This window comes from Erythranthe guttata, chromosome 10 (assembly GCF_056151865.1).
Source record: "Erythranthe guttata isolate IM_541 chromosome 10, IM_541, whole genome shotgun sequence".
Classification (NCBI taxonomy): Eukaryota; Viridiplantae; Streptophyta; class Magnoliopsida; order Lamiales; family Phrymaceae; genus Erythranthe; species Erythranthe guttata.
This window is the reverse complement of record NC_142542.1, coordinates 14,172,997-14,238,692: the sequence shown is the minus strand read 5'-3', so window position 1 is coordinate 14,238,692 and position 65,696 is coordinate 14,172,997. Positions and strand designations below refer to the sequence as shown.

The following is a 65,696-nucleotide window of genomic DNA, read 5'->3' as shown; positions in this document are numbered from 1 at the left end:
TTTGTAAACATCACACTATTTTAGTAACAATATTTTCCTCAATCCATAATATATTCAATTATTATTCTTATATTCTAAAATAAAATAATTTTAATTGTTCAAAATGCATATAACTGATTTCCTTAAATATGTGTACTATTTACCTTTTATTACATAAAACCTAAGTATAAATACCTCACCCCACATCCATTATTTCTCATTCATATAACAAAGCACACGGCAAGAAAAAATGTTGTATACCCTAATTACATTCTTTCATTATTTAGTTAATATTCGATTAGTTTATACCGTAGTTTTTGATTTTTTATACTATATATATATTTTGTATGGTTTTCCGTTTAATAATTACCAATTTCCTTTATCTTGCATACTTAATTGTTAATTTTATTTTTTATTAGATGTTCGAATTAGGTCATTTGCAGAAAGATTTATCTTCCGAAATTTATGGATGGAATGCAAGATGTGGTACTACAAGGAGGCATGAAAAAGTCTCATATCGAAAAACGCATCAAATTGCCTTCTTCGTTTTTGGGGAACAATGTGTATGTTTTACATTTTTTTTCATTTTTTTTGTATTTCAATTTATGGGAAAATAAAATAACACCGATATTAAATATATTTGTTTACTCGGTACTTTTATAGATCCACGGATAGCAAGGTATGTGTCATATGCGGCGACATCGGCTTCAAAGTAGGATTGCGTAGTTGTATACATTGGAAGGATATGATGCACATATATTGTATGGACTGGAAGGATATGATGCACATATATTGTATGGACGGAATGTGGAAAAAATTTAGTTCTAATAATCAATCTGAAGATTATACATGTGATGATTGTAACCACATTGGTGAAGTACAAGAGATTGATGTTAATGAATTTGAGCATGTCCCATTTAAGCAAGGTTTTGTTATATTTTTTAATTTTATATTTTTCGCGTTTATAACAACCTTGGTTTTAAACATTACTTATTGTTTCCTTTGACATACTTTTTTTTCGGTGGAACTTAGTTCGTGGTTTTATTCGCTAAGACCTTTTACTTTTTTGTTTTTTTGGTATTTTGCACTATTTATTTATTTGAATTAATATTTAATATTATAATCTATAATTCTATTTTTAAGATTTCTTTTATATAATTCGTATGTGTTTTTATCTCAAATCACTAATGTGTCTTTTACTTCATTTAATCCGTTAAAATACAAGTGCTATCTCTCCTCTCTAATTTTCCCCCTTTTTTTCGTAAAAGAATGTTTTTTTACCTACTGTTATATGTTGTTTATATAAAAAGTTATATTAAAATAATAAATACTATTATATTCTAAATAGTATAAAATAATATTTTTTTAATTGGATAATTATGTTAAACAATTAATCAAAAGAATTGCTCGAAACAAATAATTTAAGAGAAAACAACCAAACAAAATAGCCTACATTTAGTTAAATAATTTACTAAAAAAAACTAAAACAAATTTTTGTTTTAATTATTTAACCCAATTCAGTTTTATTTACTGCTACTAAAAATTTAATCGCAAATATATGTATTACCATTAATTTAATAACAAAATTAGATTAAATCAAAAATAATAAAAATAAATTAAAACGAAAATAATAAAAAAAAATAGCAAAATTAAACCGGAAAAGGAGTCCGAATTGAAATTTAATAACAAAAATAAATTAATTATATCTTAATACTTAAATCCTACATTTATTACCGTAAATAAAAATCAGCAATAAAAAATAGTTAACATATTATAATGTACGATTAAGAATTCTAATGTGGTCTGACTACATTAGATTAATAATAGTAAATTAATCATGGTTTAGTATTAATGGAACAAACGTAAATAATGGATATAAAAACAATGTGAAATCTATTTTAAATTTACGATGAATACTCCTAATTTAGGAGTATTAAATCTTTTAAAAATAGGTTCCACCAAAAATCTAATTTAGGAATATATTTACTTCTAATATATTCTTATAAATAAGATATATTATTAACTAATTGATTTCTTGTCTTACATATCTTGCAAATTATATATTTAGTTATTATTACAATCCACTAATACGGGAACATACCAATTAATTAGATCTTAATAAATCATTTTATATTAATCGTAATATTTGAAGATTTTATGGTCTTAAATAGATTTAATAACAATATTGCAATTATATAAATACGCTACATCATTTTGTTGTATCACATTCTAATCTTATTTTTTACGAATATACAATCAAATTATGAAAGAAAACGTTCCCCCGCGAGATGTTTTTGACCAGAACAACAGTCATGACACAAAAGCTGCAAGGACAAATCGCTTAAATTATATTCGAAATAAGAGAACATTAACACCGGTGAAAGGTAACAAATATTTTGTTGTTTGCAAATAAATTCGTGAAAATTGTTTCTTTATGGTGTATATTCACAAGTATTCATTTTACTAAACATGGTATTAATATTTCACTCTAATATGGGTCTTACTTGATAGATAAATCAAATAATGAGACCATGAAGGAGTTTCAATCGATCCATGGTTGCGTAAATGGAAATAAAACTGTGGGATTGTGCTCATCTAATTTTATGAAAACACCAACCACAATAAACAGTTCAATTCTATCTGCTATGACAAATGGTTAGTATCATTTTTTTTATTTTCTATTTTTGTTAATTTGTATTTATATATTGTCACAATGTGTTTCCCTACGTTTGTTATACAATAATATATTTACCATTGGATGTAATAATACTTTTAATTTATTCATACAGATGATGGATACACGTATAACATGCAAACAAATAGAAATGACAAGGGAAAGAAGCCAATAGACCCCTCATGTCAATTAAATTATGCATTTATATGTTCGGTTAATACAAATATCTGCTTCAAATATCATTTAACAATGTCCAATCAATAAAAGTTAGTATTGGGCATCCTTATTATATATATATTCTGATAATATACATAAGAATTTTCGGAAAAAAATGCAGGTTCTTGCGGAATTTCAATCGATAAATCAATTTTTTATAACACAGAGGAGTTTCGATCTAGGCAGAGAGCTGGAATTCGATTCAAAGATCTTGAATTATATACACCAAATAAACCGACATCACCAACTACACCCACAAATTTAATTCTATCTGATATTACAAATGGTAATGATTAACTATTATATTTGTAGTTTACATACATTTCATGTTACTTAATCCCACTTTTCATTTTTTAATATGAATTTATCTGTATTAAATGAATTTAAATTATTACTGTGATGTGTTTCAGTAAGTAGAACTAAAAGAAACAATGGAAGAGCTGTGAAGGATGTCGCAACAACAGGTACAAACAACATTACCATTTGTAATGACGAAACTCAAACTATAGTTATATATATATATATATATATATATATATATATATATATATATATATATATATATATATATATATATATATATATATATATATATATATATATATATATAAATAAATCAATAGTATTTCACCTATAATGAAATAAGATTTATCTTTTGCTTACACATATGTGGCATAATTTAATATATAAATTATAATGGAGAATTACATTTTTATATTATGTAAACAGATTTGGAATACACTGTCAGCAAAAAGAGAGTTGCCCAGTATAAAGGAAAAACTCGAACTCTAAACATTAAAAGTATGTTAAGTACAGATACAAACGACAAAAAAAGCTATAAGAGAAATCGTGAGGTGACATATAACAATGTTGCAGCAAATTGTGAAGGTTTGCACTCTATTGATTAATTATCATCATTAGACGAATTATTCAACATTTTCTTACGGATGTCTTTAATAATTTTTCCAGCGGATACTAATTCGTACCAGATAGATGGGTTACATAACATTGGCAGTGTGCAAAATATTTCTGTTAATACATACTATGAAACCAACAAAAGGTACATTTCGTAATATGTATGAAACACAACATTAATACAATTATATAACACATTTGTATTTAATATGTTACCATATCCAACATTGTAAAAGTATAATATTTTTTTATTCATTGAATAATTTATAGTTATTCGGTTCGTACCGGAAAGATGATATCGAAGAATCAAAAAACCATACATTTTGTTGCACGTGGCTTAGATATGAATTCAAAACCTGTAACTATGGTCGATGAAGATTTACAGACTATACGGAAAATTACTTCGGATAGTGGAGGTATGTGTTATAATTTCGAACACATTTATCACGTAAAGTTCGTTTTGAATAAATTGTTCATAATAATCAATTGATATCATTATTTTTTTATTTAAATAGAATCAGAATATGTATCAAATGACGAAACATTCACCGATTCCGACGACGATGATGGTAAGTACTCCAATATTAATTAAGTAAACATGTTGTTTTCATCGTAATAACAGATGTCTTTTTCCTACGCAGAATACGATGATCTTGGTGATCAGTCATACGAATGCCAATCATGTGGCGCAATGATGTGGTACGGGGAAATGATCGATAAGCAAAAGGGTACATCAAATCCTAAGTTTTCAATGTGTTGTAATGGAGGAAAAGTCGAATTGCCCAATTTAATAGAAGCACCAGATCCCCTAAAGATTCTCCTATTTGGTACCGATCGAAGAAGCAAGCATTTCCAAGAACACATACGGTCGTATAATATGATGTTCTCATTCACATCTATTGGAGGAAAGATACAGACTACGATAAACAGAGGATCCGGTCCGTACACGTTCCTACTCCATGGACAAAACTACCATTTAATGGGTAGTTTGTTGCCAGATGAAGGATCGCGTCCCAAGTTTGCTCAACTTTATATATTTGACACGGAGAATGAAGTCAAGAATCGAATGGATGCAGTCAGGTATAAAGCACTTTCAGTTATATGTTCTTATTTTTTTTATATTACAAGAAATTTACTTTATGTTTCATTTTATCGTTGCAGATCCGGAGACAGTTCCAGCGAATTGGATCCTGAGATTGTTTCTACATTGAAGGATATGGTCGATAGCTCAAATATGCTTGCTCAGTCTTACAGAGCTGCCCGGGACAGGCTCGCACAAACAGGAATGGAAGATGTCAAATTGAGACTCATAAAGAAACGGAGTACGGATGGCCGTACTTACAATCTCCCGAACTCCAGTGAAATCGTGGGACTCATTGTTGGTGATTTTGATACCCAGAAGGGTGTTAGAGATATAGTGGTTGAGACACGGTCGAAAAAACTCCAGCGAATCAGTGAGTTGCGCCATTTATATCTTCCATTGCAGTATCCGCTAATATTTCCTTACAGCGAGGATGGTTAGAGTGATGATATACCACTGAGGGAAACATCAGTGAGCGGTACACGTATACGCAAGAAGTTAACAATGCGGCAGTACTTTGCGTATAGGATCCAGAAAAGATTTGGTGACAGCGCGGTTCTGTTGCACTCAAAAAAATTGTGCTAGCAGTTCATGGTCGACGCATTTTCAATGGTTGAATCGGAAAGACTGAAATTCATAAGATTTAACCAGGATAAGTTAAGAGTTGACATGTACAAGGGTATCGAGGAAAGTATTTTGAAGGGAGATACGGATGCTAGATCCATTGGCACGAGGGTTATTCTACCAGGCAGTTTTACCCAAGGTCCAAGATACATGTTTAACAACTTCGTCGATGCTCTTCAAATATGCAACTGGATTGGATTTCCATCGTTGTTCATCACTATAACCTGCAATCCACAGTGGCCGGAAATTCAAAGGGCGTTGAGAGGTACTAATTTGAGACCTGAAGACCGTCCCGATATTCTTGCTCGAGTTTTTAAGATGAAACTCGACAGTCTGATGTCAGATTTGAATAAGGGCAAAATATTTGGTCGCATTAGAGCATGTAAGTATCAATTTATAAGATAAAAGTATAACATAATATATATTTTAGACATTGTCTACTCTTATAATATTATAAATATTTTATTACGTCAAACATTGAATATTTTTGTATATTAATGCTAACCAAATACGTTTAAAATGTAAAATGTTCAGATGTTTGCACAATTGAGTTTCAGAAGCGCGGTCTCCCGCATGCACACATATTGATTTGGCTTCACAATGAAGACAAACCGAAGACATCAAAAGACATAGATAAAATCATATGTGCCGAAATCCCAGATAAGATAACAGACCGAAAGATGTACGATTTGGTTGAGAAGTATATGATTCACGGCCCGTGCGGTCTGGCCAATCAAAACTCTCCATGCATGAAGGACGGGATTTGCACGAAGCGATTTCCAAAGAGTTTTGTAAACCGTACTGAGGCCGATGCAAATGGTTATCCGGTGTACAGAAGAAGAGAAAATGGGAGGACCGTGGTTAAGAAGAAAACATATCTCGACAATGGTTTCGTCGTGCCTTATAACCGTACTCTACTGAAAAAGTACAGAGCACACATTAATGTTGAGTTGTGCAACCAGAATAAATCGATAAAGTATTTATTCAAGTATGTCAACAAAGGACACGATCGGGTCACGGCGGCATTTTATCAATCAAATAATCCAGGTGCAACTCCTGAATGTCGCGATGAGATAAAGATGTACTACGACTGCTGATATCTTTCGGCATGCGAGGCTGCTTGGAGGTTATTTAGCTTTGACATTCACTTTAGAGACCCACCGGTGATTAGGTTAAGCTTTCATCTTCTGGACAGTCAGTCTGTTGTGTTCACAGATAATGACTCATTAGTTGATGTGCTGAACAGACCGACTGCAAAGCAAACGATGTTCCTTGCTTGGTTCCAAGCCAATAAGCTGTACCCTGAAGCTAGAAATTTGAGGTATGGAGAGTTTCCACAGAAATTTGTCTATAAGGAAAAAGCTCGCTGTTGGATGCCGAGAAAGATAGGATTCTCGATCGGAAATGTTACCAATGTACCGCCGGGCAGGGGTGAGGACTATTACTTGAGACTGTTGTTGAACTTTCAAAGAGGTTGGACGTGTTACGATGATCTTAGGAAAGTCGAGGATCACGTCTACCCAACTTTCAAAGATGCGTGCTTTGCGCTTGGACTACTAGATGACGACAAGGAGTACATAGCTGGCATAAAGGATGCAAACGAGTGGGCCAGTGGTGACTATGTGAGACGATTATTCGTCGTACTTTTGGTCGCAAATAATATGAGCAGACTGGAACATGTGTAGGAGTGTTGCTGGAAAGAATTCACCGAGGATATTGCGTACATGCTGCAACAATGTCGTACTAATTCAGGTATGAGAATACATCTTATGTTTTTACACCGTTTACTACACACGTTTGAATTAAAACTATATATTTTTATAATCGCCACATTATGTTATTTTTTCATATTATATTATATTGAAGGTCCACCTGTGTCAGACAATACTCTGAGAAACTACGCTTTGATCGAAATAGAAAATATATTGCAAAGCAACAACAAAAGCCTGAGTAACTTTCCCCCAATGCCGATTCCAATTGGGTCGATGTCGGACGACACGGTAAATAGATTAGTTCTCGACGAGTTGGACTATGACGTTGATGCTACGCGTGAAGAACTTAAAAAATACCTTTCATCCATTACTGATGAGCAGAAAAAAGTGTTCGATGATATCATGGATGTTGTTACAAATGACATAGGTGGACTGTTTTTTCTTTATGGGCATGGAGGAACGGGAAAGACTTTCATATGGAAAACGTTATCGGCTGCTATCCGTTCAAAAGGAGAAATAGTTATAAATGTTGCTTCCAGTGGTATTGCTTCGCTTCTACTTCCAGGTGGCAGAACTGCTCATTCTAGATTTGGACTGCCAATAATTGTACATGAGAGCTCCACATGCAGCATCAAACAACAGAGCCCACAGGCAGAATTGTTGTCTATAGCAAAGCTAATCATATGGGACGAGGCACCGATGATGCACAGGTACTGTTTCGAAGCACTCGACAAAACAATGAAATCTATACTTGATTCAGATATGCCATTCGGAGGCAAGGTTGTAGTGCTTGGAGGGGACTTTCGGCAAATTCTGCCAGTTGAGTTGAAAGCATCGAGACAAGACATTGTGCATGCTACAATCAATTCATCACCGTTGTGGAGACAATGCAAGGTTATGAAGTTAAACAAGAACATGAGACTTGAGTCGTCCTCCTCTTCCGCCAATGCAGATGAAATAAGAGAATTTGCGGACTGGATATTGAGAATCGGCAATGGCGATGCTGGCGAAATAAATGACGGTGATGCCACAATTGAAATTCCCGATGACATGATGATTCGGAATTCTGCAGATCCCTTTTTGGATCTTATAGAGTTTGTCTATCCCGATCTGGTGACCAACCTTTTCACTCCCGAGTATTTCGAAGGCAGAGCAATCCTTGCACCCACTAATGAAAGTGTCGGTTTTGTGAACGATCATTTTTTGTCGATCATAACTGGAGAGGAGAAAGTCTATTTCAGCTCAGATAGTATGTGCAAGGAGGAGTTGTTATCGGATGTCAACGCAGAAATATACTCACCGGAGTTTCTCAACACCATATCATGTTCCGGAATTCCACCGCATAAGTTGACATTGAAAAGAGGTGTTCCCGTTATGCTCATAAAAAATATCGATCAGGTCAGAGGATTGTACAATGGAACAAGGCTTCAGATTATTAATATGGGAAAACACGTTCTCAACTGCAGAATCCTGTCCGGTAAACATGTTGGTGATATGGTGTTCATTCCTAGAATGACTTTGGTACCGTCCAACTCCACATTGCCTATTAAATTCCAGCAACGTCAGTTTCCGTTAATGGTATCATTCGCAATGACAATCAATAAAAGTCAAGGACAAACTCTTTCTCACGTGGGCCTGTACTTGCCGAGACCTGTTTTCAGTCACGGACAGCTCTATGTCGCACTCTCGAGGGTTAAGAGTCGAAGTGGCATAAAGATTTTGATTAACTCGGAATCTGGTGATACGACCAACGTTACAAATAATGTTGTATACAATGAAGTTTTTCAGCGTATATGAAGGTAAGTATTAAAAAATTACAATATTTATTGACGACATTTTTTATCTATTATTTTTATGTTTTGTTATTCCTCATTCGTAGGTTTATTTTAATTGTACTAGGAACTTGCTATGGACTCCGCTCGCTATATTTCATGAAGGTAATTTTTTTACAATAATTTTATGCAATTAAACAATTATATTGGTATTGTTTTGGTAACAATTTACATATTTCGTGTGACCATTTTACAACATATGCAGGTCAGTTGCATTGTATCGGATTTGTTGCATGGGCTTAGGGCGGTTGGTATCAAACAATTCAAGTTTTCAACGTTCATGTCATTATGGTTGTACAAGCTTGGGACCAACTATATATTCGCTCTTTTGTATATGGAAATCAAAACCTTCGTTATTTAGTTTTTTTCACTTATATCAACTTATTTTGAACTTACACCATACAAATTATTTTTATTTTTGAATATGTTTTACTTCTTTTTTTTACTTATTAACAATTAATATCACTATTTTGAGAAACTTTTTTATTATTCAATATTTTTTTTTACGATGAATACCCCGTGCATCGCACGGGTGTATTACTAGTTATAAAATAAAAGAATGGACAAATGGATAATATTAAGTTTAGCGAATTAATTGGATGATCCATGTTAATTGTTTTAATATTTGGGGAAATGTGCAATACCCCCCTCAAATGGAAAATATTATGAGTAAAACCCATTTGACTTTTAAGACTTTTGCCTAAACCCAAAATCCAATCTTAATTAGTGAAACCCCCTCAACAAAATATGATAAGTCGAAACTACCCTTATAAGTAGGTTTTTTAAATAATTGCAATATTTATTTTCCATAACCTCTCACGTGATTGTAGGATTACATTAATTCTCTCTTTATATCTCCATATCTCTCTGGTTCTCTCTCCTCTCGTTCTCTCAGAATTGGGGTATCATCATATATTATTACAGACACCTCTCGATTCTTTTCTCTGATCAACTAATGCAGATTTATATAATTATTGGTCGATATTTTTTTTTTACTTTTTGCGCTTACGAAACATTGATCTCTCAATGTCTGAGATTCAATTCAATCTCACACAACTTGGTGTTCCTGTCTTGGTGCAAAAAGAATTGCTACTATTTTTTGGTGTTTATATGTGAAAGAACTTTGAGGGTGAGTTTTTTTTTTCACGCTCTTTCCACAAAATATATATATATATATATATATATATATATATATATATATATATATATATATATATATATATATATATATATATATATATATATATATATTATATATATATATATAATGTCTATGTATTTATTTTTCACTCACTGTGTGTGTGTGTGTGAACTCACTCTGCATCAAATTGTCTGATGTGTGTGTGTTTATTTTTCACTCTCAGTGTGTGTGTGTGTGAGAACTCACTCTGCATCAAATTGTCTGATGTGTGTGTATTTATTTTTTAGTCACTGTGTGTGTGTGCGCGTGTGTGTGTGTGTGAAGACTGAAGAGGATAGATATCTAGGTCACCACTTGCTAACTGTAAATGTTTATGGAATAAAATTTGATAACAGTTTGGTTGTTCACAATATGAAATAGGTAGGTAGGTAGATAATCGAAATAAAATTGTCTGTTTGAGTGTGAAAGAAGCTTATTGGGCAAACTTTGTGCTCAAGGGATTGAATTTCTCGAGTGTTTGTGCTCTGGAACAATATATATATATATATATATATATATATATATATATATATATATATATATATATATATATATATATATATATATATATATATATATATATATAGACTAGGAGTGTAGTCACATCGGAGTCACATTGGAGTCACATTGAATGCACAGTTATTGAATAAATATAGACTTAATATGACTACAGTCAAGGTTAATTGATATATTTTTTTTCTCGAATTAATTGTCGAACAACAGACTAATTGGAGATAATCAACTATGTAGTCATATATAGTCATATGTAGCCATACATAGTCATATATAAAATTTGTAGGTTTTTATTCTAATTTACAATGATGTTGTTGGTTGTTTTTAGTTGAAAAATTGATACATGTGATTTTTTCGATGTATTTGTGTGGCTACAAGTTGACTTGTAATAACAAAATTCAAAATTATGATTTTTTTTGTGTGGATGTTGATTGAATTTTTTTGTAAATAATAGGCGATCTTCGTTTTTTTTAATGTAATTCGGTAAACATGACTGTACTACACCATATAATCAGGTATTTAACGTTGAAAATGCAAAAACAGGCAAAATAAAGAAAGAATATGACTACAGTTGATATAGTCACATACAGTCATATTAGGCAATAGTCATATTCAACTATAGTCATATTCAGCGTAGTAAATTTGTCGGGGAAATTTCAATTTTTCGTTTAAAAAGAATTTAAGAAAATATTAAAAAAATATTAAAACAAATAAATAATAAAAAAAATATAAAATAAAAAATAAAAAATAGGGAATCTTCGTTGTTTTATATGATTTGGTTATTTATATGATTTGGTAAACATGACTATGCCATATAATCGGAACTTTTAAGTTCAAAATGTAAAAAACAACAATACAAAGAAAGAATATGACTACAGTTTATAGTCACATATAGTCATATTCAACCATAGTCATATTCGGCGTTGCAAACCTGTCGAGAGAAAAATTTCAATTTTTTGTTTAAAAAAAGTTTAAAAAAAAATTAAAATAATATTTTTATTAAAAAATATTAAAATTAAAAATAAATTCAAAATGACTAAATAAATTCCAAAAATAATATAAAAATAAAAAATAAAAATAATAAAATCCGAGTATTTTTTTATTTTATTTTTTTGATTTCGTAGCAATTTTTTAGGAATTTGGAACAGATTTTTAGGAATTAAATTATTATGGAAAGAGAGAAAAAAGGAATAATTGAGATAAATTAGGGAAAATATATAATTAAGCCTAATTAGCAGGATTAGGTGCCTCATTAATAGGGATTTCGAAATTACTGGATAATTAAAAAAAAAACGTGATACACTACTAGAGGGGTAAGATTGGAAATAAATATTCTAGGGGGTTTTCATAAAGAAAGAATTATGGTATGGACATATCACTAGTTTTTATCTAAATGAGGGGTGTATTGCTAATGACCCCTTAATATTTAATGCACTAAAGATTCAGCAGTAGTTGATTCAATGATAAGCTAGTATGGGCATTTTTAATACATTTAAAATTAACATCATTATACATCATTTCAATAATATATTTTAATAATTTTAAAATCACGAGACATACCAAAAAAAACATCATCATACATATATCTCATAAAATAAAATAAAAGAAAAAGAAAAAGAAAAAATGTAATGTAGTTAGAGGTGTCGGAGTGCAATTTTGGAATTCCACAAATTCCGATCAAAAAATATCCGAATTTAAACCATACATTTTTTGCACGGAATTGGAATTTTAAATAAAACTACCAAAATTTCGATTCCGACGACTTTAGTTACAATTATTTTTATTGTTTTTCGAAATATATAATATAATTTTCTGATTTATTTTTGTAATTCCATAATATAATGTATGTTATATTTTATATGAAAATTTTGAATAAGGGTCAAATAAACTAAAAACCTTGAAAAAAAAAATTAGCTTCAGAACTATCTGTTGCATTTTTTCTTATATCAAAAACCATGTGTTGTATATTGTTTTTTTTAGGGTAAATTACCCCCATATCCCTGAGGTATGCTTAAATAACTTTATGGTCCTTGTGGTATCGATAATTACACTCCCCCCCTTGAAACATAGTTATAAACTCTAATGGGATAATGCATTGGATACGTTATTACGATATAGTTCTAACGGACTATTTGGTTTCAGGAAGTGGTGGAGACAACAAATAGTTATGAGTGACTTAATAAATGTTGGGGGAGCTATGTCACCCCATAACTCTATTGTTATCTCCACCACTAGCTAAAAGTAATAGTCCGTTATATCCCTATCGGAATAATGTATCCAATGCCTTATCCCATTAGAGTTTCTAACTACGTTTCAGGGGTGAATGTAATTATCGATACCATAAGGACCTTAAAATTATTTAAGCATACCTGAGGGGTGTGGTTGTAATTTACCCTTTTTTTTTAGTGTTTTTATGCAAAGTCCCTGACCAACCATTTTTATTATTCTAGGTTCAAGGGTTATATCTCTTTCGCCAATTTTATCCCTTAAATATGTATTATAAATAAATGCGAAATAATGTATTAAAACCAATTACTAATTGTAACCCCAAATTAACTTCAACTTAATCAATTTTGACCACAAAAATCCAATTTCGACCTTTTCTTTTTTTGAATATATTTTTTCTCAATTTTTGTTTCTGGTGCCGGTTTCCGGCGTTAACTTTTTTAATATTTTTTTCCCTAAATTGTTTCCCTTTTTTTTACGCTTGCCGCTGAACATGGACCGTAGTTGTACTATCAATAACAGTAATTATACTGTCGGTGACAGTAGTTGTTCTGTCGTTGATAGTACAATTACTGTCAACCACAACAATATTATTATTTTATTGGGTTTTTTTGTTTGATTTTTCGGCAAGTCAACGTAATTATATTACTGTCGTTGGCTGTAAAATTAACACAATAATATTACTGACAACCACATAAATATAATTTTTTTGGTTTTTTGTTTTGTTTGAGTTGTAGACAGATTAACTTAATAATATTATTGTCTACTATTGTAATATAACTGTAAACACAATAATATTACTATGGTTGACGGTAATATTACTGTTGTTACAGTAATATTACTGTGGATGACAATAATATTACTCTCAACCACATCAATATTAATTATTTTGGCTTTTTATTATGTTTACTTATGTTGAACGAACAACATATTAATATTACTCTATTACACAATATTAGTGATTTTTGTTGTGTAAATATTACTGTGCAACAGAGTAACAGTAATATAGTTAATATGACTATCAACGACAACAATATTACTATTTAAACAAGCAAAAATATATTGAAGAAAAAAATCAAATAAAAAAACAACAAAAAAAAAAAAGTCAACACCGCCGGAGACCGGCGTTAACCGCCGGAGACCGGCGTTAACCGCCGGCAGAAAGAAGAAAAATAACAATAAAACGAAAAAGAAAAAAAATCGAAAGAGTCAACGCCGAAAACCGGCGAAAAAAGGAGGAGAAAAAAAAAATAGTCAACGGCGGCGACGAACGAAATTGTACTCAAAATTGAATAATTTGAGAAATTTGGGGTCAAATTGAGGTTAAATTAAATAAAAATGATGAAATTAGAACATATTAAAATGTGAGGGGTATTTTAGTCTTTTACAGACCTATGGACAATGTCTTGACTTTGGACCCCTTAGTAAATAAGTATTCATTGATGAACTTATTTGAAATGGACCTTTATTTTGTAGTATTTTGACATTGGTTACCCTTTATGCTAGTTTTACTATGGGCTCCAATGAAATTTTTGTTGATCAAGGTATTTTAATTTATATAATCCTAAAACAATAAAAAAAATAAAAAAAGAAGAAAAAAAAAAAAAGAAAAGAAAAAAGGATGACAGAAAAACACGACTTTCAGTAATGTTCCACGAGGGTGCAAGAGAAGCGCACCTGGGTGGTTGAATGAAGCTTTCTCTGTAGACAGGCACCTCGGTGCCGGGATTAGCGCATCTGAGAAACCTGAATCTCTGTACTGTGGCACCATTGTGGTGTTTGCTTAAAAAAAAAAAAAAAAGTTTGTACAAAACAGAGACAGAGCCGTTTCCTTCTTGTTTTATGTTTTCTTGTCTTTGCTTTCTTTTCACTAAAAATAAAGCAAAGCTAGTGTTTGTTCATATTCGCAACCAGCAGAAAAATGAATCCTCTTCTACAAACTCCACTCCGAATACTAGGGCAGAAATTCGCAAGTCAAGCTGCGAAGCAGTTCTCTGCAGTTTGGAATATTGATAAATCGACAATGGAGCTGCAAAGAAAGATTGAGAAGATAAGAGCTATGTTGGATAGCATGGAAGAAATTAGATGGACTTCCTCTAACGAAAAGGCATGGAAGGTTTTACTGGAATTTGCGGTTTCAGTCGTGTACTCTACCGACGATTTGCTCGATGGAATTTATTTGGATGTTCTAAAATACAGAGCCAAGCTCTCTGAAAATTCCTCCAATGAAGGAGAAACGGAGGTAAGAAACATGCTTCTTTCGACTTTCGATTCAAAGTTGGCCACTAAAGTAGCAAATCGAGTGAAGAAGTTGGAAAAAATTGAAAGAAATATTGAGTCGCTTTACAATAATGAGAGGTCCAAGAAGGTTTTAGAATCTAGGCCTTACAGTTCTGTGGTGGACAAGATGCGTGTGGTTGGACGAGACATAGAAATTAAACATATTGTTGATACATTGTTGGCCGACGAGGGAGATGATGTTTCTGTCATACCTATTGTGGGTATGGCCGGAATTGGAAAGACAACTGTAGCACAAATTGCTTACGGTGATGATGTTAGACTTGGTGATAAATTTGATTTGAAGATGTGGACCTCTGTGGGTATAAATTTTGATATCATCAGCATCACAAGGTCTATAATAGAGTCTGCCTTAGGAGAAAGATGTGAGTTATCGAACATTGATTCCATTCAAATGAAACTTCAGAAATTGATTCATGGGAACAAGTTTTTATTGGTTTTGGATGATTATTGGAGTGAAAACTATGAGGACTGGGCCCAATTGTTTTCTCCGTTCATGTTCGGGTTAAAAGGAAGCAAGGTCTTGGTTACCACTCCTAGTACGGCCGTGTCCCAAATTGTCGGCACCGCCCCTTCAATCGTTTTGAAGGACTTAACCGATGAATATTGCTCACTAATTATCAAGAACCGAGTGCATATAGACGACTTACACTTGGAGCCTATTCGGATGGAAATAGCAAAAAAGTGCAAAGGGCTTCCTCTCATAGCGACGACTATTGGTACAATGCTCCGCTACAAGCGTGGTCGTACCGAGTGGGAGTACGTTTTGAGCTGCGATTTATGGCACTTGGCAGAGATTAAAAATCAAATCTTCCCGGTGTTAGCACTTGGCTATTTTCAACTTCCATTAGAGCTAAAAGCATGCTTGGTTTATAGTTCATTTTTTCCGAGTTCTCACGAATTCACAATGAATGAATTGGTTTTACTCTGGATGGCAGAAGGTTTAGTAATTCCCACGGGAAAGATGCGCCCGGAAGATGTTGCTTGCGGTTACTTCAAGAAGTTGCTATCGGCCGCTTTCTTCCGTCTCTCCATAAACCAAAATTCGAAGGGGCAAGAATCTTACAAAATCCATGATGTGATTCACAGCATGATCCGGTTTATATCCGGTGATATCTGCCTTTCCCGGGAAGTTGAACAAACAAGCAAAGAAGAATTCGTCTTCGAAGTTGAACAAACAAGCAAAGAAGAATTCGTCTTCCCAAAAGGAACCCGTCATATGTTTGTGGACCGCAAGATTGTGCATAATGTGGTGCCAAAAAACTCACACAAGAAGAACTTGCGGACTCTGATAGTGTCATCCAAAAGTAGTGACACAACCAAGGTCTCGTTTGATTTTCTTTTAGATATGAAGCACGCAAGAGTGATAGATTTGAGCAATATGGGTATTGATAATGTGCCCCATTCGATTTTTGAAATGAAGCGTCTTCGCCTTCTCAATCTTTCTGGGAATCCTTTCTATGCGTTGCCCGATTTGTTTGGGCAGCTCACCGCTTTAGAGACACTAAAGCTTGAGAAATGTGATGGACTTAAGCAGTGGCCAAAGAACATGAAGAACGTCGTTACTCTACGGCATCTTATTTTTAGTGCACGTATGCTACAAAACATGCCATTGGAGTTTCGTAAATTGGTGAATCTTGAAACGTTGTCTGCGTTTATAGTGGGAAAGAGTAAAATTCATCATGGTATTCAACATCTTAAAGACATGGATATGCTAAGAGGATCCATTTGCATTGTAAATCTTGAGTATGTACTTAGTCATGATGATGCAAAGGAAGCTAGCCTACACACGAAGCCATTCCTTGACAAGATCGAATTTGTATGGAAGGCCGCAGTAAAAAATGGTGAAGAAGTTCTTGACGGTCTTTGTCCCCATAAAAATGTGAAGGAGTTGGTGATCGCAAATTATAATGGTGAAAAGTTTCCTAATTGGTTGAGCACTCTGCCCCAGCTTTCAGTTATTCACTTGATGCGTTGTACGAAGAACTCCGTCCTGAACGAATTGAGGATACTGGAAAATCTTAAATCGCTTGTCATTGAAGAGATGCCTATGTTGGACACTGTTAGTAGTCGGTTTTCCGGATTACTATGTCTGGAGTCTCTCAAGATAGTAAAGATGAAGAAAATGACTGCTTGGGGAATGTCTGTAGTTTCCGGTGAAAGTCGTTTCCCTAATCTTCGTATTCTTGAAATCAATGAGTGCCAAATGCTAAAGGAGTTGCCGGTGCTTACCGATACAAAACTTGAATGTCTAACAATCGTTAATTGTCCCAAACTTCTTTCATTGCCAATTGATGGTTTGCCCAAATCTCTTAAAGAATTGGTGATCTCAGGATGTGATAAGCTCAAACATACGTGCAGCGTAGGCGAAAGGGATTATAAAAAGATTGAATGGGTTGAGAAGATAACTATTGACGGTCAGACTCTGCATATTATCAAGTCTCCTAGCATGAAAAGCATTGTTAATCCAGATTCAGAGGACCATACTAGAGGTATTTGTACGCGAAAGACATTTGTGCTCCATTTGAATTTTTATTTGCTTTGCAATTTATGATTAGTCCAACTGGATTTGTTTATTTGTGTTTCAGATAGCCGAGAATAGCGTGTACGTGAAGGGGGCATCAGTCTTAGGCTGTCATCTTTGGGACAGGTAGTTCCTAACTTAACTCATGCTATTTACATTGTTGTCCAGTAATGTGATTCGACGAATGAATATTTGAGAATCATAACCCCTAAGCTTTAGATTCAAATGTGTAAAGACCAAATTTGGAATGTAGGTAAGAGGTATATTCAGTAATAGACTTGCAATTTAAGTTCTATGATCGACCACTAGTTTTGGTTCCGAATTTGGTGTCGGCAATTAATGATATGATTTTGTTGCTGACAAAAAGCAAGGAGGTAATTATCATATCTTTCTATTGATTTATTTTTTAGTTTAAAATGTGAATATAGCTCATTTACCAGCATTCTTAGTTCAACCATATATGAAAAATGACACCTTTTGCTGATTAGTTTTCTTTGATAACTTGGACACAGGTTTTGAAAGCTCATTATCAGATGTTGTGGAAGTTGAGGATTTCTCTCCTACTGAACCCGGATTTTGATTTTTATGTTGTGGAAACATGAGATTTTTCATTTTTATTCACTCATATTCGGTTAGAAATTGTCCTTAATTCTGTGATTTATTATTCTTTTGTTGAGCTTTTCGAGTATGCAGATGAAATATCAAGATGAATACTCTTTATTCCAATGTTAATTGCTTTTTGGAATCTTAGCAGCTCTAGCTAGGCTCTCATATTTTTGTTGTTCTCCCGTGTTTATCGATGTGCTCGTGTGACTGTGTCAGATGTAGTTGTTAAATTACACACCCAGTTTTCAGGTGAGAAGAAAAAAAAAAAAGATGATCTACACCTCACTTTCTGTAATTTTCCACCGCGGTGCCAGATAAGAAAGATAACGAGCCCTTGAAAGCCCTCTCTCTCTCTCTGTAGACAGGCACCTCGGTGCCGTTTAAGCGCACCCGGATGCTTAGGTTGCAACCTAATTCTCTGTAGTGTGGCACCGCAGTGCCGTGTTATTGCACCTAGGTGCCTTAATAAATATCTTAAATTCTTTGGTTAATTATTTCTCATACTCTTATTTTGTGTAATGCGTTCCGAATAGTCTAAAAAAGCAAATAATGTTAGTTTGAAACATCATTTCAGATATTCATTTCCCGTAACTTGATTATTACATAGGGGTGGAGATCAGACGAATACGGTCGTAATTAGTACTTTTGGAAAAAAATCAATCCTTAACATTTGAACTGGAAAACCAAACCAATTCAAATTTCATCCTTGAAAAAAAAAAACAAAGAACACCGAAAATCAAAATTTTGCAAGAAGATTAACCACACAAGCATAATGCTCGATCTCTGGCCGATTTTTGTGGACCCCACTCAATTCATGCTTTCGAACAATGAAAGTCCATTCTGTTAAACAACTCGAGCGATTTCATCGCATTGCAAGCCCGGATATAATAGCGTTCCTAACTCTACTATCAAAAAACAACTCCCCGAGTACATTAGTCAAAACGCAAGCTCGATCGTTCTCTAAAACTTTGATCACCCAATGAATGGAGTAGATTTTTTCTTCAATCCTATGTTGTAATAAAAGCATAAACGAAGTACTTGTCCGGTGAGGGTCCATTTTTGAGAGTCAAATCCCGAGGACTTGTTCGAGTGGTACATGTGCCGACCTCAGGCATGTATGCTTCCCTCTGTATGTGATATCAACTGCATTCGGCTCATATGCTGACATACGCACTTCTTTCATAGCCATACAACCTTCCCTCACATGATCTATACATCTGTAATAGGTTCTGCACATTCAGAAAAAAATATTTAACGATCATTTCTTAACATGTGTGTGTAAAAACCTTAAAAGACACGTGTATTATTTTGAAAGGGAGAGACCGTAGTATATTGAGCACAAAGAAGTAGATTAGATCAAGTAGCATGCATACATATTCGTCACCTTGTGAGAAGGGGAGCAAATATATATTCTCGGCCGTACTTCCTCCAACTGTATCCATCGTCGAATTCTTCGGATGGTACCTTAGGTCTCACTGTCACCCGTGCGCTGCAAAGAGACCCGAACAAAATATATGCTAATCGATGAAAATTTCGAAGAGTGAAGAACAACCACCTTGGATTTTATACATTTATGATAAATTTTTTTTAGTAAAAATATTAATCACCTTTCGTCTGATGAGGATGACACAACGTTGTACTGACATTGTCCTTGTGGAGCAAATAGTTTAAGAAGGGATAGAGCCTCCTCGTACGAGACCAACTTACTCTCTAAAACACTATCTCCGATTTTGGAAGAAGATTCTTTTAGATGTTTCACTTTTTCTTTCCCTTTGGTAATCTCGTTTACGAGTTTCTTGTATTCCTCTGAAGAAGAAGAAGATACGCTCGCCATTCTTATACCTGTCACGACATTGAAAGATTCAAACATATTTTTATATGTTCAAAGAAATAGAGAAGACCACAAGTTTGTAACTGAATTAGCTATTTTTGACAATTTAGAAAGAGTTTTGTAGATCTGACACCACATATGTAAACTTTAAACCAATTCTTTATAAAAAATAGATTATTATTATTAGACTAAATTAGGGCCACCTCTTAAGTAAGGTCAAATTACGACACTCTCTTCTCATATTTGGATAATTACAACCAACCCCCTCGACTATAAATCTTCGTACACGTTCATCTTTTATGGTGTCAAATTAAGCAAAATCTTCTTGATTCCGAGAAATGTTCTCTAGTTTGTACCCATTTTGTGCAAAAATGTACTATTGAAACAAATGTCGACGAAATTTTGGTAATTACGGATATTTGGGGTATTTTTCGTAATTTAGCCCAAATCCAGGGGATTTTCGTAATTTACCCTATAATTTATATGCGTGATTATATTTAGGGTAAATTACACCTACACCCCTAAGGTATGTTAAAATAACTCTAAGGTCCCTCTAGTATTGATAATTACAGCCACACCCCTCAAACAATTACTGGAGTCAAGATTTCATGTCCTGGGGACCGATGTGCACTATATTTTTTTTCCGCGGGGCGTTAATGCTACCATGATAAAAATTTATAAATCTTATATAAAGTAATAAGCATTTAAAAAATGTTCGGGGAGTCATATCACCTCTTACCTCTATATATATACTAGTGATGAAGCACCGCGCAAGGCTTGGTGCCCGGTTGATTCGTACGAACAAAACATAAAATAGAAAATAATGGCAGCAGGCAACAGTGGAGGAGAAAGAGATTTCTTTGATTTCACTTCTACCTGTGTGGCGGTTAGGGGTGGTAAACGAGCCGAGCCGACTCGACAAAGGCTCGAACTCGAGCTTGGGTTTTTTTACCTCGAGCTCGAGCTCATGAGTTCGAGCTTCGGACAAGCACAAGCTCGAGCCCAATTTTAGTTGTTCAACAACTCGCGAGCTGGGTTTTTTTTTTTTTTTTTTTTTTAATTTACATATATATATATTAATTATTAGTTAAATAGTAAATAGTTTTTAATAATAAGTATTTATAGTATTCAAACATAAACAAATCTATATTACTTAGATAATTCATAATAAGATAAAATATTATAATATATAAAAATTAAAAACAATATAACTACAGTTTATTATTTTTTTATAATTTTTTTCATTTTACTATAAATATTTTTTTTAATAAAAAAATAAATAATTAAAAAAAACCTAAATGAGCTCGAGCTCGAGCTTGAGCCAAAAAAAAAATAACTCGATGAGCTCGAGCTCGAGCTTGATCTGGCCAAAACAGGAAGATGGACTCGAGCTCGGCAAAATGGACTCGAGCTTGAGCCAAAAAAAAAATAACTCGATGAGCTCGAGGTTTAGGGCTATATCTTTTTCGCCAATAAGCCCATCCCTTTAATATTTTTTATAAATAAATGAAAAATTAATGTATATAACAAAATTACCCCCAAGCCTTTACACCCAATTCTTAATTGTAACTCCAATTTAATCAATTTGGACCACAAAAATCCAATTTTGACCTTTTTTTTTAAAAAAAAAAATTCAGAAATTATTTTTTGCCGCTGGTTTCCGGCGTTGACTTTACGATTTTCTTTTCTTTTTATGGTCTGTTTTTCTGCTGCCGGTTTCCGGCATTGACTTTTTCGATATTTTTTTTCTCTGGTCTATTTTTTTCGCCGCTGGTTTCTGGCATTGACTTTTTTTAGTGGTTTTTTTTTTCCGCCGGCCGCTAAACGTTAACGGTAATTGTGCAGTCATTAACAGACTGTAATTATACTGTCACTGGCTGTAAATTAACGTAATTATATTGTCACTGACAGTACATTAACGTAATTGTACTGACGTTGACAATACATATATGTAATTGTACTGCCGTTGACAGTACAATTAGAGTCAAACACAATATTATTATTATTATTTTTGTTATTATTATTATTTTTTTAATTTTTTTTGATTTGTTGACAAGTCGACGTAATTATATTACTGTCGGACAGTAAAATAACTGTAAACACAATAATATTATTGTCAACCACATCAATATTATTATTTTTTTGGGTTTTTTATTTTGTTTGAGTTATTGACGGAGTAACATAATAATATTAATGTCTGTTATTGAAATATTACTGTAAGCACAATAATATTACTGTGATTTATGGCAATATTACTATTGTTACAGTAATATTACTGTCAACCCAGAAATCTAGATCTGACTCACCAGCCTAAAACTTAAAAAAATTCTCTCAGACACACTCAAAACTCTCCGTTTTACCCATCACTAAGACTGTATCGCTCACTCATAGAAGAGTGAAGACAAAAAATGAAGGAAAAACATGAACCATCTCTCTCCATCTCTACAACAAACATTTATACTCTGAGATACAACGGTCATCGGCGAATGAGCCGTCTTACTGTCAAAGTATGCCATTTGGTGGCGTTTGACTCTCAAATCGTCTGAAGAAGCCAAGAACAGAGAAAGTAGAACGACATATGGTACATGGAGAGGAAATAATATATGTTGATAATAGAATATTCAAGATATGAATAAGTTATTAAGTTTAAATTAAATTATCCGTAGTTAACTCAAAAAATATATTATTTTATACATTATGTATAAAATTCTACCAAAATGTACATTAATATACAATGTTAATATATATATATTTCAAATCTCAAATAATAAATAAGTTTTATTATAAAATAAAAGAATGGACAAATGGATAATATTAAATTTAGCGAATTAATTGCATGATCCATATTAATTGTTTTAATATTTAATGCACTAAAGATTCAGCAGTTGATTAACTTGATTCGATGATAAGCTAGTATGGGGATTTTTAATACATTTAAAATTAACATCATTATACATCATTTCAATAATATATTTTAATAATTTTAAAATCACGAGACATACCAAAAAAAACATCATCATACATATATCTCATAAAATAAAATAAAAGAAAAAGAAAAAGAAAAAATGCAATGTAGTTAGGGGTGTCGGAATGCAATTTTGGAATTCCACAGATTCCGATTAAAAAATATCCAAATTTAAAACCGTACATTTTTGGCACGGATTTGGAATTTTATATAAAACTACCAAAAATTTCGATTCCCGACGACTTTAGTTACAATTATTTTTATTGTTTTTCGAAATATATAATATAATTTTCTGATTTATTTTTGTAATTCCATAATATAATGTATGTTATATTTTATATGAAAATTTTGAATAAGGGTCAAATAAACTAAAAACCTTGAAAAAAAAAAAATTAGCTTCAGAACTATCTGTTGCATTTTTTCTTATATCAAAAACCATGTGTTGTATATTGTTGTTTTTAGGGTAAATTACCCCCATATCCCTGAGGTATGCTTAAATAACTTTATGGTCCTTGTGGTATCGATAATTACACTCCCCCCCTTGAAACATAGTTATAAACTCTAATGGGATAATGCATTGGATACGTTATTACGATATAGTTCTAACGGACTATTTGGTTTCAGGAAGTGGTGCAGACAACAAATAGTTATGAGTGACTTAATAAATGTTGGGGGAGCTATGTCACCCCATAACTCTATTGTTATCTCCACCACTAGCTAAAAGTAATAGTCCGTTATAACCCTATCGGAATAATGTATCCAATGCCTTATCCCATTAGAGTTTCTAACTACGTTTCAGGGGTGAATGTAATTATCGATACCATAAGGACCTTAAAATTATTTAAGCATACCTGAGGGGTGTGGTTGTAATTTACCCTTTTTTTTTAGTGTTTTTATGCAAAGTCCCTGACCAACCATTTTTATTATTCTAGGTTCAAGGGTTATATCTCTTTCGCCAATTTTATCCCTTAAATATGTATTATAAATAAATGCGAAATAATGTATTAAAACCAATTACTAATTGTAACCCCAAATTAACTTCAACTTAATCAATTTTGACCACAAAAATCCAATTTCGACCTTTTCTTTTTTTGAACTTATTTTTTCTCAATTTTTTATTCTGGTGCCGGTTTCCGGCGTTAACTTTTTTAATATTTTTTTCCCTAAATTGTTTCCCTTTTTTTTACGCTTGCCGCTGAACATGGACCGTAGTTGTACTATCAATAACAGTAATTATACTGTCGATGACAGTAGTTGTTCTGTCGTTGATAGTACAATTACTGTCAACCACAACAATATTATTATTTTATCGGGTTTTTTTGTTTGATTTTTCGACAAGTCAACGTAATTATATTACTGTCGTTGGCTGTAAAATTAACACAATAATATTACTGACAACCACATAAATATAATTTTTTTGGTTTTTTGTTTTGTTTGAGTTGTAGACAGATTAACTTAATAATATTATTGTCTACTATTGTAATATAACTGTAAACACAATAATATTACTATGGTTGACGGTAATATTACTGTTGTTACAGTAATATTACTGTGGATGACAATAATATTACTCTCAACCACATCAATATTAATTATTTTGGCTTTTTATTATGTTTACTTATGTTGAACGAACAACATATTAATATTACTCTATTACACAATATTAGTGATTTTTGTTGTGTAAATATTACTGTGCAACAGAGTAACAGTAATATAGTTAATATGACTATAAACGACAACAATATTACTATTTATTTAAACAAGCAAAAATATATTGAAGAAAAAAAATCAAATAAAAAAACAAAAAAAAAAAAAAAAAGTCAACACCGCCGGAGACCGGCGTTAACCGCAGGCAGAAAGAAGAAAAATAACAATAAAACGAAAAAGAAAAACAATCGAAAGAGTCAACGCCGAAAACCGGCGAAAAAAGGAGGAGAAAAAAAAAATAGTCAACGGCGGCGACGAACGAAATTGTACTCAAAATTGAATAATTTGAGAAATTTGGGGTCAAATTGAGGTTAAATTAAATAAAAATGATGAAATTAGAGCATATTAAAATGTGAGGGGGTATTTTAGTCTTTTACAGACCTCTTGACAATATCATGATTTTTTGGCAAAATTTTTTTTTGTGTGGACCCCTTAGTGAATAAGTATTCCTTGATGGACTTATTTGTAATGAACTTTTATTTTTTCTACATATGGTTCTATTTATTGCAATTTTGGTAAATTAGTTTTTGGATTTTCATGCATTTCGCTATAGAATTCCGAAAAAGAGTGAAGACATTGTGTAAATTCTCTTTATGTCCAAATTTGTTTCAAGAGATTATAAAGTAATACAATTTTTGAAATTTCCGAAATTCCGCCAATTTCGAGGCATTTAAAAATTATAATGGATTTTTTCGGAAAAAGCCATTTCCAATCTATTCCGCCCGATTTCCACCCCTAAATATGGTCAACACTTCACATTTCAAGAATTTGGATAACAATTTAATCACTATATTGATGTTCCATGTAATTTAACTATATTGCTTTCCATATACGTTAATTATTTTGATTTTTTTTTTAAAATTAGTTTAAAGTAATTTAGAAACAATGTAAAAAAATAACTTCAAATTATATATGGGACTTGTTTTTCTGGAAGGTCCGTGACCAAGATAACTTCAAATTAACTAAAATGGAATTTTTATTTTTAATGTTTTTGGTATATATTATATTATATATCAACTGTTAAAAGTTTTTGTTAATTTTATTTTATTCAAAAAAGAATTAAAAAAAGAAAAGAAAAAGAAAATTGATCCCTTGCATCGCACTAGTGAATGGGGATACAAATGCTTTTGTAAATAAGAAACTAAAAATACACTAAACCACACACACATATGACATATATATAAGAGAAAAAGAATTACCGGATGAGAAAAAGAAATTCAATTTATGTAATCCGACAGAAAAACACGACTTTCAGTAATGTTCCACGAGGGTGCAAGAGAAGCGCACCTGGGTGGTTGAATGAAGCTTTCTCTGTAGACAGGCACCTCGGTGCCGGGATTAGCGCATCTGAGAAACCTGAATCTCTGTACTGTGGCACCATTGTGGTGTTTGCTTAAAAAAAAAAAAAAAAGTTTGTACAAAACAGAGACAGAGCCGTTTCCTTCTTGTTTTATGTTTTCTTGTCTTTGCTTTCTTTTCACTAAAAATAAAGCAAAGCTAGTGTTTGTTCATATTCGCAACCAGCAGAAAAATGAATCCTCTTCTACAAACTCCACTCCGAATACTAGGGCAGAAATTCGCAAGTCAAGCTGCGAAGCAGTTCTCTGCAGTTTGGAATATTGATAAATCGACAATGGAGCTGCAAAGAAAGATTGAGAAGATAAGAGCTATGTTGGATAGCATGGAAGAAATTAGATGGACTTCCTCTAACGAAAAGGCATGGAAGGTTTTACTGGAATTTGCGGTTTCAGTCGTGTACTCTACCGACGATTTGCTCGATGGAATTTATTTGGATGTTCTAAAATACAGAGCCAAGCTCTCTGAAAATTCCTCCAATGAAGGAGAAACGGAGGTAAGAAACATGCTTCTTTCGACTTTCGATTCAAAGTTGGCCACTAAAGTAGCAAATCGAGTGAAGAAGTTGGAAAAAATTGAAAGAAATATTGAGTCGCTTTACAATAATGAGAGGTCCAAGAAGGTTTTAGAATCTAGGCCTTACAGTTCTGTGGTGGACAAGATGCGTGTGGTTGGACGAGACATAGAAATTAAACATATTGTTGATACATTGTTGGCCGACGAGGGAGATGATGTTTCTGTCATACCTATTGTGGGTATGGCCGGAATTGGAAAGACAACTGTAGCACAAATTGCTTACGGTGATGATGTTAGACTTGGTGATAAATTTGATTTGAAGATGTGGACCTCTGTGGGTATAAATTTTGATATCATCAGCATCACAAGGTCTATAATAGAGTCTGCCTTAGGAGAAAGATGTGAGTTATCGAACATTGATTCCATTCAAATGAAACTTCAGAAATTGATTCATGGGAACAAGTTTTTATTGGTTTTGGATGATTATTGGAGTGAAAACTATGAGGACTGGGCCCAATTGTTTTCTCCGTTCATGTTCGGGTTAAAAGGAAGCAAGGTCTTGGTTACCACTCCTAGTACGGCCGTGTCCCAAATTGTCGGCACCGCCCCTTCAATCGTTTTGAAGGACTTAACCGATGAATATTGCTCACTAATTATCAAGAACCGAGTGCATATAGACGACTTACACTTGGAGCCTATTCGGATGGAAATAGCAAAAAAGTGCAAAGGGCTTCCTCTCATAGCGACGACTATTGGTACAATGCTCCGCTACAAGCGTGGTCGTACCGAGTGGGAGTACGTTTTGAGCTGCGATTTATGGCACTTGGCAGAGATTAAAAATCAAATCTTCCCGGTGTTAGCACTTGGCTATTTTCAACTTCCATTAGAGCTAAAAGCGTGCTTGGTTTATAGTTCATTTTTTCCGAGTTCTCACGAATTCACAATGAATGAATTGGTTTTACTCTGGATGGCAGAAGGTTTAATAATTCCCACGGGAAAGATGCGCCCGGAAGATGTTGCTTGCGGTTACTTCAAGAAGTTGCTATCGGCCGCTTTCTTCCGTCTCTCCATAAACCAAAATTCGAAGGGGCAAGACTCTTACAAAATCCATGATGTGATTCACAGCATGATCCGGTTTATATCCGGTGATATCTGCCTTTCCCGGGAAGTTGAACAAACAAGCAAAGAAGAATTCGTCTTCGAAGTTGAACAAACAAGCAAAGAAGAATTCGTCTTCCCAAAAGGAACCCGTCATATGTTTGTGGACCGCAAGATTGTGCATAATGTGGTGCCAAAAAACTCACACAAGAAGAACTTGCGGACTCTGATAGTGTCATCCAAAAGTAGTGACACACAACCAAGGTCTCGTTTGATTTTCTTTTAGATATGAAGCACGCAAGAGTGATAGATTTGAGCAATATGGGTATTGATAATGTGCCCCATTCGATTTTTGAAATGAAGCGTCTTCGCCTTCTCAATCTTTCTGGGAATCCTTTCTCTGCGTTGCCCGATTTGTTTGGGCAGCTCACCGCTTTAGAGACACTAAAGCTTGAGAAATGTGATGGACTTAAGCAGTGGCCAAAGAACATGAAGAACGTCGTTACTCTACGGCATCTTATTTTTAGTGCACGTATGCTACAAAACATGCCATTGGAGTTTCGTAAATTGGTGAATCTTGAAACGTTGTCTGCGTTTATAGTGGGAAAGAGTAAAATTCATCATGGTATTCAACATCTTAAAGACATGGATATGCTAAGAGGATCCATTTGCATTGTAAATCTTGAGTATGTACTTAGTCATGATGATGCAAAGGAAGCTAGCCTACACACGAAGCCATTCCTTGACAAGATCGAATTTGTATGGAATGACGCAGTAAAAAATGGTGAAGAAGTTCTTGACGGTCTTTGTCCCCATAAAAATGTGAAGGAGTTGGTGATCGCAAATTATAATGGTGAAAAGTTTCCTAACTGGTTGAGCACTCTGCCCCAGCTTTCAGTTATTCACTTGATGAGTTGTACGAAGAACTCCGTCCTGAACGAATTGAGGATACTGGAAAATCTTAAATCGCTTGTCATTGAAGACATGCCTATGTTGGACACTGTTAGTAGTCGGTTTTCCGGATTACTAAGTCTGGAGTCTCTCAAGATAGTAAAGATGAAGAAAATGACTGCGTGGGGAATGTCTGTAGTTTCCGGTGAAAGTCGTTTCCCTAATCTTCGTATTCTTGAAATCAGTGAGTGCGAAATGCTAAAGGAGTTGCCGGTGCTTACCGATACAAAACTTGAATGTCTAACAATCGTTAATTGTCCCAAACTTCTTTCATTGCCAATTGATGGTTTGCCCAAATCTCTTAAAGAATTGGTGATCTCAGGATGTGATAAGCTCAAACATACGTGCAGCGTAGGCGAAAGGGATTATAAAAAGATTGAATGGGTTGAGAAGATAACTATTGACGGTCAGACTCTGCATATTATCAAGTCTCCTAGCATGAAAAGCATTGTTAATCCAGATTCAGAGGACCGTACTAGAGGTATTTGTACGCGAAAGACATTTGTGCTCCATTTGAATTTTTATTTGCTTTGCAATTTATGATTAGTCCAACTGGATTTGTTTATTTGTGTTTCAGATAGCCGAGAATAGCGTGTACGTGAAGGGGGCATCAGTCTTAGGCTGTCATCTTTGGGACAGGTAGTTCCTAACTTAACTCATGCTATTTACATTGTTGTCCAGTAATGTGATTCGACGAATGAATATTTGAGAATCATAACCCCTAAGCTTTAGATTCAAATGTGTAAAGACCAAATTTGGAATGTAGGTAAGAGGTATATTCAGTAATAGACTTGCAATTTAAGTTCTATGATCGACCACTAGTTTTGGTTCCGAATTTGGTGTCGGCAATTAATGATATGATTTTGTTGCTGACAAAAAGCAAGGAGGTAATTATCATATCTTTCTATTGATTTATTTTTTAGTTTAAAATGTGAATATAGCTCATTTACCAGCATTCTTAGTTCAACCATATATGAAAAATGACACCTTTTGCTGATTAGTTTTCTTTGATAACTTGGACACAGGTTTTGAAAGCTCATTATCAGATGTTGTGGAAGTTGAGGATTTCTCTCCTACTGAACCCGGATTTTGATTTTTATGTTGTGGAAACATGAGATTTTTCATTTTTATTCACTCATATTCGGTTAGAAATTGTCCTTAATTCTGTGATATTATTCTTTTGTTGAGCTTTTCGAGTATGCAGATGAAATATCAAGATGAATACTCTTTATTCCAATGTTAATTGCTTTTTGGAATCTTAGCAGCTCTAGCTAGGCTCTCATATTTTTGTTGTTCTCCCGTGTTTATCGATGTGCTCGTGTGACTGTGTCAGATGTAGTTGTTAAATTACATACCCAGTTTTCAGGTGAGAAGAAAAAAAGAAAAAAAAAAAGATGATCTGCACCTCACTTTCTGTATTTTTCCACCGCGGTGCCAGATAAGAAAGATAACGAGGCCGTGAAAGCCCTCTCTCTGTAGACAGGCACCTCGGTGCCGTTTAGGCGCACCCGGATGCTTAGGTTGCAACCTAAATCTCTGTAACCGCAGTGCCGTGTTATTGCACCTAGGTGCCTTAATAAATATCTTAAATTCTTTGGTTAATTGTTTCTCATACTCTTATTTTGTGTAATGCGTTCCGAATAGTCTAAAAAAGCAAATAATGTTAGTTTGAAACATCATTTCAGATATTCATTTCCCGTAACTTGATTATTACCCGTAACTTGATTATTACATAGGGGTGGAGATCAGACGAATACGGTCGTAATTAGTACTTTTGGAAAAAATTCAATCCTTAGCATTTGAACTGAAAAACCAAACCAATTCAAATTTCATCCTGGTAAAGAAAAAAAAGAAAAAGAACACCGAAAATCAAAATTTTGCAAGAAGATTAACCACACAAGCATGATGCTCGATCTCTGGCCGATTTTTGTGGACCCCACTCAATTCATGCTTTCGAACAATGAAAGTCCATTATGTTAAACAACTCGAGCGATTTCATCGCATTGCAAGCCCGGATATAATAGCGTTCCTATCTCTACTATCAAAAAACAACTCCCCGAGTACATTAGTCAAAACGCAAGCTCGATCATTCTCTAAAACTTTAATCACCCAATGAATGGAGTAGATTTTTTCTTCAATCCTATGTTGTAATAAAAGCATAAACGAAGTACTTGTCCGGTGAGGGCCCATTTTTGAGAGTCAAATCCCGAGGACTTGTTCGAGTGGTACATGTGCCGACCTCAGGCATGTATGCTTCCCTCTGTATGTGATATCAACTGCATTCGGCTCATATGCTGACATACGCACTTCTTTCATAGCCATACAACCTTCCCTCACATGATCTATACATCTGTAATAGGTTCTGCACATTCAGAAACATAGTTTTTTTCAGAAAAAAATATTTAACGATCATTTTCTTAACATGTGTGTGTAAAAACCTTAAAAGACACGTGTATTATTTTGAAAGGGAGAGACCGTAGTATATTGAGCACAAAGAAGTAGATTAGATCAAGTAGCATGCATACATATTCGTCACCTTGTGAGAAGGGGAGCAAATATATATTCTCGGCCGTACTTCCTCCAACTGTATCCATCGTCGAATTCTTCGGATGGTACCTTAGGTCTCACTGTCACCCGTGCGCTGCAAAGAGACCCGAACAAAATATATGCTAATCGATGAAAATTTCGAAGAGTGAAGAACAACCACCTTGGATTTTATACATTTATGATAAAAAAATTTTAGTAAAAATATTAATCACCTTTCGTCTGATGAGGGTGACACAACGTTGTACTTACATTGTCCTTGTGGAGCAAATAGTTTAAGAAGGGATAGAGCCTCCTCGTACGAGACCAACTTACTCTCTAAAACACTATCTCCGATTTTGGAAGAAGATTCTTTTAGATGTTTCACTTTTTCTTTCCCTTTGGTAATCTCGTTTACGAGTTTCTTGTATTCCTCTGACGAAGAAGATACGCTCGCCATTCTTATACCTGTCACGACATTGAAAGATTCAAACATATTTTTATATGTTCAAAGAAATAGAGAAGATCACAATGTTTGCAACTGAATTAGCTATTTTCGACAATTTAGAAAGAGTCATGTAGATCCGACACCACATATGTAAACTTTAGACCAATTCTTCATTAAAAATAGATCATTACTATTAGGGTCAAATTACGAAACCCCCTCCTCATGTTTGGATAATTACAACCAACCCCCAACTATGAATCTTCTTACACGGTCATCATTTATGGTGTCAAATTCAAATTCAACAGAATCTTTTAGATTCCGAGAAATGTTCTCTGGTTTGTACTCGTTTTGTGCAAAAATATAGTTTCTAATAATGCACCACAATCTGATATTTATAAGCCAAGAGACACATCTTATGATCATCTAGTTTCAAAATGTGGAGCTTGAATGGGGTAAAACAGGGTGGGTTTTTCGCACTTTGCACGCTTGAATTACACCCTTTTGGCACTTTGCACCCATAAATTGCAAAATTGGCAGATTGCACCCTTTAAACATAAATTGTTTGGCACTTTGCACCCCAAATCACTTTTGGCTTAGAAAAATTACTTGCAACTTGCTGAAAATCTGGAAAATGGACAAATTTGTAATTCTCTAATTATCTATCTTCTTCCACCAATTCTCAATTTGAATCAGCTTTCTGCCACCACTTCATTCAACCAAAAGGTCCCTAATTAATTTTTTTTTTTTTTAAATCTGTTGTATATATGTATAGTTTTTGGTTAACCTTTGCAGATGAAGTTACCTGCTGCTATAAAACATGAAGCATCTCCCTCTGAAGAAACTACAGAACAAATTAATCTTAGAGCAAAAAGACGAAAAGCTTACGAAGAACATGGCATAGAAGAAGACGACATTGAAAGTTCGCAAGTTCCGTTAATAGATTACTGGAACTGTATTCGGCATCTTGCCCTATTTCTTCCGGATTACGGATTTTCAAAAGATAAATTGGTACAAATGTGGATTGCCGAAGAATGCATCAAACTCGAAGTGACGAAACGAATGGAGGACGTGGGTAATTTGTGCTTCGACTTTTAGCTTAATCAAAATATCATCGTACCTGCAAAGCCAACTGCTGCTTATCTTTCCCATTACCAAGTCAACGACAAATCCAAAATTGCTAGGCTCATTATCCAACGAGGCGATTACGTAAGAATCCGAGATGGTAATGAGTTGGATACGACCAACCAAGAAATCCTACACTTAACATGGGACTGTCGTAAACATGACCACGCTTTAGTTGATGATGCTCTTACAAAATTCAAGAAACTTCGCACACTCTTAGTTGTCAATCTCTGTATTCCGAGGAATAAAATGTGCAATTTAAGGTTTCCCCACTTGAAGCTCTTAAAAACATTGGATCTGAGCTCGAGCAACATAACACACGTACCGTGTTCCATCGAGTATTTGGATTCTTTGAGATTCCTAGACATCTCCAACACTCCCATCGATCAATTGCCTCAGTCGATCGATCTTCTTCTTTCTCTTCAGACATTAAGATTGAGGGACTGCCCTGGAATTCACGAACTGCCACGGGGATTCGGGTCTTTGATTAATCTTCGCCACCTGGACCTCCAGATTTTTGGCCAGCTGAGGGTCATGCCTAGTGGGATGGGAAACTTAACCAAACTCCAAACATTAGATGCGTTCATCGTGGGGGAAACCGACGATGGGTGCGGAATAACGGAGCTGAAAAACATGAACGAGATCGCCGGGTCGTTCTCTATCCTAAAGCTTCATAATGTATCTAACGCGGAAGAAGCAAAGGCAGCTGCATTGTGCGATAAGAAACGCATAGATAATCTGTACTTGTATTGGGGTAGTGTCGAAAACCCCGATGCAACCGACATCTTAGAATGTCTGCAGCCTCATTATTGTGGTTCGAAGCTTCCGAGCTGGATAACCAATCCATCTTTTGTCGATCTTTCCACAATATTCCTCATAAGATGCATAAATTGCGACACGTTGCCCTCGTTTGGCGAACTGCCGTCTCTTAAGAGCCTCGATCTTGTGGAGATGACAAGTGTGAGGGATATTAATTCCCTATTCTGCAGAAAGTCCGAAACTCGTGTTAAAGTTGCATTTCCGAAGCTAGAGAAATTGAGTATCGACGACATGCCGAACCTTGTGGAATGGTCTGGAATGGAGGATGGTGATTTCCCATGCCTCAAAGATGTTACGATTGGATCATGTCCGGAACTTACGGTTCTTCCGTCTCTGTTGCATCTCCGCTCACTCGAATCATTGGAAATAAACGACTGCGAAAAGATGATTTCTTTGCCTGAATTGCCGGCTTCGGTTCAAGATCTCAGGGTACGTTGCTGCCCTAAAATGAGTAAGCGGTTGTACTACAAGGATGGAAGACGAGAGATTGCACATGTAAACAACATTTGGATTGATCTTGAAAAATTATCTTTACATTAAAAAGTTTGTGTCTGAATTATATTTTTACATTGCTTTCTACTTCTCTGGTTCTGGTTAACTAGCAAGTTTCACGTGTCTTATTATTTTATTTATTTATTTATTTTTCCATGGATTACTTAGATTTTGCATTTGTTTAGTTATATTTTTTTTCAAATAATATATAATTTAAGGTAAATTTCAAACCCCCTGAATGTAGGCCAAATTACAATAAATACCCCCACCTATCCGTAATTACTAAAATACCCCCAATGTTTGTTTCCGTCTTGCACCAACCTCCTTACGGTGTCTGATTCCTCATAAAATATTTTTGAGTCTAGGCAATATTTTCCGAAAAATGTCAATTGTACTCCTGCAGACGTGGAATTTCTTTTTAAGTGTCAAAATTACTCTCTAGTAAAAAAGCTTTCGTGAAAAATCACATCATAAGGGGGTTGGTGTACTATATATTGGAACAAATGTCGAGGGAATTTTGGTAATTACGGATATTTGGGGTACTTTTTGTAATTTAGCCTAAGTCCAGGTGATTTTCATAATTTACCCTATAATTTATATGCCTGAGAGTCATGACTATATTTAGGGTAAATTACACCTACACCCTTAAGGTATACTAAAATAACTTTAAGGTCCCTCTAGTATTGATAATTACAGCCGCACCCCTAAATTAATTACCGGAGCCAAACTTTCATGTCCTGGGGACCGATATGCACTATATTTGTTTTCCGCGGGGGCATTAATGCTACCATGATGAAAAATTATAAATCTTTCTTATATAAAGTAATAAGGATTTAAGAAATGTTTGGGAAGTCATGTCACATCTTACCTTTCTATGTTGTCTCCACCACCGCCTGAAAATAATAGTCCGGTAGAACCTTAACGGAATAACTTATCCAATGTATTATTCCGTTAGTGTTTCGGACAATGTTTCAGGGGGGGTGAGTGTAATTACCAATACCACAGAGACCTTAAAGTTGTTTAAGCATAACTCAGGGGTGTGGATGTAATTTACCCAATTTTTTTCTTAGTAACTTTTGTTTTCTTCTTAGCAATTGTTTCTTTTTGTTTCTTAATGCTGAGAACTGAGAACTTCTTCTTAGCAATTTATGTTATATGCTACTTGAAACTATGTTTATTTTATTGTACTGTCTCTTTGCATAAATTAATTGTATGATATTGTATATAATAGACCGTCAAAATATATAACAAATTTTGAAATTTCATATCTACGGGCATTACGTATGCGCGGTGCGACTCCCCTAGTATATATATATATATATAATTATATATATATATATATATATACACTATTCTTACTACTTTAGTTGATAATTTACACTATTTAAGACTTAATTGCTTAAAATATCACATTATTAATTGTTTTATAAATAAATAAAATTATATATGATTAATTTAATATAAAATAAGTTTCTAGTTATTGTGTAATATGAATGATCAAATAAAATATTTCAATCATATTGAATATAAAAATGTAAATGTTTGCTCACTAATACAATATTTGTATGGGTTCTTCTACACGTTAATGGTTAAAATGACCTTGTTTCTCTTAAACGCTTATATATGTTGATAATAGAATATTTCAAGATATGAATAAATTATTAAGTTTAAATTAAATTATTCGTAGTTAACTCAAAAAATATATTATTTTATACATTATGTATAAAATTCTACCAAAATGTACATTAATATACAATGTTAATATATATATTTCAAATTTCAAATAATAAATAAGTTTTATTATAAAATAAAAGAATGGACAAATGGATAATATTAAGTTTAACGAATTAATTGCATGATCCATGTTAATTGTTTTAATATTTAATGCACTAAAGATTCATCAGTTGATTAACTTGATTCGATGATAAGCTAGTATGGGCATTTTTAATACATTTAAAATTAACATCATTATACATCATTTCAATAATATATTTTAATAATTTTAAAATCACGAGACATACCAAAAAAAACATCATCATACATATATCTCATAAAATAAAATAAAATAAAAAGAAAAAGAAAAAATGCAATGTAGTTAGGGGTGTCGGAATGCAACTTTGGAATTCCACAGATTCCGATTAAAAAATATCCGAATTTAGAACCGTGCATTTTTGGCACGGAATTGGAATTTTATATAAAACTACCAAAAATTTCGATTCCCGACGACTTTAGTTACAATTATTTTGATTATTTTTCGAAATATATAATATAATTTTCTGATTTATTTTTGTAATTCCATAATATAATGTATGTTATATTTTATATGAAAATTTTGAATAAGGGTCAAATAAACTAAAAACCTTGAAAAAAAATAATTAGTTTCAGAACTATCTGTTGCATTTTTTCTTATATAAAAAACCATGTGTTGTATATTGTTTTTTTTAGGGTAAATTACCCCCATATCCCTGAGGTATGCTTAAATAACTTTATGGTCCCTGTGGTATCGATAATTACACTCACCCCCTTGAAACATAGTTATAAACTCTAATGGGATAATGCATTGGATACGTTATTACGATATAGTTCTAACGGACTATTGGTTTCAGGAAGTGGTGAAGACAACAAATAGTTATGAGTGACTTAATAAATGTTGTGGGAGCTATGTCACCCCATAATTCTATTGTTATCTCCACCACTAGCTAAAAGTAATAGTCCGTTATAACCCTATCGGAATAATGTATCCAATGCCTTATCCCATTAGAGTTTCTAACTACGTTTCAGGGGATGAATGTAATTATCGATACCATAAGGACCTTAAAATTATTTAAGCATACCTGAGGGGTGTGGTTGTAATTTACCCTTTTTTTTAGTGTTTTTATGCAAAGGCCCTGACCAACCATTTTTATTATTCTAGGTTCAAGGGTTATATCTCTTTTGCCAATTTTATCCCTTAAATATGTATTATAAATAAATGCGAAATAATGTATTAAAACCAATTCCTAATTGTAACCCCAAATTAACTTCAATTTAATCAATTTTGACCACAAAAATCCAATTTCGACCTTTTCTTTTTTTGAACTTACTTTTTCTCAATTTTTTATTCTGGTTCCGGTTTCCGGCGTTGATTTAAGTATTTATTTATTTTTCCGCCGCCGGTTTCCGGCGTTAACTTTTTTAATACAATTTATGAAATTTCCGTAATTCCGCCAATTTCGAGGCATTTAAAAATCATAATGGATTTTTTCGGAAAAAGCCATTTCCAATCTATTCCGCCCAATTTCCACCCCTAAATATGGTCAACACTTCACATTTCAAGAATTTGGATAACAATTTAATCACTATATTGATGTTCCATGTAATTTAACTATATTGCTTTCCATATACGTTAATTATTTTGATTTTTTTAAAAATTAGTTTAAAGTAATTTACAAACAATGTAAAAAAATAACTTCAAATTATATATGCATGGGACTTGTTTTTCTGGAAGGTCCGTGACCAAGATAACTTCAAATTAACTAAAATGGAATTTTTATTTTTAATGTTTTTGGTATATATTATATTATATATCAACTGTTAAAAGTTTTTGTTAATTTTATTTTATTCAAAAAAGAATTAAAAAAAGAAAAGAAAAAGAAAATTGATCCCTTGCATCGCACTAGTGAATGTGAATGGGGATACAAATGCTTTTGTAAATAAGAAACTAAAAATACACTAAACCACACACACATATGACATATATATAAGAGAAAAAGAATTACCGGATGAGAAAAAGAAATTAAATTTATATAATCCGACAGAAAAACACGACTTTAAGTAATGTTCCACCAGGGTGCAAGAGAAGCGCACCTGGGTGGTCGAATGAAGCTTTCTCTGTAGACAGGCACCTCGGTGCCGGGATTAGCGCATCTGACGTACCTGAATCTCTGTACTGTGGCACCATTGTGGTGTTTGCTTAAAAAAAAAAAAAAGTTTGTACAAAACAGAGACAGAGCCGTTTCCTTCTTGTTTTATGTTTTCTTGTCTTTGCTTTCTTTTCACTAAAAATAAAGCAAAGCTAGTGTTTGTTCATATTCGCAACCAGCAGAAAAATGAATCCTCTTCTACAAACTCCACTCCGAATACTAGGGCAGAAATTCGCAAGTCAAGCTGCGAAGCAGTTCTCTGCAGTTTGGAATATTGATAAATCGACAATGGAGCTGCAAAGAAAGATTGAGAAGATAAGAGCTATGTTGGATAGCATGGAAGAAATTAGATGGACTTCCTCTAACGAAAAGGCATGGAAGGTTTTACTGGAATTTGCGGTTTCAGTCGTGTACTCTACCGACGATTTGCTCGATGGAATTTATTTGGATGTTCTAAAATACAGAGCCAAGCTCTCTGAAAATTCCTCCAATGAAGGAGAAACGGAGGTAAGAAACATGCTTCTTTCGACTTTCGATTCAAAGTTGGCCACTAAAGTAGCAAATCGAGTGAAGAAGTTGGAAAAAATTGAAAGAAATATTGAGTCGCTTTACAATAATGAGAGGTCCAAGAAGGTTTTAGAATCTAGGCCTTACAGTTCTGTGGTGGACAAGATGCGTGTGGTTGGACGAGACATAGAAATTAAACATATTGTTGATACATTGTTGGCCGACGAGGGAGATGATGTTTCTGTCATACCTATTGTGGGTATGGCCGGAATTGGAAAGACAACTGTAGCACAAATTGCTTACGGTGATGATGTTAGACTTGGTGATAAATTTGATTTGAAGATGTGGACCTCTGTGGGTATAAATTTTGATATCATCAGCATCACAAGGTCTATAATAGAGTCTGCCTTAGGAGAAATATGTGAGTTATCGAACATTGATTCCATTCAAATGAAACTTCAGAAATTGATTCATGGGAACAAGTTTTTATTGGTTTTGGATGATTATTGGAGTGAAAACTATGAGGACTGGGCCCAATTGTTTTCTCCGTTCATGTTCGGGTTAAAAGGAAGCAAGGTCTTGGTTACCACTCCTAGTACGGCCGTGTCCCAAATTGTCGGCACCGCCCCTTCAATCGTTTTGAAGGACTTAACCGATGAATATTGCTCACTAATTATCAAGAACCGAGTGCATATAGACGACTTACACTTGGAGCCTATTCGGATGGAAATAGCAAAAAAGTGCAAAGGGCTTCCTCTCATAGCGACGACTATTGGTACAATGCTCCGCTACAAGCGTGGTCGTACCGAGTGGGAGTACGTTTTGAGCTGCGATTTATGGCACTTGGCAGAGATTAAAAATCAAATCTTACCGGTGTTAGCACTTGGCTATTTTCAACTTCCATTAGAGCTAAAAGCGTGCTTGGTTTATAGTTCATTTTTTTCGAGTTCTCACGAATTCACAATGAATGAATTGGTTTTACTCTGGATGGCAGAAGGTTTAATAATTCCCACGGGAAAGATGCGCCCGGAAGATGTTGCTTGCGGTTACTTCAAGAAGTTGCTATCGGCCGCTTTCTTCCGTCTCTCCATAAACCAAAATTCGAAGGGGCAAGACTCTTACAAAATCCATGATGTGATTCACAGCATGATCCGGTTTATATCCGGTGATATCTGCCTTTCCCGGGAAGTTGAACAAACAAGCAAAGAAGAATTCGTCTTCGAAGTTGAACAAACAAGCAAAGAAGAATTCGTCTTCCCAAAAGGAACCCGTCATATGTTTGTGGACCGCAAGATTGTGCATAATGTGGTGCCAAAAAACTCACACAAGAAGAACTTGCGGACTCTGATAGTGTCATCCAAAAGTAGTGACACAACCAAGGTCTCGTTTGATTTTCTTTTAGATATGAAGCACGCAAGAGTGATAGATTTGAGCAATATGGGTATTGATAATGTGCCCCATTCGATTTTTGAAATGAAGCGTCTTCGCCTTCTCAATCTTTCTGGGAATCCTTTCTCTGCGTTGCCCGATTTGTTTGGGCAGCTCACCGCTTTAGAGACACTAAAGCTTGAGAAATGTGATGGACTTAAGCAGTGGCCAAAGAACATGAAGAACGTCGTTACTCTACGGCATCTTATTTTTAGTGCACGTATGCTACAAAACATGCCATTGGAGTTTCGTAAATTGGTGAATCTTGAAACGTTGTCTGCGTTTATAGTGGGAAAGAGTAAAATTCATCATGGTATTCAACATCTTAAAGACATGGATATGCTAAGAGGATCCATTTGCATTGTAAATCTTGAGTATGTACTTAGTCATGATGATGCAAAGGAAGCTAGCCTACACACGAAGCCATTCCTTGACAAGATCGAATTTGTATGGAATGACGCAGTAAAAAATGGTGAAGAAGTTCTTGACGGTCTTTGTCCCCATAAAAATGTGAAGGAGTTGGTGATCGCAAATTATAATGGTGAAAAGTTTCCTAACTGGTTGAGCACTCTGCCCCAGCTTTCAGTTATTCACTTGATGAGTTGTACGAAGAACTCCGTCCTGAACGAATTGAGGATACTGGAAAATCTTAAATCGCTTGTCATTGAAGACATGCCTATGTTGGACACTGTTAGTAGTCGGTTTTCCGGATTACTAAGTCTGGAGTCTCTCAAGATAGTAAAGATGAAGAAAATGACTGCGTGGGGAATGTCTGTAGTTTCCGGTGAAAGTCGTTTCCCTAATCTTCGTATTCTTGAAATCAGTGAGTGCGAAATGCTAAAGGAGTTGCCGGTGCTTACCGATACAAAACTTGAATGTCTAACAATCGTTAATTGTCCCAAACTTCTTTCATTGCCAATTGATGGTTTGCCCAAATCTCTTAAAGAATTGGTGATCTCAGGATGTGATAAGCTCAAACATACGTGCAGCGTAGGCGAAAGGGATTATAAAAAGATTGAATGGGTTGAGAAGATAACTATTGACGGTCAGACTCTGCATATTATCAAGTCTCCTAGCATGAAAAGCATTGTTAATCCAGATTCAGAGGACCGTACTAGAGGTATTTGTACGCGAAAGACATTTGTGCTCCATTTGAATTTTTATTTGCTTTGCAATTTATGATTAGTCCAACTGGATTTGTTTATTTGTGTTTCAGATAGCCGAGAATAGCGTGTACGTGAAGGGGGCATCAGTCTTAGGCTGTCATCTTTGGGACAGGTAGTTCCTAACTTAACTCATGCTATTTACATTGTTGTCCAGTAATGTGATTCGACGAATGAATATTTGAGAATCATAACCCCTAAGCTTTAGATTCAAATGTGTAAAGACCAAATTTGGAATGTAGGTAAGAGGTATATTCAGTAATAGACTTGCAATTTAAGTTCTATGATCGACCACTAGTTTTGGTTCCGAATTTGGTGTCGGCAATTAATGATATGATTTTGTTGCTGACAAAAAGCAAGGAGGTAATTATCATATCTTTCTATTGATTTATTTTTTAGTTTAAAATGTGAATATAGCTCATTTACCAGCATTCTTAGTTCAACCATATATGAAAAATGACACCTTTTGCTGATTAGTTTTCTTTGATAACTTGGACACAGGTTTTGAAAGCTCATTATCAGATGTTGTGGAAGTTGAGGATTTCTCTCCTACTGAACCCGGATTTTGATTTTTATGTTGTGGAAACATGAGATTTTTCATTTTTATTCACTCATATTCGGTTAGAAATTGTCCTTAATTCTGTGATTTATTATTCTTTTGTTGAGCTTTTCGAGTATGCAGATGAAATATCAAGATGAATACTCTTTATTCCAATGTTAATTGCTTTTTGGAATCTTAGCAGCTCTAGCTAGGCTCTCATATTTTTGTTGTTCTCCCGTGTTTATCGATGTGCTCGTGTGACTGTGTCAGATGTAGTTGTTAAATTACATACCCAGTTTTCAGGTGAGAAGAAAAAAAGAAAAAAAAAAAGATGATCTGCACCTCACTTTCTGTATTTTTCCACCGCGGTGCCAGATAAGAAAGATAACGAGGCCGTGAAAGCCCTCTCTCTGTAGACAGGCACCTCGGTGCCGTTTAGGCGCACCCGGATGCTTAGGTTGCAACCTAAATCTCTGTAACCGCAGTGCCGTGTTATTGCACCTAGGTGCCTTAATAAATATCTTAAATTCTTTGGTTAATTGTTTCTCATACTCTTATTTTGTGTAATGCGTTCCGAATAGTCTAAAAAAGCAAATAATGTTAGTTTGAAACATCATTTCAGATATTCATTTCCCGTAACTTGATTATTACATAGGGGTGGAGATCAGACGAATACGGTCGTAATTAGTACTTTTGGAAAAAAATCAATCCTTAACATTTGAACTGGAAAACCAAACCAATTCAAATTTCATCCTTGAAAAAAAAAAACAAAGAACACCGAAAATCAAAATTTTGCAAGAAGATTAACCACACAAGCATAATGCTCGATCTCTGGCCGATTTTTGTGGACCCCACTCAATTCATGCTTTCGAACAATGAAAGTCCATTCTGTTAAACAACTCGAGCGATTTCATCGCATTGCAAGCCCGGATATAATAGCGTTCCTAACTCTACTATCAAAAAACAACTCCCCGAGTACATTAGTCAAAACACAAGCTCGATCATTCTCTAAAACTTTAATCACCCAATGAATGGAGTAGATTTTTTCTTCAATCCTATGTTGTAATAAAAGCATAAACGAAGTACTTGTCCGGTGAGGGTCCATTTTTTAGAGTCAAATCCCGAGGACTTGTTCGAGTGGTACATGTGCCGACCTCAGGCATGTATGCTTCCCTCTGTATGTGATATCAACTGCATTCGGCTCATATGCTGACATACGCACTTCTTTCATAGCCATACAACCTTCCCTCACATGATCTATACATCTGTAATAGGTTATGCACATTCAGAAACATAGTTTTTTTCAGAAAAAAATATTTTAACGATCATTTCTTAACATGTGTGTGTAAAAACCTTAAAAGACACGTGTATTATTTTGAAAGGGAGAGACCGTAGTATATTGAGCACAAAGAAGTAGATTAGATCAAGTAGCATGCATACATATTCGTCACCTTGTGAGAAGGGGAGCAAATATATATTCTCGGCCGTACTTCCTCCAACTGTATCCATCGTCGAATTCTTCGGATGGTGCCTTAGGTCTCACTGTCACCCGTGCGCTGCAAAGAGACCCGAACAAAATATATGCTAATCGATGAAAATTTCGAAGAGTGAAGAACAACCACCTTGGATTTTATACATTTATGATAAACATTTTTTAGTAAAAATATTAATCACCTTTCGTCTGATGAGGGTGACACAACGTTGTACTTACATTGTCCTTGTGGAGCAAATAGTTTAAGAAGGGATAGAGCCTCCTCGTACGAGACCAACTTACTCTCTAAAACACTATCTCCGATTTTGGAAGAAGATTCTTTTAGATGTTTCACTTTTTCTTTCCCTTTGGTAATCTCGTTTACGAGTTTCTTGTATTCCTCTGAAGAAGAAGATACGCTCGCCACTCTTGAATTTTGGATACATCAATACTTCTTTTAATAGGGAGAGACGGCTCATTCGACCCTACATTCAGTGACACCGTCTGAGTCTTCTACTGGCATGTGTCTTTTTTTTTTTTCTCTCTTTTTTTCTAAGACCCCTAAAGGTAAACAGTAAACTCAATCGGGGAATATAATATAAAACACAAAAAGTTAATAACACGTAGCAGCAGAAGACCCACCCAATATTTATCACTGAGTGTAGGGTTAAAGAAGTCGGGAGAGTCTCACTCAACATTTCACTCTTTGAGAAAAGTCTATCCTCATTTTCCTTCTTTTATTATCCCAAAATTATCCTTCCACCATCTTCTTCCCACAACTCCCATGCCATTTTTGGTTTTTTTTTTCCCCTTTTTTTCTAATTAATTTTTTTTTATATTATTATTTTTCTATTATTATTATTTTTACTTTTGATTTTTTTAGTTTTTTTCGCCTTCAGGCGTATTTTCGTTTTTGATCTTTTATTACTTGTAATATTTTTTAACTCTTTTTCGTTGTCAGGTATATTAATCGACTATCATATAATGCATAGTCGATTAAGGAATTGAGTACCATAATTATTGTTAAATAATGAAATTGACTGCTAAAAGTAACAAAAACAACCCTAATACCGTAAAATAAAACCCAACACAAACTCAATTAAAAGAGTGAATAAAAAAATGTGTCGAATAACTTTAATCGACTACTGAACACAGTCGATTAGACCTTAATCGACTACTAAACATAGTCGATTAAACCTTAATCGACTACGTTATTGACGTAGTCAATTATGGGTCTTGCATGTGGGAATTTTCTCTGCCGCTCCGTCCTCCGCTTGGTCTATCCAAACCCTAGATCTGCCTCCCACGCCGTTGCAACACCACACCATCCCATAATCCTTGCGACCTCATCCCGTTCCATCTCACACCTTGCAACTCCATCCTACCCCACAACCCTTCAACCCAAACAACCATTTTTCCTTCTCCAATGAGATCTAGACTGAAAACCCAAAACAAAATATCAGAAGAAGCAATATTTAAGCTACGGTTCAGAATTTCAAGCAAGAGAACAGTGGTTTGGGGTCAGACTCAAATATATGGCTTTGCGGCGTCGATGACCTGCGTCTCTGCCTCCGGTGGTGGTGATAATAATAATAGCAATAATAAAAAAAATGGAATGTCAAATGACAACTAATGTTGAAGTTAACTAATGTTGAGTTTTTTACTTTAAAATCTTTCTCAAGCCCTTTCTTCCTCTTCTATCTTTCTTCTTCTTCTTCTTCTTCTTCTTTTCTTTTTCCTTTTTTTTCTTTTTTTTTTCTATTTTTTTTCTTTTCTTTACGAAGAAGAAAAACGTAAAAAAATTTCCAACCAAGCTCCAAGGGATAATTTATCAAGAAATCACCATCTACTTACCACTTTATTTCGCCAAAAAGAAAGAACACCGTTTCTCCAAGGCTCAATCAAGGTTCAAATGATAAAATTTTAAAGGTAGGCTTGAAAGGTTCAAACGGTTCAAAGATGGCTCAAATCACTTCCCAAATTGGTCAACAACTTGTTGGGATAAATACCTAACACGGAAGTGCACGTATCGCAAACAAGTAGTAAAAGTGGACTCTTGAGAGTCGGATGTCGATCCCAGAGGGAATACTCAAATTATCTAATCCTAAGTGCACGTATCGCAAACAAGTAGTAAAAGTGGACTCTTGAGAGTCGGATGTCGATCCCACAAGTAGTAAAAGTGGACTCTTGAGAGTCGGATGTCGATCCCAGAGGGAATACTCAAATTATCTAATCCTAAGTACCAAATTCTAACAATTATGATTTTATCTAGCCTACACAAGGCTGTTAAATTTATTCAATTAAACGAATTATGAAAGCAAATAAACACAAGAAAGTATCAATATAAAAACGGATCTAGGATTTTATCTTCCCCTATGCAATAATTCACCACCCAATTAAACCTATATCATGCAAGTTACGATTCCTGATTATTAACCAGAGACACTAAATTACTCATAACCCGTTGTCACGTGTATTATGAGGCTATTATTCATGAACAGTTCACTATATGTCTATGCAAAACAATTATGAATAAAGCATTAACTAACAAGTCTCGTAAACGGCTACCTAAGGTTATATATGTATGTCTACGACACCACATGCAATGGACACACTCATCCGCTGAAAACTACTCGAAGGGTCTTTTATCCTTGTTCTAATTATTAAAACGATCTGTCAATAAATTCTAACAATAACATATAGCAACATAAATTAGCTAGGTTCATGCGCTAAATAAGATCGAATAGAAGAAATAATTATGGAATTTAAACTTGCATAATATTAGAAAAATAGGTTTGAATCGCCACATAGGGTTCCAACAAAATCCTAGATTAAAAACTCAGCTACTCATGTTCTCTACGAAAAACATCATAAAATATAAAAAGACAGAGATTAAGAAAAGATAGATGAAAGAAGAATTATGATGAAGATTCGTCAGTTCTCCGTCTTCGATTTTCCGTTCTCTCCCTCTTCCTTGCTCTAAGATTGTGTAAACAAAAAATTCTGGCTTGGTTTTTGCCCTTAAATAGATGCCCCAACTTGGTAGAAGATTTTGGTTTCCTTGTGTGATTAAAACTCTAAAACTGCTTCCAGCGTGTTTTCACACAGCCGCGAGAGAATTCCTGAAGCTTTCTGCTCAATTTCAGCAGTTAGCACTAGGGGTGTAAACGAGCCGAACTCGCCTTATTTCGCCAGCTCGAGCTCGAGCTCGCCACAACTATACAAGGCTCGAGCTCGTATACGAAACGAGCCCGAGCTCGAGCTCGAGCTAGGCACAACTAAAAAGTTCCCATCCATCAAATTTATTTTTTCAATTAGAAAAGTAATATTTTTTTTTTTATTATTAATAATATCCATGATTATATATTATTAATATGGATGAAAAATATAGAAAAAGGTAAAGCTCGCGAGCCGGCTCGCGAGCTGTCGAACAACTGAAATGAAACTCGAGCTCGACTCGTCAAAAAGCTCGGGCTCGTGAGCTCGAGTACGAGCTTTTTTCGAACAAGCTCTGGAAGCTCGCGAGCCGGCTCGTCTCATTTACACCCCTAGTTGGCACGGTCGTGCCTGAAATAGGCTATTTTTCACATGGCCGCGCCAGGCCAATTTTCAGCCTCCGAATGTGTTCTTTCATTTATTGCCTGTTTTTTACCCTTTTTCGCTCGTTTCATCCTTGGAACTCCCAAATCTTCAAATTGTACCTAAAATACAACAAACCACTCATTAAGCACCATTAAATCAATAAAAGTATACAAAAATTCTTGTAAGCAAATATATACTGAGTGTAAAATATACACTCAACAGTAATCAACTATGTTGTTTGCATAGTCATTTTATTAATCGACTATAGGTGATTGAAATATTAAAGCGTATATTCGAACTAAAAGTAATAAATCGACTATAAAAAACATAGTTGGTTTATTATTCGACTATGCAAACAACATAGTCGATTAGCATCCTGTTTTATCCAAATTTCGCGAAAAAACATAATCGCCGCCACGCTCGACGTTCGTGGCCATAACTACGCCACCCTGGTCTGCAAGTGGTATGCCATGGAGCCCGCCACCCGCTCCGCCGTCACCCTCCTTGGCAACCTCCGTGACCTCTTCATGGCAATTAATGAAATGTTTGAGGGGTTATGTCAGAGATCACCTCTATTTTTAACAAACTTTACTCTTATTAATTTCACGTTGTAACCATCTTCATATATCAGTAGTAGAAATTTTTTATTTTACGACGAGATTGTTTGCTACGGTAGAAAGCCGTAATAAAAGGTACTTTTTACTACGAAACAATTTTGAAGTCGTAGTAAATATTAGGATTTACCGTAGAAAAAAGGTATTTGGTACGGCTATTTACCGTTAAACACGGCCATGGGCCGGTTTTGGGCCCGAAACCGGCCCGAATCGGCCCGTTGACGAACCGGCCCGAACCGTTGACCGGAACCCGTGAACCGGCTCGTCGTCCCCGGGACGGGCCCGGTTCTATGAATTGGTGAACCGTGAACCACCGGGCCGGCCCGGCGGTTCACCCGGATTTTTTGTAAAAAAAAAAAAAAAAAATCAATAAAAAAGCAAATAACGGTCGGTGAACCGGCCTTTATTTGCTATTTTTTGAATCCCCCCTCTTTTTTCTTATAAATACACTCACACCCCATTTTTTCCTATAAAATTAAGTTAAAGTCCTTTTATTTATTTCCTTTTGTTTTTTTCCTATTTAAAAGTAATTATTTTAATTTTTTTATACATTAAGTATTTTTTTTTTAAATATATATATATAAATATAAATTTCCGGGCCGACCCGGAACCGGCCCGAATAGGCCGGAACCAGAGTGAACCGGCGGGCCGACCCGGCCCGTTGAACCGTGCATAGTACGGGCCGGTTCCGGAAAAAGTCAACCGCGAACTGGAGTAAACCAACTCGGAACCGGCCCATGGCCGTGTCTATTTACCGTAGCAAAGTTTTTCTCACGCCCGTATATGCTACGGGACAAATTCGTAGCAAATGCGTAACAAAAGCCTTTTTACTACGAAATTGATACATTTTACCACGGTTAATGGTCGTAGTAAAAAACCATTTTTCTAATAGTGTATGTTTTTTGTAAGAATGATTTCCCTAATATGAATGGGTTGACCTTCTTTCTTTCTTTATTATAAGTTATAACTTCCAAGTATTTCACAACATTGTAAATGGAAAGTTTGATAATGTCAAAAAATTCTCAAATAATACCCTCTACCTGTCTACCAGTCTACCATCCCAAAAAAGTAGACGACTTTTGAAAAAGGAAGATACATAAAATAAAATAAAATAAAAATTCATCTCCGATGGGCGAAACAAATCCAGTGAGTGCAGACAAATACGGAGAATGTAACAAATCCCATGAAGAGTTGGGTGGGGGAAAGGACGGTTGCCTGGAGTTCGTGCAGAGCTCGCTATTGCCTATATACTGCAAGGCGTGTGGTTGCACCAGAATTACCATCGGAAGGTGATTGAATACAAAAGAGTGGTCGTCTACGGATGTTGTAAGAGAGTCCATAATTTTCAGATGGAAGATTCATGGGATGGATGCCAACAATTCTACCCTAAAGGCGGAGAATTCGCCAAGGCCGCCTTAGAATGCGAGGCATGTGGTTGCCACAAGTCTTTTCATCGGAGTGTGGTTTCCGTACGAGTAACTTCAATTTCTTAAGTTTTTCAACCGATGGTTGTTTTTTTCTTTTTTTTTTTCATAGTTCTTCCCTTTCCTGCTTTTGTTTTCAATTCTGTATGTAATTTGATGAAATGATCAACTTAACTTGATTAAAATGAAATCACCTTTTTCAGACTCTATCAGCGGAGTCATGAATTGATAAGAGGGTTGGTTGGATGTTGTTTCGTGATATGTGTCACGTCATACGTACAAAAATAATTAAAGATTTATAGAAATAAAAACGATATTGATAATTTAATGTAAATGATACATAATCAACAAAGTACTTGATAGATAATTGTGTAGTATTAACATACGAGAATGAAGATAAAATTACCTAGGGCTGTTATTTGTACAGACAAATGCAAGTACCCTTACTACGTTGAATATCAAATATAGCATCTAAAAGACTAAAACTCTTGAAAACATCTCATTAACGTTGAAATTAACTAATGTTGAGTCACTTAAGTAGAACTCTGATGATCCGCTGTCGGAGAATTTTTTTTTAGAAAAATGTCAACTAATGTTAAAGTTAACTAATGTTGAGTCAACTAACTAAAGTTCCGACGACCTACCACACACTGGAAAAAAATTAAACAAAAAAAATATCAAAGAAAAAAAAAATGGAATGTCAAATATGAAGCTAACAAGAGCTCCGACGGCTCGCCACCGGGAAAAAAGAAAAGAAAAAAAAGAAAAAAAAAAATGGAATGTCAAATGTCAACTAATGTTGAGTCAGTTAACTGGAATTTCAACAACCCGTCGCCGGAAAAAAAAATTAAAAGAAAAAAAAATGGAATGTCAACTAATGTTAGTCAGCTAACCGGAGCTTCGACCACCTAGGCCACCGCCGTAAGAATAATTATATAGTAAAATAAACTTAATTATTATTTTTTTAATTTTTTTTAATAATTAATTCATAAAAATAATAATAATTAAAATAAAATAAGATAAAACAAACCCTGATTAGGGTTTGAGAGGGTAAAAAGGATATAACTAATTATTTGGATTTTTGTGAAATGAAGCTTACAATAAATGGGTTTTATTCAAAAAACATAAAAAAAAAAAAAAAAAAAAAAAAAAATAATCCTCGGGCCTTATCGCACATTATGTAAGTTAGTCAGGGACTATCTAAAATAAACCCTTTAAACTAATCTCATGTGTATGTTTATTATATAAAATAACAATTTCTTTTGACCAACAATAATTATATTATTATGGTTTTTTTTTTGTTCGAGGTTTACGGTCAATCATTTTTATTATTTTAGGTTTAGATGTTATATCTCTTTAACTAATAAGTTCATTCCTAAAATATGTTTTATAAATAAAGGCAAACTTAATGTGTATAACAAAATTACCCTCAACCTTTTCAACTCAATTCCTAACTGTAACTCAATTTTGACCCAAAAAATCAATTTTGACTTTTTCTTTTTCAAACTTCTTTTTTTTTTGCTGCTGGTCTCTGCGTCGACTTTTTTTTTTTTATAAAAAATTCCGCTTTTTTTGTTCCTCCAACCGCTCACCGGTAACAGTAATATTACTGTAGTTGACCGTAAAATTATTATAAACGCAATAATATTACTGTCCACCACATCAATATTATATTTTTTTGGACTTTTATTTTGTTTGATTTCTTGACCGTTCAACGTAACAATATTACTGTCTAATATTGTAATATTGTTGTCGTTGACAATAATTAAATTACAATATTACTGTCGTTGATAGTAAAATTATTATAAACACAATAATATTATTGTCAACCACATCAATATTATTATTTATTTGATTTTTTAAGTTATTTGATTTGTTGACCAATCAACGTAGTAATATTACTGTCTACTTTGTAATATTACTGTGGTTGATAATAAAATTAGCGTAGACACGATAAACGTAGTAATATTATTGTCGGTACAGTAATATTCATGTAAGACAGTAATATTATTGTCAAACAATAACATTAATTTTTTTGGCTTTTCATTATGTTTGCCTTTGTTGACTGGTCAACATAATAATATTACTGCATTACACAATAAGTTATTATGTAACATAATGATTTTGTTGTGTTAATATTACTGTCAAGCACAAGAATATTATTGTTTTTTTTACGGGGGCAAAAAATGTTCAGGAAAAGAAAAATAAAAAAAAGTCAATGCCGGAACCCGGCGGTCAACGGCAACGACGGTCAAAATTGGGTTAGGGGTCAAATAAAATAATTGGTAAAATTTAGGTCAAATTGAGGTTAAATTGTTTACTCATGGATGAAATTGGAGCATATTAAAATGTGAGGGGTAGTTTAGTTTTGTCCACACCTATGATTTGTGTTTGAACTATTTTTTAAACGATCTGGACCTTTTTGTGAATAAGTAACCCTTGATGGACTTATTTGTAATAGCGAATATAATTATTAATTAAGGTCTATTACATATAAGCCCATCATGGGCTATTTATTCATAAAAGGGTCGAGACAAAAAACTATTTTACAAAAAAATGCAGACAATGTCCAAAGGTGTGGAAAAGACTAAAATACCCCCCATCACATTTTAATATGCTCCAGTTTCATCATTTAATTCAATATTACCTCAATTTGACCCCAAATTTCACCAATTATTCAATTTTGACCCCTAGCCCAATTTTGAATACAATTCGCCCGTCGCCGTCGTTGATCGTCGGTCTCGAATTAACTTTTTTTTTCTTGATTTTTTCCTTTGATTTTCGTCGTTGACACAAATATTATTGTGTTTACAGTAATTTTACAGTCAGCGACAATATTGACTCATCAACAAATCAAACAAAATAAAAAAGCCAAAAAAATAATAATATTGACGTAGTTGACAATAATATTATTGTGTTTACAGTAATTGTACTATCAGTGATAGTGCAATTAATGTTAGCGGCAATACAATTACGGTCAACGTTCACCGGCGAACGTAAAAAAAACGGCTAAAGTTATAGGATTTTTTTTTTTTAAATCAACGCTGGAAACTGACGGCGAAACGGCAGACATAAAATAATAATAGTAAAAATGATAATTCAGAAAGTCAACGCCGGAAATCGGGCGGTAAAGAAAAAGTTCAGAAAAAGTCAACATTGAATTTTTGTGATCAAAATTGATGAAATTAAAATTTAATTGGGATAACAATTAAGAGTTGAGTTGAGGGTAATTTTGTCATCACATTAATTTTACCTTGATTAAGAATACATATTAAAGGGGACTTATTAATAAAAGAGATATAGCTATTGATGAGTAACTTATACATAAAAACCCCTTATAATCTATATATAATATAAAAAGAGAATCTATGCCCTCTTTGAATGACATGTGGCAAATTCCTATGTCATCTTTTCAAATTGCTTAGTTGTCATTAAATTGCTTATGTGTATTAGTAAATTGCTTAGTTGTCATTTTTAGTTTGGTATGTATTTAAGTTGTTTCCTTTTTAACATTTGCACACTCATTTAATCATTACCACATATACATATTCTTTCATTAAGTTTATATTTACAAAAAAAAAAAAAAAAATACTTAGGTAATTTCCCAAAAAACGTAATATGTTGATTGTATTTTTTTTTTGAATTATTTTATTTAAATTACAAATTAAAATAATTATGTTAATAAATTTGTGATTTATTTATTTTCATATTGTAATAAATATTTATAATATTTTTTTATAATTTACAACAAAAATTATCAACGTATTAATAATGTATCACGCTAGAATAAAATAATCATAGACTTTATTAAATGGATTAAACCGGTAATCTATTTGTTAATATATTGTTATATAATGAAATTGAATTAATGTGTTACCAGATTTTACAGTATCAATATAATGATTGCCAATCAATTTAAATTTCAAATTTTATACAATTTGAATTTCATTTTTTCCTTTTCAAACGTTACCAATATATTTCGCGGATTTACATTTATGAATTTGATTTCTTACTTATTTAAGTTGATTGCTTATAGTGATAATGAAAATGTTATTTAATACTCTTCCAATCAAAATGAGACAAATATATAAAATTAAGTCAACTTAACACAATTCGGACAAAAAAATCAATAATTGTAATTATATTTATCTATTGTATTAATTACAAGTTAATCAATCACTTCTAGAAATTATAAGATTTTATGTATCTTTCCTTATCAAAAATGGATTTCTTTTTCTGTCAAAAAAATATGTATATATAATTCCACTCAAACAAGAAAAATGGTGTACACCATAACATATATTTTCCCGTAATTTTGTTCTTATGTATTGTTTTTAATTTATTTTGTTCGATGCCTATTTATTTTACCAAATAGTTTATGTAATTTTAGTTTGTCGAAATGTTTGCTTATAGATAAATTTTTTTTTATAGGTGCACGGCTAACATCGTGTGATGAAATTGCTGAAAAAACAATATTATAATGTTGTACATCATGCAAGGATTGTGATTTGCGTAAGATTGTAAACGTTTGACAAGTAAGATTGTATGCAATGATAAAAAAAATTATTTTACGTATTTTGTTTTATTTATAACAAAGATTGTAATATTTTAGATTAATATATATTTTTTTTTATTTAGTATCAGGTCCTTTTGATTTTATTAATTTGGTACTGTTATAAGAATTATAAATTATATTTTTATATATATTCTTTTAACGTTATTACATCCTCATTATATAAAGTGACACATACGAATTGATTTCTCTTTTTCAGACCTTGCAAATTAACTATCCAGATTTTCTAATTCATGAATTCAGTTTCTTACTTATTTAAATTATTTGTTTTAATTATTTGTGGTTAATATATGGAAAATACCGTACTTTATGTATGTTTGCTTACAAAATGAATACCCGTGTGTGCGTGAGTGTGTGCGGCGTTTTGTTCACTATTAAAAGGAAAAAAGTTGTTTAATACTCATCAATTCACTACTATATACATATATATCAAATCATTGCAAATTTACCTAATTAATGTTATCGAAAAATTGATAATTGTACTTAAATATAATTTAATTGATAATTTTCAAAAAATATTAGATTATATATACCTTTCCTTAACAACATATGAATTATTTTTTTGTCTCAAAAATAAAATCTATAAATATAATAATCTTTTTCAATATTTTTCAAATTATATCGAATTAAATCTATATAATATTTTAAATATGTAAGAATATAAAAGCTAATGTTAAATAGAATTGGATGATTTGTGTTATTTAACAAATTACCATATATTTCGTATGAGATATTCTTCTATGTTCAGATTTCTCCATCTACGGTGCTATATAATTTATTTTTTATTATTTAACACATGTTTGTATTAAAAATTCAAAATAAATTTTAATTGTTATTTAATAATATTATTCCTGAATTATATATTGGATACCTTTTATAATAGATCCGTTTTTTGTTTACCTTAACTATACAATAATAAGTAATAACAAAATTATTAGTTTATTAAATTTCCTAATATAGTATATACATTTTGTATAAAAAGTTTCGCAAATTCATCAGCAAATTAATGCAAAACGAATTAGAATTATTTTTTTGTTGGCACCGTTAACTCTAATCTTTTGCACGATAAAATGGTTCAATAATTATCCTCTAAAAGTAAGTAATTAGTGTTCACATTTTTTTGATTTAAACCAATTAGTCGAAAACTACAAGTAAATTAAAAACCACTCTGTATCAACATTATAAAAGACAGTTTGTGGATTGAATAATTAAACACACAAATTGTTTGTAGTGTGATTTTTGCATGTGTAGTTAGGACTGTGTGGTTTTTAACATTAAGGCCCCGTTTGGTTGGCAAAATGGATTAACCAAGATAAGATTAAATAATTTAATGAGACCCAATTATTTTATTGGAGCTTGAAACATCCAACAAAAAAAAACTTATTAGAAGGCAAGATTATATAATTTTGGCGGGTCGACCCGCCAATTTATTGAGGATACCAAACATCAAATTAAGTCCCACTATTTAGTTAACCATGACTTATCTTGGTAACCAAACGGGACCTTAATGTATTATTTTAGTATTGTTTAACGTATGTAGTTTTAGTACTATTTAATGAATATCAACATCATAAAAGATGAAAATTGAAAACCACTATGTATCAAACATGTTTGATACATGTATAAATTATTTATCAAATTAATTTCATATGAAAATATAAAAATATAGTTTAAATCACATTGTATAAACATTAAAAGCTATAATATAAAATATTTACGGATAACAACTAATTTTGCAACTATATTAAATAAACATTAATTACCTTTTTTTTCTTTTTTATTATATAATTAAGTGTTGTTGTTTTTATTTATTTTATACATGTTTTTTGTATTATATATCTAATAATGCAAGTAAATGATACTAAAGATGCAAGATCCAATAGTATGCAAATTCATAGAGAGTCAGAGACGATAGGTAAACAATTATTAATTTATCGTTCATTCACTCCACAAATCCCATATTTCTAATATCTTCGAATTCCAAGCCAGACAGAGGGCTGAAATTCGAGTTAAGCATGTTGGTTATCTTCACATATACTATGAGATCACCGATCATATCAAATAATTTATTTATACCCAATATTACAAATGGTTATGATCAATCAATCTTTTACTCAGATTACTCATTATATCAAATAATTTAATTATTAGATATTACAAATGGTTATGATCAATCAATATTTACTGAAATATATATCTTTCATGATAATTATGTCGTATACAAAAAAATTATTATATAGATTTTCGAAAAACATGTATTTACAACATTAAATTATATATTTAATAATTATATTTGTGTTGCAATGTCCGATAATTTCTTACCTGAAAAGGCGTTGCAAAAGAATTTCGAAAAACAGGTTTTACAACATTAGTATTAGTATTAGTATTATCATCAATATCAATATTTGTATCAATACTAATATTAGTATCGGTATTAGTGTCCGTATTAGTGTCAATATCACTATTAGTATCGGTATCAACATGAACATTAGCAGTAATATTAGTGTATTAGTATTAGTATTAATATTAGTATTAGTATTAGTATTAGTATTAGTATTAGTATTAGTATTAGTATTAGTATTAGTATTAGTATTAGTATTAGTATTAGTATTAGTATTAGTATTAGTATTAGTATTAGTATTATTATTATTATTATTAGTAGTAGTAGTAGTAGTAGTAGTAGTAGTAGTAGTAGTAGTAGTAGTAGTAGTAGTAGTAGTAGTAGTAGTAGTATATGTATCAATATCAACATTAGTGTATTACTATTATTAGTATTAGTAGTAGTATCAATATTAGTAGTAGTATCACTATGAGTATCCGTATGAGTATTAGTATTAATAGTAGTATCAGTATCAATATCAGTATCTATATGATTATATGTATCAACATTAGCATTGACATTAGTATTAGTGTATTTATGTTAACATTATCATTAGCATTAGTGTATTAGTATTAGTGTGTAAGTATTTGTATTAGTATTAGTATTAATGTTAGTATTATAATTAATATAAGTACATATTAGTATTACTATTAGTATTTGTATTACTATTAGTATTTGTATTAGTATTAGTATTCATATTAGTATTAGCATTAGTATTAGTATTGGTAGTACGTAGTATGAGTATGAGTATGAGTATGAGTATGAGTATGAGTATGAGTATGAGTATTAGTATGAATCTTAGTATGAGTATGAGTATTTGTATTAGTATTAGTATTGGTATTAGTATTAGCATTAGTATTAGTATTAGTATTAATATTAGTATTAGTATTAGTATTAGTATTAGTATTAGTATTAGTATTAGTATTAGTATTAGTATTAGTATTAGTATTAGTATTAGTATTAGTATTAGTATTAGTATTAATATTAGTATTCGTATTAGTATTAGTATTAGTAGTAGTATCATTAGTAGTATCAGTTTATGTATCAGTTGATACTATCACAGTATCGGTATCTCTATCAATATCAATATCAGTATCAATGATACATCAACATTAACATTAATATTACTATTAGGTCCCATTTGGTTGGCAATATAAAATTAGTCAAGAGAAGATTAAATAATCTAATAAGAGCCAATTTTATTGGAGCTTGAAATCTCCAATAAAAACAACTCATTAGAAGGCAAGATAAGCCATGATTATATAATTTTGCCGGGTCGACCCGGTAATTTATTGAGGATACCAAACATCAAATTAAGTCCAACTATTTAGTTAATCATGACTTATCTTGGCAAACAAACGGGGTCTTACTGTATCAGTATTAACATTAGTATTGGTTTAATTAATATTAGTATTAGTATTAATATTAGTATTAATATTAGTATTAGTATTAGTATTAATATCAGTATTAGTATCAATATTAGTATCAGTATCATTATCAGTATAATTATTTATATTAATATTAGTATAAATATTAATATTAGTTTTAGTATCTTTTATTTCGTTGATTTTTTAGATTAATTCATTTTAATATTTGAATTCATCCCCGTGCATCGCACGGGTGAAATACTAGTTAATTTGAAAAGCAGAAAATGGTGACCGAGTCTAAACTCTAAACCAGCAATTATTTATTATACGACATGTGGATCCGTAACCAACTTTCCATTTTTTTTAGTTCCACGTTGTAATTATCTTCACAAGTAGGGCTGGAAAAAAATGTCAATTACCATATACTACGGTATACTTATCAAGAAATACCGAAAAATTACCGAAAGAACGGTTACCACTGTTTACGGTACGGTACTAGTACCGTGCCATTACAATATGGTACGGTAGTGGTATTGTATTTCTAATACCACCGTAATACTGTACCGTACCGCAATTTATATTTTATAATTCGAATAAGATATTTACTTTGATATTACTTTTTGTAATTATATTTTTTACTTGGAAGCTTATGAATTGCAACAATTATCTTTACCTTAAGTTAGTGGTAGTGTATTTTTTTTTCCATCCAAGTTGAATTTTATAATTAGACATATATATTATGTTAAATTGTCTTGTATGTTACCTATTGCCAACTGATTTTATTATATTTGATGTATGAATATCTTTTCTTTGCATGCATATACATGTATGTATAGTATTAGTAAAATATTTATTGTATGTACTAATTATTAAGTACAATCAAGTACTTAAGATATACAGCCCGCATGGGTGTAGCTCAACTGGTTCCGGAGGTGGTAAGTTGGTGCAAGGTCCTAGGATCGAATCCTGGCAGCCGCATTGTGGGAATTTCAACTCCAAATGAGGGTTGGTTCCTTGTGGGCACCAGGTCCGGGTCCGCTATCTTAACGGGCCGTTGAGTTACCATGATTTACATTCCTCCATCAATCCTTGTCGGGCCAAGAGATAGGGGCTCTGGGGGCGAGGGATTTCGCCTTTTGGTGCAAGTACTTAAGATATACTTAGTTGTTCCATTAAACCACATTTATTTGGGTTTATATTCTTGTTTTATTGAAGCAAGTTATGTTAATTATTCATGATTACACACTCGGGCCTTCTTAGAAAATTAGATACACTAGAACTATTTTCAATTGAGATTTACATATTTGTTAGCTCATTTGTTCTTTAATCTTTGATACAATCACCACGTACGGTAGAATACCACGTACCGATTTTACCGTACCGAAAATAACAGTATACCAAACATTGATATACCGAACTTTTTGGTACGGTAACGGTATGAAATTATTCAATACCACAAATGTACGGTAGGTATACGGTATTGAGCCAAATGTTTGGCATCCGTACCGAATCCACCCCTATTCACAAGTGTATTTTGGGGTAATTGGTTGACCTTTGAAGCTTTTACGGGATGGAGTTTAAATTAATAGATGAATATAGGTATAAGTCATTTGACCAAGAAAATTAGTATAAACTAAATAAAATTATTAGTATAAACATATAAACATTCTCAAATATTAATGACGGAACAAATCATGCATCTCTCTCTCATTACTTATTTATTTGTATTGAACTTATAATTTATGTTTGCTTTAACAAATAGCAAAAAGGAATTCAAATGGTAAAAAAAATTTGCAACGCAGAATAGAGAACTGTGTATTGCAGTAGATTTTTTGCAAACTACAAATTGCATTTTTCTGCATTTGATATTTTTCCATTTTGCTGTTATTTTTTTTTTTTTTTTTGTGTGTGATGTGTATTTTTTTCTTTCATTTTTGATATAACTGTTTGTATTTAGATGATGCTTCATGCAGTACTAATTTTCATCTAGTAATTTGTTACTAGATGATGTAGATTCTTTTTTCAGCTTGTAGTTTGTAATTAGATGATGTAGATTTTTTTTGAGTTTGTTATTTGTATTTGGGGGAGTCATAGTGAGTTTGTTGTTAGCAAATAAATAATGCATATTCTATTTTTCATATTGTTGTTTGCATTTTTTCATATATATATATATATATATATATATATATATATATATATATATATATATATATATATATATATATATATATATATATATATATATATATATATATATATATATATATATATATATATATAGAAATTTGAAAGTGATGAGCGACATATTCTGAAAAATCTGAGATTTTATGTAAATGTTGAGATGTTCATGATTTTTTTGCTTGTTTTTTTTTTTATCTTTTTATGTTTATGTTTTGTAATTTTTTTTTTTTTTATGTATGAATTTTCTTATCAGATGGAAAATACAAGTAATATTGTTGAAAGTCAAGAACTTAATCTCAGTATTGATCAATAAGGCACTCAGCTACTAAATCAAGTGGCAAGCCACCTTTTGGATCAGTTCGATGGAAGCCTAATAATTCCAGAAAAAAGAAAAAACATCACAAAGAGAAAAGTGATTAAGCCAAAAGAACAAAATCCACAAGGGGCTGGTATTGGAGCAAACAAAACTCATGGGTGTGGGAGCATTTTGAGAGGTTTGAGGAAGATGGGAATCGAAGAGCAGCTTGCAAGTATTGTGGTCATAGTTATGCAGCTCATCCAAAAATGCACGGCACAGGTAACTTGATAAACCATCTGCAACTTCAATGCAAAAAGTATCCTTATCGACTTGTTGACGATAAATAAAAGACACTTGTTTATGGAAATGATGTTTCTTCTGTTACTCTGAAATCTGTCTATCACCTTGGCTGGGCCGGTGCCGAAAGTCCGAAAATTTTCCGACCCGAAAAAAATAATAAAAAATATGAGGGCGTAGGAAATTGAATTTGGCACGGTGGTTGTCGGGGCCGTTTGGTCAGATTTCGAGAATTGCTCTGAAAACGTCGGGAGCGACTAGTTTTGGGTTATAGTTATGAGGAATGTAGGCTTAAGTTGGTTGAAATGATCATTCTTGATGAACTTCTTTTCAAGATTGTAGAGGATGAAGGATTTAAAAGATACTCGGCATGTTTACAACCTAGATTTACACTTCCAAGCCGTATAACTATTGCTCGAGATTGCATGAAACTTTATTTTGATGAGAAAAACGAACTTAGAAGCCTTATCAAGTTTGAACGTGTGTGTCTCACTACAGATACGTGGACTTCCATTCAAAATATCACTTATATGTGTCTTACAGCACAATGGATTGATAAAGAGTGGAGGTTACAAAAGAGAATTTTGAGTTTTTTTTGTCATCTTTGATCACAAGAGTAAGACAATAGGAAAAATGATTGAAAGTTGTTTGTTGGACTAGGGGATAGATAAGATTTTGACGATCACAGTTGATAATGCAAGCTCAAATGATGGTGCAATTAAATACGTGAGAAAGAACACTACAGGGTGAAAAACTACAATATTAGATCATGAGTTTTTGCATGTTAGGTGTTGCGCACTCATTTTGAATCTAATAGTCAAAGATTGTTTGAAAGAATAAAAAGAATCAGTTTTGAAAAGTCAAAATGGTGTCAGATATGTGCGGTCGTCTCCGGCTAGACTCAAAATATTTGCAAAATGTGTAAATGTAGAAAAGATTGAAAGCAAGTCTTCAGTTTGTCTTGACATTGAGACTAGTTGGAATTCTATATACTTAATGTAAGGCTGCCACAAAATTTGAAAAAGCCTTTGAGCGGCTTAAAGAAAATGACTCGAATTATAAGATTTACTTTATAATTGGTTGACAAAGATAATGATGACAATGATCGAGATTAAATAATCAATGGGGAACAAATTTCTGAAAAAAGAAAGGCGAAAGATAGCAAATATATTGGTCCACCAATTGAAGATGATTGGACTGTTGCTAGATCATTTATAAGGTTTTTGAAGTTTTTCTATGATGTAACCAAATAATTTTCTGGTTCTTTGCATGTGACATCTAATTTTTTTCTTCAAGAATTTGTGGTTGTTCATGTCAAATTGAAGTATTTGTCGAGACACAATGATCCAAAAGTGAGCCTTATGGGACTCAAAATGCAGGAGAAGTTCGTTAAATATTGGAAAAGCTTGGATAAGTTGAATCTTTTTGTTTATGTTGGAACAATATTGGATCCACGGTACAAATTGAGGTTCGTAACATTTTGTCTTAACCAAATTTATGAAAATGATAGTGCAATGTCGAGTTTAATGGAAGATGAAGTTAGAAACGTACTGACTTGTTTGTACGAGTATTATAATCAGCGCACTCCTGGTCAAAATTCTGAAAATGTGCCTTCAAGCTCAAGTCAAGCTCTCTTTGATGTTATGGACATAGATGATGGTCTCAGAACAGGTAAGCATTTAGCTTCTCAATTTGCAAAACAGTTGTAGAAAAAATGAGTGTGTTAAAAGTAAGTCAGAACTTGCTAGATATTTAGAACAGAGTTGTGAAAAAAGATGTGTTGAGATGTTGAGATGGTGGAAGGAAAATTCTATCAAGTTTCCAATTATTTCTCAAATAGCTAGAGATATTTTGGCCATTCTCGTCTCTACGGTGGCATCCAAATCATCCTTTAGTACAAGTGGGCGCATTCTTGATCCATATCAAAGTTCTCTTAATCCTGAAATGGTAGAGGCTCTTCATTGTTATCATAGTTGGTTAAAATCAAAGCCAACAACAATTGACATACTAGAACTTGTGAGAGAAGTGTCAGATACAGATGTGGAGAACTACAAGGAACTTTTAAAAGGTAAGTCTAATGTTATTTTAATTTAAACTTTCATTCCTTTCTTTTTTTTTCCTGAACTTTTATATTTTTTATTTAATATAATTGTATTAATTCTCCAGTATTTGGTTACATTTCAGAATTTCAAAGTTCGGGTATTTCCAGTGCCACTACTCATTGATGGGAGCTTATCTTGTGTTGGTAAGTTATTGTTTATGTAATATTTTCTTAAGGGCGTATAATTAATATATATATATATATATATATATATATATATATATATATATATATATATATATATCATGGAAGGAATCATTAGCTTTTGTTATATACAAGAATAATTAGCTTTTTTTTGGTCTTTAGGATCAAAGATAGTATCATATTTATAATGTGATGGTGCACAATGATTGATGGACAAATGGGTGATTATGATTTTTTGAAGTTGTTTCTTATTTTCCTTTTAGATTTATGAAGATGTAAGGATTGATGATTAGAATTTTGTTAATAAACAGAGGGGTGATTGTGGTTCTTTTGTGCGTGTTTCTTCTTTTTCTGCTAATCGGATGTAAGGATTAATGATTGACAACCTGTAATTTTGTTTCATAATTTAATTTTAATTTTAATTATTCTAGTATTATTGTAATATTTTTTATTTTAAAGTTGTTCATATTATGTATTTTGTCTAGCCACCAACTTGGTGGCCTGTAACCCGCTACACCTGAACCGTGTGGTTTGTGGCTTTAAATAAGCAGATGTAGCTGACGAAATTGGTAACCCGCCAGCGTCGGGTTGGGTTGATTTTTTTTCGAAAACCCGCCAAAACCCGCCGCGTTCACCTCTACTCAATAGTGTAAAAGTAATGTATAAGCATCAACTTAACCAGAAAAACTCTTAACAGTCACAAAGCAAAAGAAAAGCATAACATCAAAAGAAAATGAGGCAGAAGTCAGTTCTGAGAAACAGTTGCAGTCACCTGTAGCAGCAGCTGCCTGAGCAGCTTCTTGGGCTATGGTTCGCCGAGGAGTCTGTCCGACAACCTACTTTAGAAAATGCTGAAATTTATTGTATTTAATGTATTTGATTGTGTGATAGGATAATGTTTAATCATAACTATAATAACATGAGAGGTGGAAAACAATGCCCAAAATTCTGTAACTTCAATAGCCTCAGCTAGTTGTAGTTCACCTACAAATGCAATTGTGTTTCCTTAAGGAGGGAGGTATTCACACATAATGAACGACCATAACGAACATCATGTTCGTAGGTATAGGAAGAATAGAATAGGAGAAGGAGAGAAATAATAATATGTAATATAATAGAAACCCCCATTGCGTTATGGGTTGATTTACATGGAATATATATAGAGAAATATTGCAAGGTAATTGAGTTTGACTAGGTAACTAAATCCTAACTAATCTAGGTAACCGAATCATAATAGAATCCTAATATTACAAGAGTTCTATAATATAATATTCTCAATATTCTCTAACACGCCCCTGCAGTCGACACGTGAGAAACGTGAAGACTGGACAATCACTTGCTAGCACGCTCCCGCAGTCGGAACGAATATACTCCAAAAGTGAAGACTGGAAAAGAAGTCGCGAAACACAACGCTAGAGACTTCCTCTGTTGAAATATCTGCCAAATTAAAAAAAAATAATAATAATAACGGGTGAGATAATTTTTTTTTTTTTTTATGTATGAATCGAGAGAGAGAAGATATGAGAGGGGTCGCCGGCCATAGAGAAGAAGAGAGACAGCGGCTAGGTTTTAGGCCATGGAGAAGAAGAAGAAAGAAAAAAAGATAGAGAAGATACACCACCGAGAGAGTGAGAAAATTCGGTTTGGTGGTCGCCGGCCATGGAGAAGAAGAGAAGCGGCGGCTAGGTTTTAGTCCATGGAGAAGAAAAATAAGAAGAAGAAGAACGGAAATAGAGAAGATGCACCACCGGGGGAGGGAGAAAATTCGGGTGGTGTTCATAGAAGAAGAAGAAGAAGAAGAAAAAGAAGAAAAAAATATTATCTCACCCGTTATTATTATTATTATTATTATTATTATTAGGGTGGTGTTCATACTAGAATCCTAATATTAGGAGAGTTCTATAATATAATATTCTCTAATACGCCCCCGCAGTCGAAACGTAACGAACGTGAAGACTGGACATTCACTTGCTAGCACGCTCCTGCAGTCGGAACGAATAAACTTCAAAACGAGTAAACTTCAAACGTGAAACTGGAAACTTCAAACGTGAAGACTGGACAGAAACCGCGAAACACTCGCTAGAGAATTCCTCTGTTGAAATATCTGCCCAATTTAAAAAAGAATAATAATAATAATAACGGGTGAGAGAAAAATAAGCAATTTTTTTTTTTTAATCGAGATAGAGAGAAGAGATGAGAGAGGGGGGAAGAAGATTGGGTGGTGTTCGCCGGCCATGGAGAAGAGAAGAGGCGGCGGCTAGGTTTTAAACCATGGAGAAGAAGAAGAAGAAAAAGATAGAGAAGATACACCACCGAGAGAGGGAGAAAATTCGGTTTGGTGGTCGCCGGCCATTGAAAAGAAGAGAAGCGGCGGCTAGGTTTTAGGCCATGGAGAAGAAAAAGAAGAAGAAGATAGAAAAAGATAGAGAAGCACCACCGGTGGAGGGAGAAAATTCGGGTGGTGTTCATAAAAAGATAGATAGAAAAGAAAAAGATAAATATTAGAGTACCACCACCGGGGGAGGGAGAAAATTGGGTGGTCACCGCCATGGAGAAGAAAGACGGCTAGGTTTTCACCGCCATGGAGAAGAAAGGCGGCTAGGTTAAAAAAAACCTAAATCTGGTGCTCTGATACCATATAGTAAGAATAGAATAGAGAAAGATAAGAGAAAGATAGAATAGAAACCCCCATTATATTATGATATAGGAAGAATAGAATAGAGAAAGAGAAGAGAAAGATAGAATAGAAACCCCCATTATATTATGGGTCGATTACATGGACTATATATAGAGAAATATTGCAAGGTAATAGAGTTTGACTAGGTAACTAAATCCTAACTAATCTAGGTAACTCAATCATACTAGAATCCTAATATTAGGAGAGTTCTATAATATAATATTCTCTAATAGTAGGGATGCAATGGGCAATAATGGAGCAGCAAACTAGTTGATTTATGCTTATATTTATAGAGTTTCAGGTTTTCGAGCTTCAATTTTGGGTTTCAAGTATATATATTCATACGCATGATTAATGTTCATTTCAACTCAAAATCACATTAAAAATATTTTGTACATAAAAATGAACAATCAATACAAGGTACATAACTATAATATAATAAAATAAAAATTACCAAAGAGATTGGCTGATTTGTTGCTAATTTGCTCAAATAAGTTGATTTGTTGTTAGTAGACGTTGAGGGCATAAAAAAAAAATAGGGCACTAGCTTTTATGTACTTTGTAAAAAGTCATGTTGTAGTGAAAACATATTTTCTTGTTACATTGGACCTATAATAAGCCACTATTGAATTAAACCATCAATAAAAAGTCAAATTCATAAGTCTCAAAACTGCAAAAAAAAGTCACAAACAAATCCACACATAAAAAGTTAAAACCATAAGTCTGAAAACATAAAAAAAATCACAAACATATTAAGTTTCAAAACATGCATGAAAATTTAAAACCATCCAAGAAAAGATTCAAAGTCAGAGGTTACGACCTTTGAAATGCCGATTCT

General features: G+C 33.3%; 9 protein-coding genes across 9 annotated transcripts; 6 read left to right on the top strand and 3 right to left on the bottom strand.

The window, feature by feature from the left end:
- Window positions 1–5,456: 5,456 nt before the first annotated feature.
- Window positions 5,457–8,998, top strand: LOC148767606 (uncharacterized). The gene is made up of 5 exons (XM_088824695.1): window positions 5,457–5,871; window positions 6,024–6,570; window positions 6,685–7,111; window positions 7,175–7,241; window positions 7,356–8,998. The coding sequence occupies exons 1-5, from the start codon at window positions 5,457–5,459 to the stop codon at window positions 8,996–8,998; spliced, it is 3,099 nt and encodes a 1,032-aa protein (XP_088680821.1).
- A 5,875-nt stretch (window positions 8,999–14,873) lies between these two features.
- LOC148767605 (putative disease resistance RPP13-like protein 1) lies at window positions 14,874–18,354 on the top strand. The gene is made up of 2 exons (XM_088824694.1): window positions 14,874–17,742; window positions 18,287–18,354. The coding sequence occupies exons 1-2, from the start codon at window positions 14,874–14,876 to the stop codon at window positions 18,352–18,354; spliced, it is 2,937 nt and encodes a 978-aa protein (XP_088680820.1).
- Window positions 18,355–19,036: 682 nt separating this feature from the next.
- Window positions 19,037–20,221, bottom strand: LOC148767604 (putative WRKY transcription factor 46). Its single transcript, XM_088824833.1, has 3 exons — window positions 19,988–20,221; window positions 19,765–19,869; window positions 19,037–19,609 (listed from the first exon to the last, which is right to left on the bottom strand). The coding sequence occupies exons 1-3, from the start codon at window positions 20,212–20,214 to the stop codon at window positions 19,447–19,449; spliced, it is 495 nt and encodes a 164-aa protein (XP_088680959.1). The 5' UTR covers window positions 20,215–20,221; the 3' UTR covers window positions 19,037–19,446.
- Window positions 20,222–26,414: 6,193 nt separating this feature from the next.
- Window positions 26,415–28,139, top strand: LOC148767603 (putative disease resistance protein RGA3). The gene has a single exon (XM_088824693.1). The coding sequence runs from the start codon at window positions 26,415–26,417 to the stop codon at window positions 28,137–28,139; it is 1,725 nt and encodes a 574-aa protein (XP_088680819.1).
- Window positions 28,140–28,141: 2 nt separating this feature from the next.
- On the top strand, window positions 28,142–29,897 carry LOC148767602 (putative disease resistance protein At3g14460). Its single transcript, XM_088824691.1, has 2 exons — window positions 28,142–29,285; window positions 29,830–29,897. Exons 1-2 carry the CDS (start codon window positions 28,142–28,144, stop codon window positions 29,895–29,897), a joined length of 1,212 nt encoding a protein of 403 aa, XP_088680817.1.
- Window positions 29,898–30,589: 692 nt separating this feature from the next.
- Window positions 30,590–31,787, bottom strand: LOC148767601 (putative WRKY transcription factor 46). Its single transcript, XM_088824690.1, has 4 exons — window positions 31,564–31,787; window positions 31,341–31,445; window positions 31,044–31,166; window positions 30,590–30,638 (listed from the first exon to the last, which is right to left on the bottom strand). The coding sequence occupies exons 1-4, from the start codon at window positions 31,785–31,787 to the stop codon at window positions 30,590–30,592; spliced, it is 501 nt and encodes a 166-aa protein (XP_088680816.1).
- Window positions 31,788–32,458: 671 nt separating this feature from the next.
- LOC148767600 (putative disease resistance protein At3g14460) lies at window positions 32,459–34,341 on the top strand. The gene is made up of 2 exons (XM_088824831.1): window positions 32,459–32,498; window positions 32,568–34,341. The coding sequence occupies exon 2, from the start codon at window positions 33,147–33,149 to the stop codon at window positions 34,254–34,256; it is 1,110 nt and encodes a 369-aa protein (XP_088680957.1). The 5' UTR covers window positions 32,459–32,498; window positions 32,568–33,146; the 3' UTR covers window positions 34,257–34,341.
- A 3,955-nt stretch (window positions 34,342–38,296) lies between these two features.
- On the top strand, window positions 38,297–41,777 carry LOC148767599 (putative disease resistance RPP13-like protein 1). The gene is made up of 2 exons (XM_088824689.1): window positions 38,297–41,165; window positions 41,710–41,777. The coding sequence occupies exons 1-2, from the start codon at window positions 38,297–38,299 to the stop codon at window positions 41,775–41,777; spliced, it is 2,937 nt and encodes a 978-aa protein (XP_088680815.1).
- Window positions 41,778–42,863: 1,086 nt separating this feature from the next.
- On the bottom strand, window positions 42,864–44,633 carry LOC148767598 (putative WRKY transcription factor 30). Its single transcript, XM_088824688.1, has 4 exons — window positions 44,521–44,633; window positions 43,424–43,648; window positions 43,201–43,305; window positions 42,864–43,014 (listed from the first exon to the last, which is right to left on the bottom strand). The coding sequence occupies exons 1-4, from the start codon at window positions 44,631–44,633 to the stop codon at window positions 42,864–42,866; spliced, it is 594 nt and encodes a 197-aa protein (XP_088680814.1).
- Window positions 44,634–65,696: the final 21,063 nt, after the last annotated feature.

Coding starts and splice junctions, on each gene's coding strand:
- LOC148767605 (XM_088824694.1), top strand. CDS start 14,874: ATGAATCCTCTTCTACAAACTCCACTCCGAATACTAGGGCAGAAATTC. Junction 17,743..18,286: donor TTCAGAGGACCATACTAGAG/GTATTTGTACGC, acceptor ACTTGGACACAG/GTTTTGAAAGCTCATTATCA.
- LOC148767600 (XM_088824831.1), top strand. CDS start 33,147: ATGTGCAATTTAAGGTTTCCCCACTTGAAGCTCTTAAAAACATTGGAT.
- LOC148767604 (XM_088824833.1), bottom strand. CDS start 20,214: ATGGCGAGCGTATCTTCTTCTTCTTCAGAGGAATACAAGAAACTCGTA. Junction 19,870..19,987: donor TCATCCTCATCAGACGAAAG/GTGATTAATATT, acceptor GTCTCTTTGCAG/CGCACGGGTGACAGTGAGAC. Junction 19,610..19,764: donor TTTGCTCCCCTTCTCACAAG/GTGACGAATATG, acceptor CTGAATGTGCAG/AACCTATTACAGATGTATAG.
- LOC148767602 (XM_088824691.1), top strand. CDS start 28,142: ATGAAGCACGCAAGAGTGATAGATTTGAGCAATATGGGTATTGATAAT. Junction 29,286..29,829: donor TTCAGAGGACCGTACTAGAG/GTATTTGTACGC, acceptor ACTTGGACACAG/GTTTTGAAAGCTCATTATCA.
- LOC148767603 (XM_088824693.1), top strand. CDS start 26,415: ATGAATCCTCTTCTACAAACTCCACTCCGAATACTAGGGCAGAAATTC.
- LOC148767599 (XM_088824689.1), top strand. CDS start 38,297: ATGAATCCTCTTCTACAAACTCCACTCCGAATACTAGGGCAGAAATTC. Junction 41,166..41,709: donor TTCAGAGGACCGTACTAGAG/GTATTTGTACGC, acceptor ACTTGGACACAG/GTTTTGAAAGCTCATTATCA.
- LOC148767606 (XM_088824695.1), top strand. CDS start 5,457: ATGGTCGACGCATTTTCAATGGTTGAATCGGAAAGACTGAAATTCATA. Junction 7,112..7,174: donor AGTGGGCCAGTGGTGACTAT/GTGAGACGATTA, acceptor GAACATGTGTAG/GAGTGTTGCTGGAAAGAATT. Junction 7,242..7,355: donor ACAATGTCGTACTAATTCAG/GTATGAGAATAC, acceptor ATTATATTGAAG/GTCCACCTGTGTCAGACAAT.
- LOC148767601 (XM_088824690.1), bottom strand. CDS start 31,787: ATGGCGAGCGTATCTTCTTCGTCAGAGGAATACAAGAAACTCGTAAAC. Junction 31,446..31,563: donor TCACCCTCATCAGACGAAAG/GTGATTAATATT, acceptor GTCTCTTTGCAG/CGCACGGGTGACAGTGAGAC. Junction 31,167..31,340: donor TTTGCTCCCCTTCTCACAAG/GTGACGAATATG, acceptor CTGAATGTGCAG/AACCTATTACAGATGTATAG.
- LOC148767598 (XM_088824688.1), bottom strand. CDS start 44,633: ATGGTTGTTTGGGTTGAAGGGTTGTGGGGTAGGATGGAGTTGCAAGGT. Junction 43,649..44,520: donor GTGTTGCAACGGCGTGGGAG/GCAGATCTAGGG, acceptor CCAAAATTCAAG/AGTGGCGAGCGTATCTTCTT. Junction 43,306..43,423: donor TCACCCTCATCAGACGAAAG/GTGATTAATATT, acceptor GTCTCTTTGCAG/CGCACGGGTGACAGTGAGAC.